Raw genomic sequence first — 71,030 nt, 5'->3', positions numbered from 1 at the left:
TAAAGGGCAAAGGATATTGTGATTCATCCGGTACTCTGACTGTTGCGTGCCGTAGGTACCAAGCGGGCCCAATAACAGGTAACGCCTGCCACCCACCATTTCTGGTCAGCCACTGTGATGCGCATGCTGTACCCCTCAGCCACCTGGTCCAATTTGCCGGGACCTTTTAGTTGGATTCTGTTTTTAGGGGTGTCTTCCTCCCTGGGAGGAAGGAGGCATCAGATTGGGGATCTTAACGGTCGTCAGAGACAATTCTTGTCAATGGCTTCATGAGGTTTAGGGGTCTGGTGGTTAGGGGGGGGGGGGGGAGGGGACACACGCAGGGATTGAGGGGAGGGGGACGCACATGGTTATGTGTAACCCATACACAAGGGCAGAGAAGGGGGTATCTGTTATATTTACCTCGTAGTTAATGCGCCTCCAGGATGAGTGCACATTAGTGAGATAATTAAATAGTGCGATGACATCATCTGGTGGTTTCCAGTTGGGTAATTGTATTTTGTGACTACTGTTTTTGCCAGGTATAAATGGCGGGATTAGAAAAGTCAGTTTGGGTTAGGTTTTTGTTATTTTCTAATAGACAGTGCAGTGCTCTTTGTTAATAATAATGTATTTTATTTGGATGGACTCATGGATTTAGTTTGTATGAGCATTGGACTAGAGGTGAGACGCTCACACAAACTTTTAAATAGTTTGTTCCTGTGCCACTACTGTCTGCTTTTATAACTTATTTTAGTGCAATCTCATTATTTGAGATTACTTTTGTGTCATAAACCTACTCTACAAATCAGTCCTCGAAATAACCCACAGCACCCACAGCAATTGCCGTGGTGCCCTGTGCTTTTGCTGTGGTGCCCTTTGCAAAGTTTCAATACAAATTTAAAAAAACAAAATCCTCATAGAAGTTATGTGCCCCTTACCGGAGATAAGTTGCTGTGCCCCATCAAGAACAAAATTCAAGTCGTGACAAATTACGTTACATGTATGTGTAGTACATTAATTCGAAGAAAAAAATGTTTAGCCAAATTTCACAAAAAATTCCCACTTTTTCCAATGACCAAATATCATGCCTGAGAATTAAAATATTCCTCATAGAAGTGCCCTTTAATTTCTGCGCCCCATCAAGAACGAAATTTAAGTCCTGACAAATTGTACACAAAAATAATTATTCCTGTTGAAAATATAGGCAAGTAGAACGATAGATGTTAAGACCTCCCCACCCCACCCATGTTGAGTACATGTAACTCTTTCTATCAATGTTTTTGTTTTGGGAGGGGGAACTTGGATAGGGGGATTGGCAATACATCCTGTAGAAGAGTCTATAAACAGCGGAAATATGAGGCCTGGCAAATTGTACAAAATTGCTAATTCTTGTTGAAAATGTTTGCAAGTAGAAAGATAGACATTGAAACCTCCTTACCCCACCCATGTTGAATACATGACACTCTATCTAGCAGTGTTTTTGTTTGGGGAGGGGGGGCCTGGGTAGGTGTATTTATATGCAATCTGTAAAGAACTATAAACAACGGAAATGCAAGGCCTGACAAATTGTACACAAAAATGTTTAATTCTTGTTGAAAATACAGGCAAGTAGAAAGATAGGTATTGAGACCTCACCACCCCACCCATATTGAATACATGACACTCTATCTAGCTTTGTTTTTGTTTGGGGAGGGGGGCCTGGGTAGGTGTATTTATATGCAATCTGTAAAGAACTATAAACAACGTAAATGCAAGGCCTGACAAATTGTACACAAAAATTGTTAATTCTTGTTGAAAATACAGGCAAGTAGAAAGATAGGTATTGAGACCTCACCACCCCACCCATATTGAATACATGACACTCTATCTAGCTTTGTTTTTGTTTGGGGAGGGGGGCCTGGGTAGGGGGTGTATTTATATGCAATCTGTAAAGAACTATAAACAACGGAAATACATCGCCTTTGTTTTTGTTTGGGGAGGGGGGACTTGGGTAGGGGGATTGTATTTATGCAATACATCCTGAAAAGAAAGGCTATTACACAGCGTGGCCATTAATCTGTAGAGAACTCATTAAAACTGTAGAGAACAGTGGAAATTCAAGGCCTGACAAATTGTACCAAAAAATTACTAACTCCCATTGAAAACTGTATAGGCAAGTATAAAGCTACATGTAGATGTTGAGACCTCCCCACCCCATCCATGTTGAATGTATGTCACTATATCTAGTAATGTTTTTGTTTGGGAAGGGGGGTCTTGGGTAGGGAGGGGGTTGTATTTATATGCAATCTGTAAAGAACTATAAACAACGGAAATACAAGGCCTGACAAATTTTACAATTTTTTTTAACCCCAATTGAAAACTTCATAGGCAAGTAAAAAGCTAGATGTTAAGACCTCCCCACCCCATCCATGTTGAGTACATGGCACTCCATCTAGCAATGTTTTTGTTTGGGGAGGGGGGGGCCTTGGGTGGGGGGGGGCCTTGGGTATGGGGGGGGGGAATTGTATTTATATGCAATCTGTAAAGAACTACACGGAAATTCAAGGCCTGACAAATTGTGCAATTTTTTTAACCCCCATTGAAAACTTCTAAGGCAAGTAGAAAGCTAGATGTTAAGACCTCCCCACCCCCACCCATGTTGAATACATGTCATTCTATCTACGTGTAGCAGTGTTTTTGTTTGGGGAGGGGGACTAGGGTAGGGGGGATTGTATTTATATGCAATACATCCTGTAGAGAAAGTCTATAAACAGCGTGGCCGCTAATCAAAGCTTTAGAAGCAAGGCTGGAGTAGTGTTCTTGCACATGCTTTGAAGCTTCATAAATCACTGATAGGAAGACCGGATAGCCGCTAGTACACTCTGGAAGGGAGATAAGAGCTGCGTATATGAAGGCAGATAATCCCAGATTGCTAACAAGGCTGGTTATTGACAGTGACAACCGATCGGCCGAGTATGGCTTGTTTGACTCGGGGTGGGTGTCAGGAGTGGAACATGTTCTGTGGTTTGGATGAATGGTAGATCAGTGTGTACAAGTACTAGGCATTAGGTCGAGACAGGTTACTTGTGCCTCGCCAGGTGTGTTGAAGTAAAGGTGCAACAGAGACCAATCTGAAATGACGATCTTAAAGTTAAAGGGCCAGCCGTCGATTGAACAGTAGATCAGGGTGTACAAGTACTAGGCATTAGGTCGAGACAGGTTACTTGTGCCTCGCCAGGTGTGTTGAAGTAAAGGTGCAACAGAGACCAATCTGAAATGACGATCTTAAAGTTAAAGGGCCAGCCGTTGATTGAACAGTAGATCAGGGTGTACAAGTACTAGGCATTAGGTTGAGACAGGTTACTTGTGCCTCGCCAGGTGTGTTGAAGTAAAGGTGCAACCGAGACCAATCTGAAATGACGATCTTAAAAGTTAAAGGGCCAGCCGTCGATTGAACAGTAGATCAGGGTGTACAAGTACTAGGCATTAGGTCGAGACAGGTTACTTGTGCCTCGCCAGGTGTGTTGAAGTAAAGGTGCAACCGAGACCAATCTGAAATGACGATCTTAAAAGTTAAAGGGCCAGCCGTTGATTGAACAGTAGATCAGTGTGTACAAGTACTAGGCATTAGGTTGAGACAGGTTACTTGTGCCTCGCCAGGTGTGTTGAAGTAAAGGTGCAACCGAGACCAATCTGAAATGACGATCTTAAAAGTTAAAGGGCCAGCCGTCGATTGAACAGTAGATCAGGGTGTACAAGTACTAGGCATTAGGTCGAGACAGGTTACTTGTGCCTCGCCAGGTGTGTTGAAGTAAAGGTGCAACCGAGACCAATCTGAAATGACGATCTTAAAAGTTAAAGGGCCAGCCGTCGATTGAACAGTAGATCAGGGTGTACAAGTACTAGGCATTAGGTCGAGACAGGTTACTTGTGCCTCACCAGGTGTGTTGAAGTAAAGGTGCAACAGAGACCAATCTGAAATGACGATCTTAAAAGTTAAAGGGCCAGCCGTCGATTGAACAGTAGATCAGGGTGTACAAGTACTAGGCATTAGGTCGAGACAGGTTACTTGTGCCTCGCCAGGTGTGTTGAAGTAAAGGTGCAACCGAGACCAATCTGAAATGATGATCTTAAAAGTTAAAGGGCCAGCCGTCGATTGAACAGTAGATCAGGGTGTACAAGTACTAGGCATTAGGTCGAGACAGGTTACTTGTGCCTCACCAGGTGTGTTGAAGTAAAGGTGCAACAGAGACCAATCTGAAATGACGATCTTAAAAGTTAAAGGGCCAGCCGTCGATTGAACAGTAGATCAGGGTGTACAAGTACTAGGCATTAGGTCGAGACAGGTTACTTGTGCCTCGCCAGGTGTGTTGAAGTAAAGGTGCAACAGAGACCAATCTGAAATGACGATCTTAAAAGTTGAAGGGCCAGCCGTCGATTGAACAGTAGATCAGGGTGTACAAGTACTAGGCATTAGGTCGAGACAGGTTACTTGTGCCTCACCAGGTGTGTTGAAGTAAAGGTGCAACAGAGACCAATCTGAAATGACGATCTTAAAGTTAAAGGGCCAGCCGTCGATTCACCAAACTCTTCCTTAATAGAAGTTGGGATGCATTGATCCCAAGTTAGGTCAAGTTACTCGTCCTAACTCGAGATCCTGACGCTTCAGGAAAACGGCTGCTGATACAGCATTGCTAGAAACTAAAATCACAAGCGTAGCAAGTAAGAAATTCAAAAGCTTACCGTATAGAAAGTTTATTGAGACACAAATCACCTGATAAATTCCCCCATTCCCCCATAATATAATAATATGCTGTATATACCTAATGTGTTTTTTACTGCCTGTGGGTAGCCTTTGAGTTCTGCTAGGGTCAAAACATCAGGACGCAACAAAATTAACAACAAAATTAGAATTAGCTGTTTGTGCAAACTGCTAACCTGCCAAAAGGACCTGTGGTATAAATGAACAAAAAAATGTTTAATGGCCTGACATTTTGACACTAGCAGAGTCTTTCTCAAAGGCTAACACAAACTTCTTCTTTTTTTTTGCATTTAAAGCTATAGGTCCTTTTGGTTGGTAAGCAGGTTGCAACAGCTAATACTATTTTTCATGCTTAAAGGATCCTGTTGCCTTGGATCGGACGAGTTGGTCTTCGGTGATCTGTGAAGTGTTTGTAACCGTTTGTCATAAAATGCATGTGGTTAGAAAAATATTTTAAAAGTAGAATGCAATGATCCACACAAATTTGCCTCGAAATTGCATGGTTTTCCTTTTACTTTGCGAACTAACACGGTCGGCCATTTATGGGAGTCAAAAATTTAAATCTCATAAATGGCCGACCGTGTTAGTCGACGAGGTAAAAGGAAAACAACGCAATTTCGAGTGATACTTGTGTGGATCATTATATTCTACTTTTAGAACATCTTTCTAATCATATGCATTTTACAACAAACGGTTACAAACGCTTTTCAAAGACCAACTCGACCGATCCAAGGCAATGTGTTCCTTTAAGTTTTTAAAAGATTAGCTGCTGCCAGTCTCTGCCAATCTGACACAATCGACAAACTGTTCCGATTATAAATTCACAGGCTAGTTAAATTTTTATCTCTCACGTTTCTTGAAAAGGAAGTTTTGAACTTGAAGCGCTCTTCCCACACCCAGCAATTCCTTTAAATGATACATTACCTGTGAGGCAAATGTCTTTACCTGTAAGGAAGAGACTTCACATTACGTCTGAGCTAATCAAATTAAGTTTGTACTTGCACTGTAAGTGATAGGGGTGGATATGTCTGGCGTACTGTGTTAATTAACAGTATGTACAGGTAATGGTGTTTGAACTTAGTACCGTTCATTACCCGCATTACAGTTTCCATAACTTCGCTAGTTTCCCATCAATTTGTCTTCTTTTTTGAGGGCCCCAAGAGCAGGGCCCAATTTCATAGAGCTGCTAAGCACAACAATTTGCTTAGCATGGAATTCTGCCTCGATAAAAACAGGATGACCAACAAAATTTCCACATGATTTTCAGGATTCAGCGAACATTAGCTGAATACCAGTAACAAGCAATATGCAACAAATAGAAATTTTGTTGGTAACCCTGTTTTTATCAAGGAAGTAATTTCATGCTAAGCAAAGTTTTGTGCTTAGCAGCTCTATGAAATTGGGCCCTGTTTATAACAGGCTGCCATCCTCTTTCTCACTTTCTCCTAACAAAAAAAGAAGTAATGTACTCCAATATTAAAAGACTTCAAGTCTGAAGCCTTTTATTGGGCATCTGCGGCCGATTTAATGAAACGCTAGGATTAATCCTATCTCGAGTTAGGACGAGTAACCCGTCCTAACTTAGGATGGGTTCAATGCGTCCTATGCCTTCAGGTAGGGAACTTAACTCGTCCTAAGTCCTAAGATTAATCCTGAGTTAGCATGAGTTTGGTGAAATCGACGGCTGAAAGCCCACAAACTTGAGCAACAAGGGTGTTTTTTCTTTTATTATTTTCTTGCAACTTCGATGTCCAAATTGTCACAGGTTTGTTATTTTATATGCATATGTTGGGATACATGCACATTGTACACCAAGTGAAAACTAAATAAGAGTGGATTTGCATCATGGTGAATGTGGAAAGCAATTGAAGTTTAATAGACCACTGCATGTTGTGTGTTCAAAGTTTGTTGCTGTATGTTCGTGACATTTAAGAAGAAAAATGTTGTCAGTTCACATTGCTACTGCATGAGGGGAAGTATCGGTGTATTGTGCCCCTTAGCACCACCAAAAAAAGTCAGAGCTAGTTGTGAGCGTGATTCAAAAATGATTTAATCTTCCTGGACGTAAAAGGAAAAGAGCTCTCTAGAGTTTGTTTTTTTAGCTTGGGGTCGTCGGTTACATTTGTCGAGCTTGAGAATTTCATCAATTTGTTTTTTTGTATGTACAGTTTTATGCCTTTTGGATGATGATGTCTGTATGCTGTTAAAGTTTTTAAAGTTTTAAAAAGTTCCATGCTTCTCCTCAATGAACCCAAGTCTCGACATTCCTGGGGTGACAGGTCTTTTTCTTTAGCTGCGCCTTGCATCTGGAACTCTCTACCACTTAAGCTTAGATCTTGTTTTTGTACCACAAAATTCAAATCTCTTCTCAAAACTTATCTTATATGTCAAAGGTTTTCAAGGACTAATTTAGTTTTGTCTTTACACAAAAGATGGGCTCCAACTATTGATGTAGAGTACGAAAATCCTTTACTAATTTCAACATTTTGACGTTGTGTTTCTTTTCGAAAGGCGCACCTGTTTGTGCAGCCACACACACAGGCAGGTTATTACATTTAGACTGATTACCGTTCGTAATTGGGGTGTCAGGGGTGATGTTTTGGGAGACTCACAAACCCCCCCTCTTCGAGCTTTTGGTCCCCCTGCGTTTTTTTTCCTAGGAGGGGGTCCTAGTGGGGCAGGATTTGTCTAATATCCGTGGGGAGTTGATGACGTGGCAAGGTTTTTCTTTTTAATGTTACCTGAAGAAAAAGAAGGGGGTATATGGTTTTCATTTGTAGTCCGTGTTAAAGGGTTATGATTCCTTATGTAGACCAAGTTTGTGGCCATGACATAAATCCCTACTCGCTGTGAATGAAGGTGTAAGTAGTATGATTTACCTGTAGAAGTTTCAGCTTCATTAGTCGTCAAGTTTTTGAGAAGGAAAGAAAGGTGAAAATCACAGAGCAATGTTTTCAGGAGAGTCGTGTAAAAACGTTGTACATGCTAAAATAATGTTTGTCTCCTGACGAGACAAAAATTATTTAAGTGACATTGGTCTACTTATTTCTCAAAAACTACAGCATCTCTCAGTAAGTAATATTCTAAGGGAAGCTGTCTACCATCATTGACTTCAAACCGTGTAAGTTTAATGTTAATCTGTGGATGTTGTGTTTTGTGGATGTTGTGTTTAGTACTCAAACCCTTTAAAAGTGCCTTATTTTACCGGTTCTGCTTTTCCAGCGAATTGAGAAAGACATGAGCTCCCCGAAGACCGAAAGGCAACAGTTTAATCAGTTCAGTGTGTGTAGACTTGTTCACGGACTTGTCTTTTATCGGCTCTGTACAAATGAGTGTCCTTGTTTGTACACTGTGGGCGGTGATGTCACTGGGTCTAAAATAGCTCCCTCTGCATTGTGTACATTGCCTATCTGTGTCATTGGTCAAGTTGGTAACGGTCAAATGTTCCGTTGATACGCACGAGGGGAATGCTAAAGGTTATCAGAGAGAAATCAATTAGGAGTTGAGGTTTTATAGGTCACAGTGAAGATGAAAATAAAGTCACTCGGTTTTAGAGCGTTACAATCTCTGGTGACTCTGAATCGACATGAATGTTTTACTTGAGGGATTTGAGTCCTTTTTGTTCAACACAAAACACAATTGTCCACAGATTAACATTACACTTACAAGGTTTAAAAATAATGGTGGAGGAAAGCTTCCCTTGAAATATTACTTGCTGAGGTGCAGTGGAGTTTTTGCTTTGTAATTTTCACCTTTTTTCCCCTCAAAAACTTGACGACTAATAAAGCTGAAACTTCTACAGGTAAATTACATTTCATACCTTTTCAATTGACAGTGAGTAGGGATTCATGTTATGGTTAAAAACTTGATCTACAAAAGGTATCAAAACCCTTTCAAGTTTTGGAATGAAATCAATCCCTGTTGGTCTTAGGAACTGGCCTTCTTTATATAGACGGTCTTAAAGACCAAACGTGCTACTGTACAGCACTTTCAAAATCTATCTCCTGATGCAAAACATGATCATGTAGTAAGTTCATGATGCTCCTAAGAAAAGGGTGGGGAGCGGAAGACATGGAAACTTCCTCTGTGTTGAAAAAAGATACGTAACGATCTGATCGCATCCTCCTAAAGCTTATCCATCACCTAAGCCAAGACACCAAACCGCAACACCCAATCTTTAAGACTGACGCCAATTAATACATGCAGGTCCTTAATAATGCTCAGAAGATTTATCTGATTTTGGCATTTAATCAACATTGTATGTTCCAGGCCAGGGAAAATACCATGCCACATGTACCTTCTTTTGTTACTGTTTTACTGGCAATCAAAAATTTGTTAAACAATAATTATTCTCTGCTGAAGTCTCTATGAAATTCAGGGTTTGGTTATTTTGTCAAATTAATTAGGTCTGAATTTTTTTTTAAGGGTTTATCAGAATTTAAAGTTCATCCTTCAACAAGCCCACCAAGTTTGTCATATAAATTAGTGGATGTAGACTTGATGGTTTTGTGCCCACTGTCCTGCCTTTTACCCTGTTTCCTCCGGTTCTTAGCAACTGGGCTAGTGGCATATATGACATTTCCTGCACCTGGGCTATTTATTTATACCCCCTCGCTTGACCTTGGCATTGACCTTACAGAATATGGGCATTTTACATAGGGCCAAATGTCTAAGACCTGCAGAGAAGAAAGACTTGTCTTAGGGCTAGATAGCTCAGTTGGTAGATTGCCGGTACATTAATCCAGAGGGCGTTGGTTCGAGTCCCACTCTCGTAAATTTTTCTTTGTTCAACCCCAAATCTCGAATCCCAAGCCGTGACACTTGTGTCCTTTAAAGCAAGACAATTAACCATTGCTTCGTCCTTCGGATGGGACGTAAAGCCGTTGGTCCCATGTGTTGTGTAACCCATGTAAAAGAACCCAGTGCACTTTTCGAAAAGAGAAGGGGTTCGCCCTGGTGTTGCTGGCTGTGGCTGCTGTATGCGCCGTAGCACCTTGTGAACCCTTATAAGGTGCTAAATAGTTGGGTCTCAAAATTCATCACTGCAATTACCTATCTTTCTGAAAGTTTGTATATACTCAGCGCCTTGAGTACCTCGTTTGGTAGATACGTGCGCTATATAAGACGATATTATTGTTATTATTATGTATAAAAATAAATGGTCATCAACTTCAAGAATTTTGTTTCTTTTAAAAAGAAAAACTTACAAAAAAAAATAAAAAATAATTGTTGCCATTATGAATACATTGAATGTCATTCCATTGTTTTGTGTCTTGAGCTGTTTTCTCCAATAAATATTTTAAGTACGTAATCCAGTCCATTCTTTATGTCAAATGAACCAACTTTTGATCCCTGGCTGCATGGCAGTAAACGGTTATATGGCACGTTTCCGGAGGTCGCTGGTTCGAGTCCCACTCTAGTAATTTTTCTTTGTTCAACCCCAAATCAAAAGAATAACAGATACAGCGTGACGGTTTAACTCTAAGCTAAAGCATTAATTTTAAAGGAACACGTTGCCTTGGATGGGTCGAGTTGGTCTATAAAAAGCGTTTGTAACCGTTCGTTATAAATGGCCGACAGTGTTTGTCGAGGAGGTAAAAGAAAAACCATGCAATTTCGAGTGATACTTGTGTGGATCATTATATTCTACTTTTAAAATATCTTTCTAATCATATGCATTATGTTATAACAAACGGTTACAAATGTGATTGAGTTTGGTTCACTCCTTATAACAACTGTTTCCTTTCCCAATTATAATCATTAATGACCTGAAATGAGTAAATAGTAATCACTTAAATTTTAATAAGCTATTTTCCCGGTTTGATGTAAGTAATCAAATATTCTGACTTGAGCACCGCATGTTCTGAGACGTCCTATTATCTTGACTGATGAGGTTAACACCATCAAGGAAATATGTGCTAAAATTCAAGGATGTTCGTACAATGTCAGATTCAAACGTGTGAAAAAAAGACCACCTTTTTTTATTGATAAGGTTGTTTTCAGTCTGGACACAATGATTGATTGAGGAGTAAGAGTTGTTATTGAAAACAAGCATTTTGTGGCGCGATAACTTTTCTCCATCGTCTATTTTTTTCTTCTTGTTCCTTTTTTTCTTATGGTGTTGAAATTAATCCCCAGTAATCTGCTAATTGTCAGAATGATTTTGTCGATTTATAAACTTGTCAGGTTCACTCCTCGCAGGTAAGGTACTCCCATGAATAACTCCTCCGAAAAGGCACTCAATTAATTTATGCCTGTCTTAGTTTTTGACTCCATCAAAATAAGATGGCCTGCACTGGTGAAGTTTCAGCGCTGTCAGATCCAATCTCTAAGCTAGATATCATTAAACCAGCAGTGATGGCACCGTCGTACCTTAAAAGGTAAAGTTTCCCGAAGCCCTTGTGATTGGTCAGGCTTGAGTGTCTATGAGGTACATAGTTGAGTAATGGTCCATCACCCTCCCTCACACTACGGTGAGCTTTGAAGCGTGCGCAACACCACCACTAGTCCGAAGACGAACCCCACTGAATTATACTGTAGCTGGCTGAAAATCATAAGTCACGTCCAACGGATGAGCCACCCGAGAAAAGGAAAAAATATAGATGGCTACTGTCAACGCTTCTCTCTCACTCCTTCTGTCTATTTATAAAAACATGAGCTGGCCTGGTTGCAATGGGTCCTGCATGTGGCATTAGTCAGCAATGTGGCACGCTGGTTGGTCTTGGTACCCGGGCTCATGGGGCACGTTTCCTGGCTCGGGAGCTACTGCGTTCAACTCCACGACTGATGTCGGCTGTTGTCTTAGCCTCCACTACCAGAGGCTCTGTAAAATCACCTGCTCCAAGTTGGCGGCAGAGCAGTGTAGCGTCGAGCAAACTTCACGGGTGAGTACTAAAAGTTTTCTTGAGAGAGAGTAATCCAAATTTGGTTGACAAGTGCTAAGGAACTTTTATGAAACACCCTGTCTGGCTGTTGCATTTACAAGTTTAGGGTGAGTACTATTAGTAATCTTTGGTAGAGGGAGTATTCCCAAACACTGTTTTTGATTAACATGTGCTAAGGAACCTGTACGAGACACCCTGTCTGGCCTGGCTGTAGGGTTTACAAGTCGGGGGGGGTGAGTATCGAAGAATGTAGAGGGATTAATCCCAAACCCTATTTTGATTAAGTGCTATGGAACTTCTCTGAGACTGCTGGGCTGTTGTGTTTACAAGTTTAGGGTAAGTACTTGAAGTTATCTTCGAGGAAATAAGGGTAGGGACCAAACCAAACACCTTTGTTTGATTCACAAGTGCTATGGAACTTCTACGAGACTGCCTGGCTGTTGTGTTTACAAGTTGAGGGTGAGTACTAAAAGATATATTTAGAGAAAGAGTGTAGAGTATTCCAAACAGCGTTTTTGATTTATAAACAAGCGATAAGTCTACCCAGGCTGTAGGCCTTACAAGTCGGGGTGAGTACTTAAAATTATCTTTGGAGAAACGAGACTATAGGGACCAATCCAAACACCTTTTTTGATCAACAAGTGGTAAGGAACTTGTACGAGACACCCTGTCTTCCCTGGCTGTTGCGTTTACAAGTTGGGGGTGGGTACCGAAAGTAATCTTCAGAGTAAGAGTGTGGAGGGATTAATCCCAAAACCTATTTTGATAAAGTTCTATGGAACTTCTACGAGACTGCCGGGCTGTTGTGTTTACAAGCTAAGGGTAAGTACTTAAAGTTATCTTCGAGGAAACGAGGGTATAGGGACCAAACCTAACACCTTTTTTTGATTCACAAGTGCTATGGAACTTCTCTGAGACTGCCTGGCTGTTGTGTTTACAAGTTTAGGTTGAGTTCTAAAAGACATTTTCAGAGAAAGACGGTAGACTTATCCAAACACCTTTTTTTATTAACAAGTGCTAAGGAACATGTACGAGACACCCTGTCTACCCTGGCTGTAGGATTTACAAGTCGGGGGGGGGGGGGGGGGGGGAGGTACTCTTCAGAGTAATCTTCAGAGATCTTCCTCTGGTAGAGGGATTAATCCCAACACTTTCTTTGAAAGTGCTAAGGCACTTGTACGAGACGCCCTGTCTGCTACACTGGCTGTTGCGTTATACAAGTTGACAACTTCCAATCGTAGTAACTCCCTGTAATGCACTTGTACATGTTGTAGGATTCAAATTTTGACTGATTGGCAGTTCCTGTAATTAGCAAAAGTTGTTCCTCGGACAGGACGTTCCAATATTTGGGTCATACCATAACATAAATTTTCACCTCCTATCTCGGACGATACCTGTAAACTTTCGTTTTCATACCACTGTTGTGAACCACGCAGGTAAGTTCAAAACTTGCATCAGACATTGCTCAACTTCTTTAAACTGCATGTAAGGAAAGTTTTTGGTGGCACTTTGGATCTCTTAAAGCCATTGGACACTTTCGGTAAACAATATATAAATAAAATAAATTAACAAACCTGCACTTTGGATCTCTTAAAGCCATTGGACACTTTCGGTAAACAATATATAAATACAATAAAATAACAAACCTGTAAAAATTTAGGCTCAATCGGTCATCGGAGTCGGGAGAAAATAACGGCAAAACCCACCCTTGTTTCCGCACGTTTCCCCGTGTCATGACATGTGTTTAAAATAAATTCTTTATTCTCGATATATCGATTATTGATACTGTTGTAATGTTTTCTCAAAAAGTAAAGCATTTCATGGAATAATACTTCAAAAGAAGTCTTTAACCGTTACCTTCTGTAAACCCTGTAAGTTATTTGTAAATTTTGTGTTTCTGTTCTGAAAGTGTCCAATGGCTTTAGTAGGGTTTGTAAAACAGGTTCACTTGCAGGCTTAGTTAATCACCATCGAGATGAACACTGCACAACAAGCTTGTGAAAGCTTCTGGTAACTAACTTTTACCAAAAAACATCAGTGGAAGTGTAGTTTGAATGCGGTGATAAGCAGTGTAACGAAATTCGGCCCAGATAAGAATTATTAACTTGATGCACAAAAGTGGTTATAACAAATTGTGAAGTGTTTTAGTTCTATAAAGCGAGATAAGTTCTCAACAGAATATAATCTACCCAGAAAGACTAAACATTCATGTGTTATCACAAACCTGAAACCGTGTTAGCCAGGTAGCAATTTTTGTGAAGTTTGTTTGTGTTTATAAAAGCAAGTTTTTGTGATTTTGGAAACTCGATGAAGACAGGGCTATGAGCTTTGAGGAAACCTGCCTCTGCTGATGAGTTCAAGGCTAGAAAGTTTTAAACTGGCTGATGTTAGACATTTCCAAATCTGTCTTGAGGAAGGGGGTATCTGTTTTATCTCAATATTTCAAATGGTCTGTTTCTCGAAACTCGGTCCCAGAAGTTCCTGAAGTTCCAAAACTCATGGGGTCACATGAAGGTTTCTCAGGCCTACATTTCTGAGAGCACTATTTGTAGACTCTGTTATGGGCTCTCTCTCTCTCTCTCTCACTTTGGGCACATTCAGTACAAGCTGGGGTGCATGAATGATGTCAAAGAGGTGTAGATTCACATTAAGTGAATCTGAGTTTTCATCTTCTTATTTGCTACGAGAAATACTGTTTATCTCATAGTTTACATGTGGCTTGTCAGAGTCCACTTCACTTGATGACTTCTGTTATATGATTAGGTACAGTATTGTTAATAATGGGGTAAAAACTTAAAATGTTCAGTTTAGGCAACATATATACCTATTAGCTTGCAACTGTGATCTGAACTGGACAAGTTTGAGGTGATTATGTTTCATTTTGAAGAAGACATGGAAAGTAGTTCATGGTCTTGCCCCAGTGCGTATAAGGGCCATGTCACACCGGGCAATTTCCATGCAACCTGTTCCAGGCAATCTAAACGAAGAAAAGCCATTCACAATGAAGGTTTTTCTTATATAGCCCCTTTCACACGACGAGAGCAATTTAGCAAGGGTCCCTTGCTAAATTGTGGCATGGTTGTAAGATTTTACAAAATGCACCTCGTGGGAAAGGACAATAAATTTTGGAGTGTCCAGGGTCCCTTGACAAAATCTTACACTAGCGGAAGTTTTGACCAAAGACGTGGGCTACATCATCGTGTGAAAGGAATCCTTGTTTATTGAACGACGTCCTAGGTGAAAATGCCCATACAGTGCATGCTATTGTGGGTGCTATCTTGTCCAACTAAGGTGATCAGGATTACCAATTCGTCATATTACTCTTATGTCGCACAAGGGTTGTTAGTTTTTTAACTTTGCAGTGGGAAAGCTCACAAAATCAGTCACACACGGTGATAACAAATAAACAACCCACGCTCGTAAATTTTGTAGCAAGGGACCCTGGCTACATTTTGGCCGTGTGAAAGGGGATTAAGACAACACTTGACATCTCCACATGTTTAACATTTTTTCTTTACTTTGCTCAGTTGATAAACGCCTCGGAATAGACAACTTGAATGATGGCGCTGTACAAATGCCTGATGATTGATTGATTGATTGATTGATTGATAGTACATAAGAGGTTTTCCCCCCAAATACACTTGATTCCTTTTTATAAAACTGTAACATTGCGTGTCGAGTTTATGATGAAACTGTCTCTACATCGGTTATGACTTAAAATGTTATAACAAGATTTGCTTTTCCTTCCTCTAAGATGTAAGTACGACACTGTTTTCCTGTCAACAGTAACTAACTATGCACACAAGTTTCCCTGTGACTTTTGTGGTTTCAAAAGAAAAAAACACCAGGCAACTGTTCTACGCAGAAGAGATCAAAATCGCACCCCTCTATTCATTGTGTTTATAACATACATTAGGATGTGGTTAGTAAGAGACTTTAAGCTGACACAACAGCTGTCGAGGAACTCTGAGTCTCGGACAAGTTGACACAATTCATCTGGAGAAGGGGAATGCGGAACATTTCTTTGTTGTTTCTTGGGAGTTGGCCGAGAAAGGAGGGTGGGGTGTTGTGGGGTGACTTTTTATCTGCGAGTGTACGTTGTGATGGAGGATTTTTGAAATTTAGTTGTAATTTCCCTTTTTCCAGCTACATATTTGAGTGTTCTGTGAAAGCATCTTCTGCCAACTCTTACTGATTCTGCGGAAAGTTCTCTTAAAATGAAAGGATCGTTCCATGTTGTGACGAACACATTTGTAAATCACCAAATGGAGTATGTAAACTTTGTACCTACATTGTATTATAATAACAAATTCTTTTATGGTCCAGTAACCCATCCTTTCATACTAAACATCCTTTGTCCTCGCCACTTCACTCCTATTGGTTCATAGCCACCATTTGTTTCTGAAATAGAAACTTTGATTGGCTGTAATTTTCCCGCTTCTTTCTGGATCCTTCCCTTAATCCCTTTCCCCTCTCTTTTTCTATAAATGGATATGTATTTGTTTGTACTTGTTTTATGCCTCTGAAGAAGGTCCGGTTTGGATCGAAAGCTAAGGCCATCTACCCTATTCATTATAATAACAAATTGTTATATACATTGTTGCGCATTTCACAATAAACCGTATCAATGCGCTTTACATTAGTCCCCTGGTCATTGGGCCAATAAACATCCCTTTAATCTTTCTCAGCTCCCAATAGGGAGTATACAGCCCTGAGCTGCCGTGGCGCTCCGAAGGCTTTTTCATTCACATTATCAACCACTACCCTCGCAGGTACCCATTTATACCCCTGGGTGAAGAGAAGCAATTATAGTAAAGTATCTTGCTCAAGGACACAAGTGTCACGATCGGGATTCAAACCCACACTCCGGTGACTTAGCATCAGAACTTTAATTTGATGGTCTTAACCACTAGGCCGTGACACTCTATTTTGTTGAATATCATTCTAAATATTGTCATGATTGTTGGACAAAATCTCCCTGATTGTAAGATGCAATTGTTTGCAGCTCTGTAAAACGAATAGTGCAAAATGGGCTGGTAGTATGTTAACATTCAAACGCTTTCTTTTCTCTAGATTTGTTGTTCTGTAGTGGAAGTTTGTTTGTGTACTTGTTCTACGTTTTTGTTTAAATGGTGCAAACAAACAAGACTCAAGATTTCTAACTTTTCAACAGACCATGCAAGTTTGCATATATGCGCAGACTTGCATAGTCTGTTAAAAAAACTGGAAATCTTAAGTCTTGTTTCCATGCTTGATCTTACCATGGAGGAAGAAACCTTACTTAGTTGTTTACATGTAGATTGTCAATAAGATGAGTAAGCTAATTTGAATCTATCACAGTCAAATTTGCAATAAGCAGTTTCTTGAAATGGAGCCTAAGCTGTGTGTGTGTTTTTTTCATGTTTTTTTTGTGTGTGATCGTCAATATTGTGTGCTTACATGTAGAAGGTTGAGATAGGATCCCCTGTAGGAAGTGTAATATGACTTCCCGGACTAGGCGCCAGTACGGGATGTAGTCATACAGATTGAGTACATATCACCCCCATGGGGGTCGCAGTTACAGCTAACTCGCAATGAAATAATAACCTGTACAGATCAATCCCAATGCATCTTCAATAGGAAGGTATGACATTGCTCTTTTTTTGTGTGTACACTGTACATGTAATTCTGTAATTGTACATGAATCTTATCTCAAGAACTACATGTATTAGAGTAACAAGTTATGGATGTGTTGCAGGCCTGTATGCTTTGTTGTTATAGGGGCAAGGGCACCAAGGCATTTTCTCCTTTGTAAACAGTCTATGAGGGAATTGTAAAGTTCCACTGGAGCATTTCAAGGGCACCAAGGCAATGAGCAGGGGGCATCGAGGCAATCGCCTTTGTTGCCTCCGTGAAGTATCATGCCGTATGTTGTGCAGTATACACTGTGTATGGTGCCCTATTCGTTTAGAGACCCGGGCCAAGTTTCATAGAGCTCAGTGCTAAACAAAATTGCTTAGCAGTAATGAGCAGGATACCAGTATACGATTGTTGCATGCTGTGACGAGGTCCATGGCGTTCGCCTCGGGTGCCATTTTCCCCTGAGGGTATACAAAACCCACGGACCCCAAATCACGGCATGCAACAGTTGATTATTCCTCTTCTCAAAGTTATGTTGTCATCTTCAAACATTATTTACGATGAGTATGCATAGTTTTATAAGCAGACGAACAGTTGTTCAAATAAGAAACTATTCTTCACTATTCCCTCGAACCCGCCACCGTTTCGTACTAAGTGCTGGAAATCAACCAACGCTGGGAACGATCAAGGTAATGTACACCGGTTAGCAAACCTCATGTTACCCTCCGCTCTGTGCAGCCATGGTACATGCGTTGTTGTTGCACGTCACATGATTGGTTCTCGACCGATCAAACATCATAACTTGTTACTGAGGTATAACAATCACAAATGGTACATGACGTGACATGGTGTTCTAAAACAATGTACGTCATGTTTTGTAAAAACCAGTTTCCGTTGAAGCAAGGATAAGGGATTTTGATTTGTCAGACTGATTTTTTAAATGCTCTCTTTTTTTCTGTTCTTTTTTGTTTTGTTTCTAGCAGTACAAAGACGACGTATCAGGACAGCACGATGGGGTCATAGTCTACAGAGGAATCAGAAGCAAGCACAAGGTAAATATTCCCCATAAAGGGGTCAGAGGTCAAGCTTACTTAGCTTACTTGGCTCACTTGGGTCCATAGAGTTATATTATAAGAACTAGGATTAATCCTATCTCGAGTTAGGACGAGTAACTCATCCTAACTTAGGGTCTGCATGCTACAGTGCAGGGTTGGGACTCGTCCTAAGTCCTAAGATTAACCTTAAGTTCGGAAGAGTTTGGTGAAATCGACGGCTGTGTCCTTAAGCAAGGCACTTAACCATGATGCTTCGTCCTTTCGAATGGGACATTCAGCTGTTGGTCCCGTGTGTTGTGTAACTCTTGTAAAAGAACCCCCTGCACTTATCAAAAAGAGGAGGAGTTCGCCCCAGTGTTCCTGATTTCATCGGCAGCATACTGTGCCGCAGCACCTTGTAAACCATTACATGGTGTTAAAGGCAGTGGACACTATTGGTAATTGTCAAAGACCAGTCTTCTCTCTTGGTGTATCTCAACATATGTATAAAATAACAAACCTGTGAAAATTTGAGCTCAATCGGTCATCGAACTTGCAAGATAATAATGAAAGAAAAAAAACACCCTTGTCACACGAAGTTGTGTGCATTTAGATGGTTGATTTTGAGACCTCAAGTTCTAAAACTGAGGTCTCGAAATCACATTTGTGGAAAATTACTTCTTTCTCGAAAACTATGGCACTTCAGAGGGAGCCGTTTCTCACAATGTTTTATACCACCAACCTCTCCCCATTACTCGTCACCAAGAAAGGTTTTATGCTAATAATTATTTTGAGTAATTACCAATAGTGTCCACTGCCTTTAAAGTACTAGGCCTCATACTCCAAACTGAGCTCCACATACCTTTGCAGGAAAAATACTAAGCGCTTTGAAATGCCCCAGGGGTGTGATAAATCACTGTATAAGAACTTGGTATTATTATTAATATTATCAAGTACATTGGTGTGTGACAGGATTGGTGCTCATTTTTTGCAAACTGTATGAACAATGTAAGCTTAATTTTTTCGGCTTAGTGGCTTTAAAATTAGTTTACAGAACAGCAACTAAAGAAATTAAGAAGCAATGCTGTGTTCTGTTTAGAAACCTTCCTTTTGGAAGCATGTCATGTTAAGGAACTCTCAAACTTAGGATATGATATTTCCCGATGGACTAATATAAGAAATGTGTTTCTAATACGGAAGTATAGTCTTTCAACAAGGCACTTAGATATCTGGGTCATTTTTCATAGAGCACAGAAAGTAGCTTAGCACAGTAACATTTTGCTTACAGGCATAAGGGGCCAATTTCGTAGAGTTGCTTAAGCAAAAGACGAAGCTTAAGCACGAAAATAGCTTGCTTATTGTACACATGTTACTGGCAGAAATGTCATGCCATATACATTGCTTGTGACTGGTATTTAGCTGTTGTTCACTTAGCATAACAATTGAGTGGAGTCTTGGCCGGTAATCTGATTTTACTAAGCAAGGATTTTTTTTGCTTAAGCAAAATTTTGTGCTTAAGCAGCTCTATGAAATTGGGCCAAGGTTACCAGCCAAACTACCATAGAACTAGGTCAGGTGCCTAGTTCTTAATGGCATTCCCAAATAGAAACTTATGTGTTAGTTCAGGGAACCATACCGTCTAGGAGTTTTGTGTGGCCAAATATTTAGACTGAACTAATATATTGCAAATGATTTTGTGCACTCAATTTGTGCACAGTGCATGTACTAACAAGAGGGTATAAACAGAGACAAATGACACTAAAAAAATTATCAAAATCTCCCTTTTTTTTAAAAGTTATTTTGTAATCCCTGATTCCTGACCTTCGTCCTACCTTAGAATCATAAGATTCGAATTTGATGTACTTGTATGTCCGCATTGTAAAATTTGCTTATTTATGCTTTATGCAACAAAACTCACTGAGATTATTGTTCCTGAAGAAAACACTTGTTGTTTTTCGTTGGTTTTGGCAGCTTCAAAACTACAGATTTGTAGCGCCACTTTTACTTAGAAACTGAACAGATTCCCGCCGTAATTTCTGCTAATTGCTCGCTCCATCCCTTTTAAGTGTTTGATTCCTATCCATCAATTTACAGGCCCAACAGCTGAGACAATACATATCCTCAGAGCCAATGAAGATGGATAGAATCAGCAGTCGTGACTAATAAATTAGATTCTCATTTCTTTACACAACACCCCCCCCCCCCCCTCGATCCCCCTCCCCCTTTCAAATTGAAACTCTTAGAGGTCATGTCCTGTGTACATGCATTACACAAAACTGCCAAGGCTGCATAGCCATTGCGTTATATTCTACTACCGCGAAGTAGATTTTCCAGGAATTTGGGAAACTTCTTAGTTCTGAAAAGAACCATTTTGTTTACACTTTGTTTTAAAAGAATTTTCCTGTCCTTTTTTGGTTAATGAACATTTACTCATGTATCCAACAGTTACCATTGAATTTTTGGTGCTCAGAATGGCTTATATGGAGAAAGGTCTGTCTTAAAGACACCCCACCTCCAATCCCCGCCCCCACCCTACCCCTCTTCAAGAACATGTTTGGGAGATTTCTCAGTTCTGAGAAGAACTGTCCTGCTTTTTCTTTGAAAAAAAAAAACCCTGTCCTGTTCTTTTCTTGGTTATTGTAAATTTAGTACTTATCTATCAATAGTTTTTCTCATTGAATTTTGGATGTTCAGAATCGCTTATGAAAAAGGGTTCGTTCTTAAGACTCCCCCACCCCAATCCCCGCCCCCACCCTACCCCTATTCAAGAACATGTTTGGGAGATTTCTCAGTTCTGAGAAGAACTGTCCTGCTTTTTCTTGAAGAAAAAAAGACCTGTCCTGTTCTTTTCTTGGTTATTGTAAATTTAGTACTTATCTATCAATAGTTTTTCTCATTGAATTTTGGATGCTCAGAATCGCTTATGAAAAAGGGTTCGTTCTTAAGACTCCCCCCCCCCAATCGCCGCCTCCCCCCTCCCCCCCCCCCAATCGCCGCCTCCCCCTCCCCCCTCCCCTTCAAGAACATGTTGAGGAGTACTGAATCTTCGCAGCAACTCAACTTCACTTATCAATTATCTTGACATGACCAGCCTTAGGGCCCCAGGAAAAAGGATATTGTTTACAGGACAAGAGTGTAGAGGCGCAAGTCATAACACCATAGAGTACATTTCCTGCAACCTGTCCGACTCCACGTCCCAGTTTTGAAGAAGTTTTGAGTCGCCATAGAAGAGAAGGAGTCGTGTTAATCTTTTTGGAGGAGGAAGTTTTGAGAAAGTTGATATTGCATCGCCTCTTTTTTACGAGTGGAGGGTTGGGAAAGAACTCTCCACTTGTCAAAATGGAAAACAAAATGTTGTGACTGCCGAGTGCTTAAAACAGGAACTGCGAGTTTCCTACCCATGGATCCCACCCTTCACCTTGCATCTTGTCTCTCCCCCAGCCATCTTAATCTGCCTTAAATCTCCCCCTTCCTAACTGGCAGGCTGGCAGCCGTACCCCGACGCCACCGCTAGAGTGAAGCAGGAGGGGTAGCCGAGGATTACCGAACCCCCCAGATGCTTACAGGAAATCAAGATGATTTAGCCCTTTTCGCCCCTCTCTGGAGAAGCGTTTAATTTGTTTATCTACATCTTTCAAGTGTAGATGTCTCTCGGGAACATTGGTCTGGTGTTAATTGTGGGCCAGCTTCGGAGGAAACTCGGGTGAATAGGCCACTAGGTAATAAGCAAATCTGTTTTGCTTTTACAAAGTGCAAGGATATTTTTGGTGTGGCAAAGACGCGCATCCAAACATTGTCAAGGTCACATTGAGTATGAATTAAAATACTTGTAGGGGTAGTACGGCGGAGCTGTGTCGTGGATAGTTTCAGAGCTGGGCTCAAGAATAAATCCGAATTGACAAACACGCGTTCCAGACTCACTACTATTTATAGGCTTAATTACTTGCCGATGTGATGATTTTTTTGTTTTCTGATTTTTTTTTCCCTTTCTCGGCGAGGCTCTGCAGCTGGTCTTAGAATCTCAAGTAAATTAGCCCCCTGGAAGCCGTTTATTAGCCACTACCTTGTGAAGAACGTCATTCACTCACGTCCTAACAAAGATGATTATGGTTTTGGACACATCGAGAAAACGTCGCTTCTGATTTAGGTCAAGGATTTTGACAACTTTGAGAAATGAGATGTCCGTCAAAAAACTTCGGTAGCGGAGGAAAGAAATGTCAGTCAATCAAGTTTTGATGGCTTAATAATAGACATACTTTTGATGACAAGGAGTTGAGCACCGGTCAGTGAGCCCCTTCATTGCGGACCCCTGAATACATTTAAAACCTTTTTTTCTGAAGCCAAGTCTTTTTTATACTTCTGTTCGCTATTGGTGCAACGCACTTAAAATAGCTCAAAATGCGGACTTCATTATGTTGCAGGCCTTGAAATAACCTACATCAGTTCCTGTGGTGCCCTGTGCTTTTGCTGTGGTGCCCTTTGCAAAGTTCCAATACAAACTTAAATTTTCCTCTATGAAGTGCCCCTTACAAGACGAAAAATTGCTGTGCCCCTTCAAGAACGAGATTCAAGATCTCCAGATTCGGCTCGGCCTAGGTTGGCCCCGTGGTTGTTTTTGCAATTGCACGTGCTTTGCGAACGCGCTCAGGGCTTTTTTTGAGAGGACAGAGCCTGAAGCCGAATCCAAAGCCGAAGCCGTGGTTTTGAAAAGGGCCCCAGAAAGGTTCACATTCAAACAGTCGAAGTACTGAGTGTTACCCATGTGCTAATGCTGAAGGTCCCCGAGGCGCTATGTATGAAAAAACATCTCACCTGCCAGAGCTCATCTGACAAACCCTCTCTCTACCTCCCCTCAATTAAAACAAACACACAACAAGAAATCGGCTGTCTACACCTCCCTCATGTGTCCCCTTCGGGTGCCAACATTGCCCCCCTCTCCCCCCCTTGGAGCCCAGCGGGGGGAGCTGGTGATGCTCAGGCGTACAGCATTTATAGCTCCGGTGACAAACACACAGTCAATTCCTCTCACAGGAAATATTCACTTGGGTGTGCGTCACACGCCCCTTTCAGCACAGGATGTTCAGAGTATGTAACCTCGCTTTTCTCTCTTTCTTTCTTTCGTCTTCTTTTTTTCCTTTCCCTTACCCCACATGTGGCCTTAAAGGTGGCGTTCACCTTTTCTAAAAATGTTCTTTATTGCGCCAGTCATGATACTTCACTGAGGCTACGAAGGCGATTGCCTCCATGCCCCCTGGTCATTGCCTTGGTGCCCTTTAAATGCTCCAGTTAATATTCGATTTCCTCATATAAGGTGGCCTTTGTAAAGGAGAAAATGCCTTGGTGCCTTTGCCATTCAAAAACGAAGCATACGGGCCTGCGATCAATACTTTTAAATGTACACAGGTGGTCAACGTGGTCCAGCGGTTACACTGCAGGACTTGCAATCACAAGGTTGTGGGTTCAAATCCTACCAAGCTAACCACTGATTTTACAATGACTAGAATAAATATTGTCGTCTTGTTACCGAGTCACAATTTCTAGATTTGTGGAATTCATAATCATAGACGTTAGACCAATGAATAAGAGAGATTGGCTGTTGGCAGTTAATAATAATAATAATAATAATAATAATAATAATAATAATAATAATAATAATAATAATAATAATAATAATAATAATAATATCGAAGTCTTATATAGCGCACGTATCTACCAAGTAAGGTACTCAAGGCACTGAGTATATACAAACTTTCAGAAAGATAGGTTATTGCAGTGATGGATTCTGAGACCCAATTATGTAGCACTTACATGTATAAGGGTTTACAAGGTGCTACGGCGCATTAAGCAGCCACAACCAGGAACACCGGGGCGAACCCCTTCTCTTTTCGATAAGTGCACTTGGTTCTTTTTATATGTGTTACATAACACATTGGACCAACGGCTTTACGTCCCATCTGAAGGACAAAGCAATGGTTAAGTGTCTTGCTTAAGGACACAAGTGTCACGGCTGGGGATTCGAACCCACACTCTGCTGATCAGAAACACCAGAGTTTGAATTCGATGCTCTTAACCGCTCGGCCACGACACTTCCAGTTAGTTGTTTATATTTTGTGGGAGTTTGCCGAGTTCCCTTGATGAGAAGATGATCTAAACTACTTGCTCAAGAACACAGCCTGGACTTGAACCCACACTTTGCTGATTAGAAACACCAGAGCTTGAGTCGAATGCTGGGGGCACAGAGGCAATTACCTCCCTTGTCTCCATGAACTTTCAAGCCTGCTTAAAGGCAGTGGACACTATCGGTAATTGTCAAAGACTAGCCTTCACAGTTGGTGTATCTCAACATATGCATAAAATAACAAACCTGTGAAAATTTGAGCTCAATAAGTCATCAAAGTTGAGAGTTAATAATGAAAGAAAAAAAACACCCTTGTCACACGAAGTTGTGTGTGTTTGGATGGTTGATTTTGAGACCTCAAGTTCTAAACTTGATGTCTCGAAATCAAATTCGTGGAAAATTACTTCTTTCTTGAAAACTATGGCACTTCAGAGGGAGCTGTTTCTCACAGTGTTTTATACCACCAACCTCTCCCCATTACTTGTCACCAAGAAAGGTTTTATGCTAATGATTATTATGAGTAATTACCAATAGTGTCCACTGCCTTTAAGAAAACCTGGCAATCTGACAAGAGTTAATGTAATGACTACCTATTCAGTACACTGCCTTTAAGCCGCAGTAATTGAATGTACAGGAAGGTTCTTACTGTTGGTTTTGTGAAATTTGATTGATCAGCATTTCGTTGTACAAGCTCAAAGGAGCCGTTCTAGTTCCGATGACTCGTCCACAATTGCTGAGTGGAAATTGCGCTTCTAGACTTAGGTTGTTTTGTATTCTTAAAGGCACTGGACACGTTAGGTAATTTTCAAAGACCAGTGTTCTCACTTGGTGTATCCCAACATATGCATAAAATAACCTGTAAAAATTCGAGCTCAACTGGTCATCGAAAGTTGCAGAGAGAATAATGAAGAAGAAAAAAACATCCTTGTTGCACAAATGTGTGTGCTTTCAGATGCATAATTAGAGGCTCTAGGCCTGAAGTCTTTTCTCACAGTGTTGTTTACTATCACCAGCTCTTCATTACTCGTTACCATCTAAGTTTTTAAGCTAACAATTATTTTGAGTAATTACCAATAGTGTCCTGGGCCTTTAAATCAGAGGTATGTCAAAGAAAAAGTGATCATACATATATGTTTATCATTAAATTGGTCTTCTACCAAAAGTGTGTAGTGTAGAATAAGTCCAAGTTGTCTACTAAACAGCAAGCAGGGTTTGCAGAAATCTTTACCGACATCCTACGTGGACTTTCAGTAAAGATAGTAAAAAATGACTGTTGTGAAGTGCATGTAAATTAAATTACAAAAAAGGTGAAATTTAAGTAGTATTTGAATGAGTCAGTGATGAGTGAGATGCAGCTTGACAGATGAGCACAGGGAGATTGTTCCAAGAAAGATCCTTGGTCATAACACGAAGACCATTTTAAAGGGAGAACATTTAGAGGAGAAAATGTGGTGTGTCATGGCCTAGCGGTTAAGAGCACCGGGCTCTGGTGTTTCTGATCAGCAGAGTGTGGGTTCGAGTCCTGGTTTTGACACCTGTGTCCTTAAGCAAGACACTTAACCATAATGCTTTGTCCTTTCAGATGGGACGTTAAGCCTTGTAAAAAAAAACCAGTGCACTTATCGCTTATCGTAAAGAGACGGGGTTAGCCCCGGTGTTCCTGGTTTGATCCGCAGAATAAAAGCATTGGGCGTGTGATTCCAGCTTTCACCTTGACTATAAATTATGGACTGGTGAAGAAGCTAATGGACTAGTGAAAGGACTAAATGGTTCTGCTGAGGAGTCACTGAAAAAAATTAACGGCAAACCCTGTTCTATATTTTGGATTCCACATTAACTTGTTGTTATTTTTTTAGAAAATTGAACGGTGAAGTAATTTCTGAGAGTGTTTTTAGCTGTGGCCATCTTTCATCAAAGTAAGGAGCATGTTTCCTTCCTCCATGATGCTAGTGAGCTTAACATGATAATTGGCCATGGAAAAATACCAATGACAGCCCCTTAGCAGAAGCACCCTAGTTCCGACGCCCATAGCCCCTGGAATTGATTCATTATAAACTGGGACATAGTAATCAGGCCTCTTGTTGGTCCATTCTTCGCGCCCCGCCCCGCCCCGCCCGCTCAAGTTAGGTAATTGGCAAAAGAAAGAAGCATCAATTCAAAAAGCAACTGGTCCCTCTCATTCCTCCTAATCTTTGGTCTTCTGATTAATGAAAGGCCCTGGGCCCAATTTCATGGCTCTGCTTACCGCCAAATTCTGCGCTTACGATCATGATCCCCCGCTTATATGCAAGCGCCAAATTTCTGCGCTAACCTTGTAAGCCTAGAATGCCTAGTAACGGGGAGTATGCACGCGCAGAAGCAAAAATTCGCTGCTAACCTGTGAAATAGCTACCCGTAAGCACAGAATTCCCTGCTTCCGTAAGCGCCGATTCTGTGCTTACGGTAAGCAGAGCCATGAAATTGGGCCCTGTTCATTCTTCCTGTGGTTGTGAAGCAAACTAAACATTTACAGCGAAAACAGCCGTGTGACGTTGAAATTCCCTTGGCATTCACATTGGCAGGAAGTATGAACCAGGATTTACTGTATGCAGTTTAGGGTGACCGAGTAAAAACACGACTAATTTGAAATGGAATCGTGGAAAAATACTTGTACTACATGTACAAGCACAATCCTACAAGCGTCATACAAGCGCTCTGTTTTTAACAAGCCTGCACCCAAAGTAATCACATTTGGGAGCCAATCAGGGGTGGCTTTCACAAAGGTAGTCCTAACTTAGGACTAGGCCTAGGCAATGCTCAGAGATAGGACCAGTCCTGAGTTACTGGTCCTAACTTAGGACTGGTCCTATCTCTTAGCATTGCCTAGGACTAGTCCTAAGTTAGGACTACCTTTGTGAAAGCCACCCCGGGGGTTAGTGACGAGAGGTATCGGTACGGCGCGCTGCTTATGGTAGCAAGGCTGCCCATGGTAGAGAGGCTGCCGTTGTGTTAATAACATAATTGCACAACTAGCTCATTTCAAGTCTGGTTTCCTTTTCCTTTTCTATCCAGCCTTATATAACAACTCAGCAAGAAGAGGAGTACCAGACCGAACCTGTTGATCTCTCAATGAATGGAATGAGAGGTCATGGCAGTGGCAAGAGGTCATCGGATGCATCTGATATGGGTAAGACGAACAAACATACTTGCAAAGTCGGTATATTCTCGTATTAACCTTTCACCTCTGTTGTCCCCATTTCAATTTCAACCTTAGAGATAAAGCCCTACATAAAAGCCTGCAGCCCATTTCACAAAACGCTAGGGGATTAATTAATCCTATCCCCAGTTACTCGTCCCAACTTAGGATGGGTTCAATGTGTCCTAATGTATATGGTTACGGAACTTAACTTGTCCTACGTCCTAAGATTAATCCCAGAGTTTTGTGAAATCTTGGGTAGGGGCCTTTCTCAAACCTCGGCTTAGGCTCCGTCTCCAGCTTGGGCTCCGTACGCTGTGTACGCAGTGGAAATGCAGAGAGAGTATGAACCAGCCGTCGATTTCACAAAACTCTTCCTAACTTAAGACTAATCTTAGGACTTAGGACGAGTCCCCACCCTGCATTGTAGCATGCAGACCTTAAGATTAACCCTAAGTTAGGACGAGTTACTCGTCCTATTTCGAGATAAGACCAGTCCTAACTCTTTGTGAAATCGACAGCAGCCCTTCAGGCCTATTCATTTTTGGAGCAGCATGTATTTTGCACGCAGTGGTTGAACATCAGGAGAGGGAGCCAGGGCCTAAGTCAAGGTTTGAGAAAGGCCCCTGGAATTACACTGAGACCATGACCTCTGTTGCCCTTGGTCTTGGCCTTAGTGCCCCTCCAAAAGTTTCCTATAGACCTTTCCGGGCGCGCAAGTGTTGAGCACCGCGCGCCATTTGCTGGTTTGTCTTCAGTGCATAGATTGTGCACAAAAAGACACCGTATTTGTTAGTTTTTTCAATAGAGGGCTCTACCAATTTTGTTTCGTCGGATTGGTCTATAGACCTAAAAGTGTTCTATAAATTTAAGTGACCTTTACACAATGAAAATGGCCTTGCCCTCCCAAAGATAGAATTCCGGGCTTGGACATTTGGGTTAAAAGTTGCAGTTTTCTTTGAATAGGGCTTTTCAGCACCTCAGCAAGTAATATTTCTGTGGACACGTACTTTTTCCTAACACAAAACACGATGTCCACAGATTTACATTAAACTTACACAGTTTGCAGATCATGATAGTAGAAAGCTTCCCTTGAAATTTTACTTACTGAGGTGCTGTAGTTTTTGAGAAATGAGTAAAACAATTAATTTTCGTCTCAGTTTTAGCATGTAAAAACGTATTAACCAGTTATGCCATGGTTTGGGTATTAATATCATAACTGGTTAAGGGGATTTTTCATGCTAAAATAATTTTTGTCTTCCTGAGACGAAAATTATTTTGTGACTTGTTTTACTCATTTCTGAAAAACTTAACAAACCTCAGTTAGTAATACTTGAAGGGAAGCTTTCCACTATCATTATCATTCGTCCTGTAAGTTTAATGTAAATCTGTGGACATTGTGTTTTGTGTCGTACAAAACCTAAACCCTTTAAAAAAATTGGTACTATCAAGAAGGCCTGGATTTTATTTAAACAGGGTGAAACAATCAGTAGTTTTAAATTTTAATTTATATTTTAAAACGTGCCTCCCGTATACCCCTTCCCCTACACGTACATGGCACCGATATTTCATGCACAAGTTATTCCTATGGCTTATCTACATTTGCTCTCAGGAAGCCAGCGCCGAATGCTCAAAATGTTTCCACATCAGTTAGAACTTAATCCATCACTGTAAAAGTCTTATCTTTTACTGTAGGTTTTTCATGTACATCCGAAAGGAACAAGCCATTCATTTCCCGCCTTAAACTTGATACACCAAGATAAGACATTGTCACACTGATATAGCGATACGAGAACCATTGTTTCAATTAAGCCTTGTTTCCTTTTCTTTCCTTCCGTCAATCAAGATGATGGTCCAGTCGACCTTAAGAAGAGACCCAGTACAATTGTAGCCCCCTCGCCTGTCCAACGGAGGCCAGGGCATGAGGAAGATGACCGGCCGACCGTCACGCTTGAGAGCATCACGAAAAGCGGGGAAGGTGCACTCATCAAAGTTGCTCAAGCGGCAGAGTAAGTTGATCATGAAAATGAAATTTACGAATGGGTAGCGGGTGAATTCTGAACAAACATAGAAAACAAGGTCCGAAACAGCAAGAGGTAAAGGCACTAGGCACTACTGGTAAATACTCAAAATAATTGTTTAGCATAAAAACTAGTTTGGTAACAAGCAATGAATAGCTGTTGATAGTATCAAACATTGTGAGAAACGGCTCCCTCTGAAGTAACATGTTTTTGAGAACAAGTTAGTTTCTCACTCAAATAATAAAAGACTTCAGCTGAAGCCTTGTATTATGCATCTTAAAGCACACAAAGTATTACAACAAGGGTGTTTTTTTTTCTTTCATTGTTCTCTTGCAATGTCTACGACCAGTTGAGCCCAAATTGTTACATGTTTGTTATTTTATGCATATGTTGGGATACTCCCAGCGAGAGTACTGGTCTTTGAGCCAGAATGGATTTATTTTGTCACAGGTGTTCAGGATGTTGACTCTGAAGTTTGAAGCGTCAGACAGACTTATTCTCCCCTCCTTTTTTTTTGCAACCATTTTACAAAGGGGAAGGGTCTAGGGTGGATGGTCTTCTCTGTCGAAACCCACGTATCGAAATCAAGTTTTGTCAGTCGTTGGATTCCGTCCAACATGGGGATGATCAAAAACCTAAGCCAAAAATGAGTCATTAGTGGGATGCATTAATATTATGAAAACAGTGTTTTCAGGGGAGGATAATAACTGGTATCGATTAAAGCGTAAAACCACTCGATGAAAAGATAATGTGCCCAGCCCAACCAGAAAAGTGCAAGCAAATTACGGCGCTGTCAGGTTGCATCGGGGACGGGGCAGTGAGTAATTGGGATACCGTGATAACTCCCCGCAGTCATCTGGGAACAATCTGGGTGTAGGAGGGGGGTAAGCGAGGCTGTGGTTTCTTTCTTTTTCCTGGTGTGGTGTGGGGTTGATTAAGTGGTCCCGGGTCAGAGGGGTGGAAAAAAGTATGTGACTTTATTTTTTTGTCGTTAGGATGAGTGTACCTTTGTAAGGAAAGGAAGTAAGGGCATTCGTAATCATCAATCGTGAATGAAGTCAAAATTTGGGAAGGGCATGTGGTCTCACCCAAACCCAAGTATGAGGTACACGCACGAAAGACTTAAATAGATGGGTGATTGTCCCACTGGGCAAACCTGTTGTGAACACGATTGAGTTAGTCAAAAGTGCCAAGCACACTTAAAGGAAAGGTAGACCTTGGTAATTACTCCAAAAATTAATGGAGTACTGGGATAAAAAGCCGTCGGATGGGACGTAAAGCTGTTGTTCCCGTGTTTTGTGTAATGCATGTAAAAGAACTCAGTGCACTTACCGAATAGAGAAGGGGCTTGCCCCGGTGTTCCTGGTCTGATCGGCAACTAATAGTGCCATCAGCACCTTGTCAAACATTACCAGGCCTCAAAATAGCCCACGGCACCACAGCCGTAATGCCCTGTGCTTTTGCTGTGGTGCCGTTTCCAATGTTCCAATACAAATGCCCCGTGCTTTTGCTGTGGTGCCGTTTCCAATGTTCCAATACAAACTTACACTTTCATCATAGAGTGCCCCTAAGCAGAGGAACATTGCAGGTGCTATGTAAAAGGACTAGGTCCCATAATTCAAACGTAGTCCCACATACTTTGCAGGAAAGTATTGGATGTTGAAAGCATCCCTGAGCATCACTGAGTGACAGATTTAAAGAAGCCATTATTTATTATGTCACTCCAATAAACTGAACCAATGTGGTGTCATAGATCTACATGTGTAGTAGTCAGTGCTCCTGTACAACCTAGGCTCACTGTGGGTGACTCCAAACCCCTCTCGGCTGTTATGATACCTCTGCACCTATCCATGCCGCCCACTAAAGTGATTCCACACCACTATGGTTTGTGCGCCACACCCACGATGTATGTAATATTTATATTTGCTAATGCAAATTGCAATAGCCCAAAACCCAACTGAAACTGCAACCGTAGGAAAGCACCATGCTGGTTGACACAGAGTAACTAAACTATCTCTAATAGCTAGCAAATTCTGCAAAAGGAATCTATCATAGGCTTATTTCTAAGTTGGCTTGAAGGCACTGAACACGTTTGGTAATTGTCAAAGACCGGTCTTCTCACTTGGTGTATCCCAACATAAGCATAAAATAACAAGCCTGTGAAAATGTGGGCTCAATTGGTCATCAAAGTTGCGAGAAACTGATGAAAGAAAAAACACCCTTGTTGAACGAATTTGTGTGCTTTCAGATAGGAATAAAAGACTTCTGGCTAGAAGTCTTTTAAAAGCTTAGTGAGAAATAACCTCTTTCTCAAAATCTACGCTACTTCAGAGGGAGCTGATTCTCACAATGTTTTATACCATCAACAGCTCTCCACTACTCGTTACCAAGTAACTTTTTATGATAATATTTGTTATGAGTAGTTACCAAATGTGTACCTTCCCTAATTAAGTCTGTTAAAAGCTTAGTGGTGTACAGCCAAACCATCATGCTTTGCTTGCCGACTCTGCCCTTTGCCGTGCTCCCAGAACACCGTCTTTCCACCAACTCGGGGCCCCGTGCTGGGCCCACACTGCAGCCGGGTGAGAGCCCCGCAGAGGAGCTTTGCACATCACTGTAATCAATGTCCATAGTGTGGAACTATGGTGGTTGAGTGTTGTGTAGCTATAAAAAAAAAAGATACAGTGTAGCTATAAAAAGGATACATCATTTTCCTTTAAAGGGAAGATATACATTTGGTAATCACTGCCAAATACTGTGCTTACGTTCATCATTTTCCGCACCAAATTGCTGTGCTAGCTGTGGAAGTGTAGAGTGGCTAGAAACGTAGACGCACACACAGAGGCAAAAATTCCTTGCTTACCTGCTTATCCCCCAAAAAGCGCTAAGATCATGCCTCTTTTTGAATAGCGCTTTTTGTATATAAGCACTGTTTATTATTAATGTAAACGCTTGTGTATGGACCAACGCACTATAGCTGTTCAATGCTGCTAAGAAAGATTGCATAAGTATAACAATCTTATAGGCTTTTGCAGTTGCAACAAGCAGCTACATGTATAGACTGGGCCCCTGTCTTTATCGGCAAGGATAAAGACAGGTACCTGTTATTCAGATCCAGTGATTCCATCGGATACAATGATATCATTGGATAAACGTGCAGTGACATGAGCTTTCCATTGCTGTCATGTCCGCAATAGAATTTGACTGTGTATCTCTATGTTGAGTGAATGTAGGTCAAAGGTGAAAATACACGCCGGTCTGGAGGCAGGTCTCTGGCATTATTCACGAGCCTTGATGTGTGACGTCAGATGTTCAGGCTACTTCATGTTTTCCTTATACTCTTACTCTTAGAACTTGGCACAATACATTTTTGTATGCTTGTTTTATCAGGGTCCAAAAATTTGAGTGTCGAGTTTCGCCTGAAGGACTTGGTAGCAATTTCACTCGAGCAGCTTGAACCCCAAAATTGTTTTTTTGAATTGTTGCAATTTGCTATGCTTTCATTTGTAAATGACTCTAGCAACTTTTATTAGTTGGGTGGTCTAGTTGGTAAGACACTGCTCTATATGCAAAGGTCGTGGGTTCGAATCCCACCAAGTAATATGCCTGTTATTTTTCTCAGAAATCGGAACAGTACTGAGTTCACTGTATATGGATAATTACCAAAATGAATAAACTTTTATTATGTCATGTCAAAACTGATTTTAAATATTTTGCGATTATGTTAAAGGCTCTGAACACCATTGGTAATTACTCAAAATAATTGTTAGCATAAATACTGACTTAATAAAACCAAAGGAGAGCTGTTGATTTTATAAAACATTGTGAGAAACGACTCCCTCTGAGTTAATGTTTGTGTAGAAATTCAAAGAGAACTTTTGAGAAATTCAAAGAGGTAATTTCTCACTCAAATATTTGAATCTGATAAAAAACTTGGCCTGAAGCCTTTTTTAGGCATCTGAAACCACATAAATTTGTGTAACAAGGTTGTTTTTTCATTCATTATTCTCTTGCAGATTTGATGACCAATTGAGTCCAAATTTTAACAGGTTCGTTATTTTTTATGCGTATGTTGGGATACACCAAGGGAGATCACTGGTCTTTGACAATTACCAAAGGTTTCCATTGCCTTTATATGAAGATTTTGGTATTTTGGTACTTTTGATATGATGAAAGGGGGCACATCTCAAAACTTGTCCAGCTTTTACTTTCATAACTCTTGGTTTTATGCGGAAATTATGACACAAAATGTCTACTTTCCCATAGGACCAGTGTAGTATCTTGCCTGCCAGAATACTCAAAGAATGTACAAGCCCTCAGTATAGACTTCAGGCATACACGCCTTTGGCACGCTGTAATACAGTTTGCACCAGCAGTGGACACTATTGGTAATTACTAAGAATAATTATTTGCATAAAACCTTACTTGGTAAAGGGTAATGGGGAGCTGTTGATAGTATAAAACATTGTGAGAAACGGATCCCTCTGAAGTGACGTAGTTTTCGAAAAAGAATTTTTTTTCCATGAATTTGATTTTGAGACCTTGGATTTAGAACTTGAGGTCTCGAAATCAAGCATCTGAAAGCACACAACTTTGTGTTACAAGGGTGTTTTTTCTGTCATTATTTTCTCGCAACTTCGACGGCCAATTGAGCTCAAATTTTCACAGGTTTGTAATTTTATGCATTATATGTTGAGATACACCAAGTGAGAAGACTGGTCTTTGACAATTACCAATAGCGTCCAGTGTCTTTAAAAAATTTTTTCACTCTTTCATTCATAAAAATGCAATTTTGCTGTAGTCCCCAAGGTATAAACACACCCTGTGGCCACTGATGCGACCACTCTGTGACCACATGTATTTTGTCTAGTGGAATGGTTTATTACACACATGTTTTTACCTTAACTCTTCTCCAACACTTCTTGCCCTTCCAGCCCACTCAGTATAGACTTCAGGCATACAGGCCCTTGGCACGCTGGCCGACCAAGGCGGACCTCCTCATCGGAGACCAATCTACGGGGCACCAGGGCGGCTACAGAGCTCCTACTAGACAATGGCAAACGGCGGAGGGTCCACCGCTGCACGTTCCAGGGCTGTAACAAAGTCTACACCAAGAGTTCCCACCTCAAGGCACACATGAGGACCCATACAGGTGATTATCGCTGATGACCTTTTCAAGCTTCAGGGACAAGTTTTTTTTGTTTTGGGTAGGGCCCGCAGGTCTGTTTGTTCTACGTGCAATCAATACCTGGCATTCGTTTCACATGAGTTGTAGTGTTGAAAGCTTTGTGGCTGTATTGGTGTTGGGATTGTGAACAATACGGAGCTGTTGATATGATTTGAGGCATTGCATGGTGAGGTATCAATGTATATTTGGTTTGCGGTAACACCATGTTACACCATCTACTTGCCAGGTAGAGTTTGTTCTTTAGAGAACTGTCTTGCTATGTATAGAGCTACCAACTGTTGTTGATTTGGGAGCAAATTTTAAATATAGACCTATTTAAGGCACTGGACACTATTGGTATTTACTTAAAATAATTGTTAGCATAAAGTTTACTTGGTAATGAGCAATAGACCTCTATCACGCTGTCACCATCTTGGTCATGTTCCCTGTTTCCTATAACAGTAATGAATGCTAACATTCATTGCGCATGGCACCAGACTATTGCTTCGTCAAGCCTCAGTTTGTTTTCAATGAGTTGGAATGGAGTAAAATCAAGATGACCACACTGTGATAAAGGTCTATGGAGAGCTGTTGATAGTATAAAACATTGTGAGAAACGGCTCCATCTGAAGTGATGTAGTTTCTGAGGAAGAGGTAGTTTCTCACTTAAATATTAAAAGACTTCAGTTGAAGCTTTTTTGTGCAGCGAGCAAGCATGCAACTTTTCAGCCGACCAGCTGATTTCCTTTTTTCTTTTCAAAACAGTGCCATAGAAAACTTTAAGACACCGTGCAAAAGTGTGATCGGCCATTCTCTTTTTCTTGCAATAAAAAAGTTGCATGTCTGTTGCAAGGGTGTTTTATTTTTTCACTATTATTTTGCAAATTCAATTACCAATTGAGCACAAATTTGTACAGGTTTGTTGTAAGGATACAGCAAATGAGAAGACTGGTCTTCGACAACTAACAACGGTACCAAAGGGTGTCCAGTGCCTTTAAGTGCCTTTAAAGACTCTGGACACTATTGGTAATTGTCAAAGGCCAGTCTTCTCACTTGCTGTATCTCAACATATGCATAAAATAATAAACCTGTGAAAAATTGAGCTCAATCGGTCATCGAACTTGCGAGATAATAATGAAAGAAAAGAAAAAACACCATTATCACACGAAGTTGTGTGCGTTAAGATGGTTGATTTTGAGACCTCAAGTTCTAAATCTGAGGTCTCGAAATCAAATTCGTGGAAAATAACTTCTTTCTCAAAAACTATGGCACTTCAGAGGGAGCCGTTTCTCTCAATGTTTTATACCATCAATCTCTCCATATTACTCGTCACCAAGAAAGGTTTTATGCTAATAATTTGTTTGAGTAATTACCAATAGTGTCCACTGCCTTTAAGTCTCACTGTGCTCGCACAAAGTCCACAGTGAAACCAGGGATTTTGGTTTTATTCACATTCACATCATGTAGACCCTTTTTTGTGGTTGTGAGTTTGCAGCTCAGGTTGGCTCAGTGGTTTCTTTCCCGACCTTTCACCTATGAACCTTTCAGCTCTGTACAAAAGGCCTCCAGAAGTATTTTTGTAACACGCACATGACAGAGAATCTGTGTATGCGTTAATGAAAACCGTCCCTTTTATCTCGCCTGTCACTCACCCTCAACTCATACAGCCTCTGCGCTCGTGTGTTTTTTATTTCCACAAGATTTTGTGTCCATGTTTTGAATCTCCCAAGTGCGAAATTTCACACTCACTATTTCCTTCTTGAACCACCCAGATGTCAGAAAAAACCTTTTATAGTGGCGGACCATTTTCTCTCAACCCCCCCCCCCCCCCAACTCGTTCAGCCTCTGCTTTCACCAAGATTCGCCTCCTTGTTTTGAATCTCAAAAGTGCGAAATTTCACACTCACCCTTTCCTTCTTGAATCACCCAGATGTCAGGGACCATTTTCTCTCTCAACCCCCCCCCCCTGCTGCTACTGCCTCGTTCAGCCCCTGCTGTCAGGGACCATTTTCTCTCTCAACCCCCCCCCCCCCCTCCCTGCTGCTACTCCCTCGTTCAGCCTCTACTTTTGCCTGTTTTTTATTTCCACAAGATTCGCCTCCATGTTTTGAATCTTCAAAGTGCGAAATGTCACACTCACTCTTTCCTTCTCGATCCACCCAGATGTCAGAAAAAAAACAACCTTTCAGAGTCAGGGACTGTTTTCTGTCTCTTACCCCCCCCCCCTCAACTTCCCTCCTCCCCTTCTCCAAACTAAGAGAGAACATTTCCCTCAGGACCCTTGTGAACTGTGAAAGGGCAGATTGTGTTCACACCTGTTGCCACGTTGGGCACGTTTTGGGGCGGAAGTAGCCCTACACCTTGGGAGCTCACCGGGCGGCTGCTTTTCCGTCAGTTTTTGATTGCTTGTCCAAACTGGCATCCCAGGGCTCCTTACAGCGCCATCCTGTCACCCCTGATGAAATTAGAGGGCCCCAAAATTTGTGCCACCATTAAAGGAATTGCTTGTCATTTTTACCCCTTACCTCTGACAAGGGGGAAGTTCTGCGTAGTTTTATTTTCTTTGAAAGGTAGCCTGATTGTACACTTCTCAAAAACCAAATCCAAAAATCATCAAAGCTACTGGGCACTATTGGTAACTACTCAAAAGAGTTATTAGCATCAAAAAAAGGGGTAATTTCTTACTCAAATTAATTGTTGGCACAAAACTTACTTGGTTATGAGCAATGTAGAGCTGTTGATAGGTCACCCCTTGTAAATTGTTCCTATATTTTTTCCTGAAGGACCAAATATCATTCCTGTTGCATTGAAATGCATTTGTTGGTGTACAATTTTGACACCCATTTTTTTTTAAATTTCCAGCACATTTTGACACCCTTTTACATAATCCTGTAGAGATGATGATCCCCACCAACTACATACATTTCGTACAGCCCAATAACTTAAATAGTACTATCTGGAATGTCCAAATCTCCTGGTTTTATTGATTCAAAGAAAAAACTGAACTTTCATTATTACGAAATCCGTCTTTCATACAAACTTGCACAAAACTATTTTAAAGTTATTTCAATACACGTTGCTGTTATCTTTAGATTGTTGAAGGGTATTGCCAGTATTGTGGGTAAATTCAGCTAATCCTCACTGTTTTCAGTGAATAGTTTGTTCACAGCATCTACTCCTCCAAGGTGTACAACTTCCATTCTAAACATGCAAACAAACGAGTGAACAAATCTGTGGAATTTTAACAGTGTTGACTGAAACTTTAACTGTAGTGTGTAGTGGTCACAGACCTTTACGGCAAAGGTTTATAATCTTTTAAAGCCATTGGACACTTTCAGTAAACAGTGTTGTCCAAAGGCCCACACTTTGTGTATCACAACTTCTATATCAAATAACAAACCTGTGAACATTTAGGCTCAATTGGTCATCGGAGTTGGGAGAAAATAACGGGAAAACCCACCCTTGTTTCCGCACGTTTCGCCGTGTCATGACACGTGTTTAAAATAAATCTGTAATTCTCGACAACAAGAATTGATAATTGCTTTAATGTTTTCTCGAAAAGTAAAGCATTTCATGGAATAATATTTCAAGAGAAGTCTTTCACCATTACCTTCTGTAAACTCTGTAAGTTGTTTGTAAATCTGTGAACTTTTTTGTTTTGTTTTTCTGTGTGGAAAGTGTATAATGGCTTTAACGTTCAGTAGAATTGAAGGGGTTAAGAGAGAGTCTTAATCAAGGTTGTATCTCCTTTAAGCCACTGGTGAGCGGTGTGATCTGCAGGAACAGTAAATCAAGCAGGAACTGTAAATCAATCATAGAGAGTGGATTATAATTAGTCAGATGAATTACAGTGGGAAAGGAAGGCTCAGCCAGGTGGCATCTTCAACACACGTCAGCATCACCTGTCCACATTAATAAGCCACTGTTCACCTCCGTGTTGTCCCTACAAATTTGCGTTCGCTGGTTTGTACCTGCCATGTTTCCGGACTCGTTGGACAGCGTGTAAATCACCCATTTACTCATGTGTAGGAACCAGACTGTTTGCGGGTTCTTGTTTTGTCGTTCCTTGGTTCGATGCTTATGAATCATGGGTCGAATGTTTAGTATCATAATTGAAATTGAAATCTAAAAGTAACTGTGGATTTACTTTTTAGCCTTCGAAAAAGACTATGCTTGGATCGGAACGTCAGGCCATTAACTAATTTTTGCATTTGTACCATTTGGTTGGTAAGCAGTTTGCAACAAATATTTTTTTTAGAGAGGGTTTTTTGAAAGGCATGTAAAGAAGTAAAGTGATAAAATAAAAATAAACAGCCTCAATCATTTGTACACTTTTTGTTACAACTACATGTACACCAAATGAACAACAGATAAATATTGAGTATTCTTTGCAGATCTTGTACCCAACAAACGACAACGTTCATTTAACATGATCATCTAACATGTCTAAACAAACAAACAAACAAACAAACAAACACTTACGAAAATGGCATACCTTGCTAGTACTATTGGCTTGATCTGTGTCTATCAAAATCAGGCATAGTTTTTCATTGGATTTTGAGACAGTCAGTTGTGGTATAAAGTCTATGATAGTAAAAGAGAAGTGAATTTTGACGCAGCACATTCGCTCACTCACTCCCTCCCTCACTCACATAAGACAGCTGGGGTCTGTCGCGCTGATCTCCTACATGTATGTCCATGGTTTGTAGCTAGGTTCCAGAGTCTGTTAATCTTGCTTGGTTGACCCCATTGCTCGATCCTCGGGGGGGCCTCTAGGTCTTTAAGTACAAACCATGTTAAAGTTAATTTCGTTTTAATATTAATGCCATTATTTTCTTCCTTTCTTCCCTCCAGGAGAGAAGCCGTACAAATGCACATGGGAAGGATGTGGTTGGAGTTTTGCCCGTTCAGACGAGCTGACCAGGCATTTCCGCAAACACACGGGTGACAAACCCTTCAAGTGCCCCCAGTGTGAACGGGCTTTCTCCCGCTCGGACCATCTCTCACTACACATGAAAAGGCATTGAGGGGGATCAGTTGTGGCTGGTACTTTGCATTCAGCTTGTGGTAAGAAGAGTATGCTGATTGCTAACTCTTGCGCTGGATCGGCTTAAGACATTACGGAGAGTTCTTTCAACAAAGAATCTCTGATAAGCCGTCCTACTTGACAGGTTCAAACTTGTGTATATTGTACACCAACAACCCTACATAAAGACCTAATGCATTGACGTCATCAAGCAGCCATCTTAGAGGTAAACCGATGATGTAACAATCGCAACGCACAGATTTGTATGTGCGGCGCATGGGATTGGCCAATGATCAACCGACCTTTGACCACTAAGTGAGGGCGCCAAACTCAAATGACATCATGTGCATAAGGTATATTATATATATAGGGATACTAAAAGCCATAGCTTTGCAAGGTGGATAGCAACAACATCGTCAATAGAGGGCGCTCTTCCTTTTTCTGTGAGATAAACTCCTGTGGGAACAGCAGACAATCTCTCTGAAGTCGCAGCTATGTTGTTGGAATCAACCAGTCCAACAAATAACCTTTTCGGTTATTTTTCATCGACATCTTGGTGGCTTTTTTGGGCTACCTTTTGTGTTTACCGTTTAGTTTGCAGTCAGTTGAGGATAACATGATCGTCTTGTGCACAAAGCATGAAAACTCCAAAAAGCAGCAATGGGTCGGCTTGAGGACAAAATAAAGTCCAATACATCTAGATGGTCTCACATGATTTCACCCAACCTAAGAGAGATTTGGAGGAAACTAACACTGTAGTCACTTTAAATTCGCTTTATAAAATCAGACGTATAGAATGAACGATGGCCGTTACCAGGTAAAAATGCATGTAGATTACCCAAAGCTAAGCAGAGTGTGTGCAACTATGTCCTATTTGATACAAATTCCATACTATGCTAAAACTTAAAAGTTCATCTTAGAACAAATAATTACTGACATAAAACAATTAAATAAAACATGGGTCCAATTTCATGGAGCTGCTTTAGCATAACAAAAGTAGCTAAGCACAAGAAGATTGTGCTTACCGGAACTTGTTTACCAGCCGAAATACCGCGTCACGTGTACAATCCGTGACTGGTATCCTGCTTATTCTTTGCTTTGCTTAGCGGGAAATGTTGAAGCAATATTTTCTGCTCTATGAAATTGAGCAACAGTTTCCAAAGGTTCCAGTGAAAGTCTCTTTTGCCACTCTATTTAGACCTTAATTGGAAATGAGCAGATCGTTTGTTCTAAACATTAGTTGAATGCATTTGCCTAAAGAGCTATTGCCAAGGTACCAATATTGCGTAAGGTCTACCTTTTCTCTCTTCAACATTTTACATAATTTGTTTAAGCACTGTGACAGAGAAATACGGAGTTATAGTTGAGTGAGATATTAGAGGGGAAAGAAAACAGAAAGGCTAAGGATTGATGAAGCTAAGATCGTTTTACTTTTTATTTGTTTTAACCTTTCTTTTCAACAATTGGAATGGATGTGTTGGATTTAAAACTTGAGGAGTTCTTTTTTTTTTTTAAACATAGTATTAATGTATTGATATGCGTTTGAAATGACTTTATGTACATTAAACTGGTTTTAGTATAAACTAGTCAACCGGTTGTAACCGGCTGTAACTGGTTTAAACATGCAACCAGCGTTTCACTGCCACACAGGGAACGGGGAGGGAGTAGAGACTTACAGGGAAAGCTCAACATTGGTGGTTAGTTTAAGTAACGACATGTTATGTTTCTTGGGTACTTGCTCCATTGGCACTGCACTCTTTGACGACTCCATTTTGACAAGCCACCTAATGTACATGGTGTTTAAGGCATTGCATGTAGAGGTAATCAATATATTTGGTTTGTGGTAACACCATGTGAGTATCTTTTTGCAAGGTAGATTATGTTCTTTTGAGAACTTGTCTTGCTTTTTGTTTTTCTACTGTCGAGTTGATTTTAGTGGCCTGGCATTTTGACCCCAGCTGAGTCTTTCTCGAAGACTAAAATGTGACCTCTTCGATAGGACAGAATGAGGGAGAAATCACAAATCTTCAGAAACTTGTAAAAACGAGCCTGCAGAAGACCGGAAACATTGATCTCAAGATGAAAACCTTGAAAACTTCACAGGAAATTGACACATTCTTATGTGTTTAATGCCACCAATGTTGTTCTATTCCCTTATGCAATTAAAGAATTGTTTTAAATTGAAAACAAAAATGGTTTAACGATACAGAAATATACCTCATTTACTCAGTAGCTCATTTATGTTTAGCTAATTTCCTTGTTGCAAATGTGAAGTGTATTTGAGACTCTTTGTTGTGATTTTGTTTGATGGTTGTGTTTGGTTTTGAGTAGACGTGGTTCTAACAGAATAGTGGTTCTACAATTATCTTTTTCAGTATGTTATGATAATTCCTGTGACAAAATCCATGAGGAAGCTGTGTAGACCTTAATCATAGTAAAGACTGATCCAATTTGAACATGTTGCACGTGCCCTTGTACTAGTTTTTGTCCTGGATAGACTGGCCGCTGGGGCCGAGTGAAAGTTAGGACGTGTAACTCGTCCTAACTCGAGATAAGTCTAGTCTTAACTCTTTGTGAAATCCACCCAAGGTCTCACATGTATAACCAAATAACAGGACCATTCCAAAGTGAGTGCTGTGCACTAGATATAGTTTCCACCCATTGACTATGCATAACTAATACAACTCCATGCTGACTTTTAGAAGGCTTTGTCAAGTGTGATTATGCGATCTTAGCAAGTAACTTGGGTAGTGTTTTGGCATTGCAGGACCCTCGACTTAAAATTAGCCTAGTTGGTTAACACAACTCATTTTTAAAGATATTTTCTATAGCTATATTCACAGGATGACTAAAAAAGTTCTAGCAATGCTTTTGGTTTTTTTTGCGGAAAAGTTCTTTCAATGTTTTAGTTGAAGATTTGTTCCTTGGATGTTTTTTTATTTATTGATGACTGATTTTTGATTTTACCCAAAGTGGGTAAGAACTCTATTCTCCTGCTAGAGAGTTATGCAACAAAGTTACAAAGATGCAAATTTAACATCTATTTTATTGTTGTAGTGCCGCTGCTAAGACATAGGGTTCGAACTGCCTCTAGCTACCGGGCAATCTCGGTGGTCTAGTTGGTATGACACTGCGCTGGAATTGTAAAGGTCTTGGGTTCTAATCCCACCCGAGTAATATGCCTGTGATTCTTTGTTCACAGATCTCGGGCAAGTACTGAGTATACAGTGCTTAAGGGTTGAACCAAATTTGATGAAGTTACAATAGCCTTAAAAATATCAACAGCTGTTAAAGATATCCAACTTTTCTAGTGGAATATCAAGTCAAAGTTTGTGTAACAAAATGATTCAGAGTGTTATGAAGTATAGTTCAAAATATTGTAAATTTATGTTATATTTGTCTTATAGGACTAAGTTAATTGTACAGACCTATGATAGGAAGAGGCACAAGAAGTGGTGGAAAGAACCCAACATTTTGTTCAATTTTGTTGTTGTTGAGGAAATCATGCGAGGATTTCATTTGTTGCAGTACTGAGACATTGAATGTATTTCAATGATGCACTTTATTTTTGTTATTTTGGATGGATGCTTTGAGAGAAAACAAACAAATGTTTGGGGTTTTTAGTTGAAAGGGCTTCAAGCTCTGGGGAGATTTCAACCCTTGTCTCAAGTTTAGGGTTCAAATACATGTGATCTCTAAGTGGGAAATAGTGAGAATGATAGTGGTTCTTGTTTCTATCTCCAAAAGGGGGGGAAGTATTTTCTTTGAGCCATAAATCTTTTGCAGATTAAAGGCAGTGGACACTATTGGTAATTACTCAAAATAATTATTAGCACGAAACCTTACTTGGAACTGAGTAATGGGGAGAGGTTGATGGTATAAAACATTGTGAGAAACGGCTCCCTCTGAAGTGCCATAGTTTTTGAGAAAGAAGTAATTGTCCACGAATTTGATTTTGAGACCTCAGATTAAGAACTTGAGGTCTCGAAATCAACCATCTAAACGCACACAACTTCGTGTGACAAGGGTGTTTTCTTCTCTCATTATTATCTCGCAACTTCAATGACCGTTTGAGCTGAAATTTTCACAGGTTTGTTATTTTATGGATATGTTGAGATACACCAACTGTGAAGGCTAGTCTTTGACAATGGGAGACTTTCTGGGACGATAGAGGGCAGCAGACTTACCGGGTAAATCCATTGTTCTCAGAATTATGCGCATGTTCAGAACTACGTAAACAATGGAAATTTACCCGGTATGTCTGCTGCCGCCTAGCGTTGGAAAGTCTCCTATTACTAATAGTGTCCACTGCCTTTAACTGAGAGAAAGACAGTTTGAATAATCCAAATGAATGACTACAAAAGTACAGTCTTGTTCCTTTGGTAGAATAGTTAGTATTGGAGCTGTAAAAACCGATGACCCGCATGACCCAAGGACATTGTGTATGAGTTTATTCATAGACATTATCGCAAATACTCGGTACACACGCGTTAGGTGTGGAATGAAGTGCATGCTGGTCTAGCTAGCGATCAAGTTGATCACTAGCTAGACCAGCATGCACCTCATTCAACATTTAGCGCTGGCGCAATGTGTATTTTTTGAAAAGATGTATAGAAACAATTACTTTATGTTGATGTGGGCAAAACTGAACTAAAAATAAATTCAGTTCAATAACCATAATACAATAAAGTTTGTATGACCAACTTTGTGCATCCCCTTAAAGGCATAAAAACTTACTTGGTAACGAGTATAATGGGGAACTGTTGATAGTATAAAACATTGTGAGAAAGAAGTAATTTTCCACGATTTTGATTTTGAGATCTCAGATTTAGAATTTATTTTGAGGTCTCAAAATCAAGCATCTGAAAGCACACAACTTCGTATGACAAGGGTGTTTCTTTCTTTCATTATTATCTCACTACTTTGATGACTGATTGAGCTCAAATTTTCACAGGTTTGTTATTTTGTGTATATGTTGAGATACACCAAATGAGAAGACTGGTGTTTGACAACTACCAATAGTGTCCATTGTCTTTAAGGTGAATCCTCTCCTGCTTCTTCCCATGTTGTGTTGTAAATTTGGGTTTGATCCCTGGTTGATTGTCCCTGGAATGGGCCAGCTACAGAATTATTGCAGTAACTATTGTTAAAAATATATTTATGAGGAAATGATCAATATTTATGCAGCTTGATTATAAACAAAAAATTTTTGGTAGAGTTAACACTGTGTATAAAACATACAGTTATTAGGGACCTCAATAGCTTTGTTGCATAATTATGGTTAAATCATAAATAAGTCATTTTTATAAAAACCTTCTTGTTGGGGTCTAATGAAATTGTACAAAAAAAATGTGGGATTTCGAAAAAAACAACTGTTAAATAAAACTATTTTGTATGCGTGAATAATATTTTTATTAATACAAATATTGTGTGTTGTAACAATCATTTTAATGGTGCTCTCTTATTGTTTTGTGGGGCTGGTAACTCAGTGAAATTTCAGGCTTGTTAAATTACGCTCTCATGTTTGTTTGTTTGTTTGTTTGTATGTATGTATGTACATTACTGTACATTCATGTCTAATGGCATGATGCAATATTCAATAGTTGTGACGAGTGTGTATATGGAAAGGTAGGGAGAGCGAGTGTGGTGGTTTATAATATAGATCTGTCACCAACTACGTGTTTTGAATTAAGTTTGTTTAACTATAAATTTGAAAACCAATAAAATATAATCTGTAACATATGATATCAAAGGTTTCATGTGGAGTTTTTATTGCAATACTTATACACCCTCACCCACCCCCCTCCCTCGGTCACCGTGGTCCAGTGGTTAGACTGCAGGACTTGCAATCACATGGTTGCGGGTTCGAATCCAACCAAGCTAACCGCTGATTTCACAATGACTAAAATAAGTGTTGTCTAGTTACTGAATCACAATTAATTGGTTTGTGCAATTCATAAACATAGACATAAACCAATGTTTGTATGAGAGAGATTGGCCGTCTCCATAACAAGCATCCCCCAAAATTAAAGTTATCCTGGGAAATTGTTAGTTAACATTATTTTGATGTTCAATTTAGTTCAGTTCAGTACAACATTTATTTCCAATTCCTCAATCAATATAAATATGGGTGAAAAAAGAAACGATCAAAATTTATTACAATTATTAATTTCCTATGTTGAGATAACTTTATTTATTGTTCACAATCTGTCATTACTAATCAAAACAACTTTACCACTGTGCTACGGACAGTAAAACAAAAGTGCACTGTTAATGACGTAATATATCTATCTGTATGAATATGTACGTATAGACGAGAGCATGAGTGACTAAAAATGCCGTCCTCTCATTGGTTGAAAAAGCTTGCGTCATACGCGTCATTCCCGCTCATCCAATGAGAAGATGGGAACAAATAATACATGATGTAGTGCTGGATTTACCGTCTGCTACGCGAGCGTATCACTGCATCATTGTGTTACAAGAAAAGCATGGTAAAACAACACTGCAGTTTATATCTATTTTATTATCATTTTTGAATTGTTTGTTGTAAGTTTTGGAAGCACCAGCTCTCCTGCCCAAGTTTGCCTTGGTTTTCCATGGAGGAAGAAACTGATTTTCGAGACCGTCACAGTGGAATAGCCCCCTCTGTTGTGAGATGGTTGCATTTAAATTGAGGGCGGTAGATACTTCTCCTTTCAAGCTGATCCACGTGTGGAAAATGTTCTGTTTTGTGTTTGGCGGTGGATTTTTCACGAAGCTATACCCTGGAAGGTAATAAATTTCACTCATTTATTTCCCCATTTGTGCAAAGAACAAGAACGATATTTGGAAGAGGAAAACAGTTTAATGCTAGCTGCTGCTTTACACCGAGTTGTGCAATGTACAATCTTTTAATTTTAATTTTTGTTTCACCAGGGGGGCGGCGGGCACACGCCTACTTTATGGAACTGGCAGACGACAACCTTTTAAAAAGAAGTGGAAATACTCGTTTCCATTATTAAATCTCCATTAGTATTGCTCCCTCCAAAGATGACCTAGTGCTGACCGGGTATAATGTAGCAACTGGACCCACGGCTATTTTTGAAATGCAAAAATAGTAAGTGGGAAAAACTTTACATATCCTGCCACCACCAAAATAGTTAGTGGGGAAAACATTCCATACCCTGCCACCACTTTTCATGTTTATCTTTTAGCACTGTTCCCCAAACAGTACACAGTTTCCAAATTATACTTTACTTTGATTCTTTAATGTATATAATGGTAGTCGCATACAGGCAAGATTTGATAAGAAGGTGGCAAAATGTCTCCAAATTATTGAATACATTTACATGTGATTGCTAGATAAAACAGGGTCAAAACATTTGGACATTCTTCAAGTCAAATTTTTTGTTTTATAAACATTAAAAATTTCCCTGTTGCAAAGTGTTTGACATGTATTTGAACTTACTAAGGAAAAGTTTCCATATGGCGCCACCACTTTTTCATTCGAAATAAAATAATATAGTATCTAATTTACCTGATTGATATATCCCTTTTTGTAAAAACGAGTGAAAAAGTGGTGGCGCCATACGGAAAGTTATCCCTTACTAAAATTACTCAGAATTTATTTTTCAAATCCTGAGGGATTGTCTTTGAGAAAAATGCTCCCCCTTCCTCTGTGCACCCAACTCATAGCAAAGTGTGTGACAAATCTAGAGTGGGATATCAGTTTGGCAATGTTGATTGTAATATTATTATGCAGACTATGGTGACGTAAAAGTGACTGCTATTAACACTGGGATGAAGTTAGTTCAACCCCTTCCCCAATTCGTAGCATAGCCATGTACTTTTTATTTATTTTTTATTTTATTTTTTTGGGTGGGGGGGGGGAGTGGGGGAAAATTTAGGGCGATATTTAGTGTTTCAAACTGCTCATTTTGTGCAATTTCTCAATCTTATTAGGGGAGGGGGGCAAGATGAAACGATGCTAAGGAGAGGCAGGTAAGGGGTGTGGGGGAGCTTTTGTAATTGGCAATTATGCAGACCAAGAAGGCAGTTGCAGTGCACAGTTCACTGGATAGAACAACCAAAAATCTACAATTGCCATATATACATGTACGACACAATTACTTGCTTTTTTTTATAAATCTAATATTAACCACATCCCTGTGATCGACGGTAAAAATACCATCTGGTGATCATCAATAAGCCTGGAATGCAGTTATACAGTGATCAATCCAAGATTGAATCCTGAAAATTGTTGCATTATTATCATTTTTGTGTGAAGATGATTCAAAGACTGCATAAAGTTTAAGGTCATCACTTTTCTATACACACTTTATTGTGACAGATTTTCAGTGGGCCTCCCAAAGACTTCAGGGGAGGTTCTATTGGATAGAAAAGGACTGATCCTTTCACACCTTGATTTGATGCACATTTTACTGAGGTCATAGCTCTAAATATGTCCAAACTGTAAAACGGGATATTTGTGGAAGATTTACTGCATGTTTAAGAGATTTGTACCAACTGGTGGGAGCACAGCTGTACCTGAGCTAGTGACCAGGATCACCAATGAAGATGGATGTTTCTGACCCATATTTCCATGACCTTGATTTGTTTATTGTTTTAACGTCATGGTCCTAAATCTGCCAAACCAGTCACACTTGTCTCATCAGCATGCAATGCTTGTTGCAGTAGATTTGCAGCTACTACTTTTTGGTTCTCAAGTACATGCAACTCGACTCTTTTTTGAAGAAGTCAGTTGAATTTTGGGTTGTTTCAATTTAAAACAAAAATTGAGGGTAAGGGGAACAAGTACACACAACAATAATTCCCCATAATAAATGAGGGAGGTACTTTTACACCGTGCTGCCAAATGAGCGAAAACAGCTTCATTGGATTTCCTATACAATTATTTGTTGTTACAGTAATGAAAACCGAAAATTCAAGAGTGCTAGTTGAAAGCAAAAAAAAAGCAAGTTAAATGGAAGGTCTCCGGTTCAAATCTCGCTCTACTACATTTTTCTTTGTTCAACCCCAAATTATTGAAAATTAAATAATTCACTGCAATTCTCAGGCTCTTGTATTGTAAATTTAGGTGTGACCCCTGACATTTGGGTGTGTTACAGAATTTACAGGGCTCAATTTCATAGAGCTCTGCTTATCAGCATAGAATTGTGCTTAACATGTTTCTGCTAAGCAAAACAAAAAATAAGCAGGACACCAGTCACAAATTGTACATGTGACATGGTAGTTTGGCTGGAAACCTTATTCTGGTAAGCATAATTTTATTGTGCTTAGCTACTTTTTGTGCTTAAATTAAGCAGGCTTCTGACTTGCACCCCAACCGAAGATATTGAGAAAATATGGAGACCAGCAACATAGGGCTGGGTAGCTCAGTTGGAAGAGCACTGGCACTCTAATCCGGAGGTTGCATGTTCAAAAACCCACTCGAGAATTTTCAACCCAAATTAAACAAAAATAACAGAAAACCAAGTTTTCTCAGTTAGTTTACTTTGAGAATTATTACACCAAAACAAACATTACATATAGACAAAAACCCAAAATACAACTTAAAGACAATCAATGTTTTCCCTACAGTCATGAAATTCTTGTACCCTCTAGTATAGCTCATTACCAAATTCATTAAATCAATTTTTGTTTGTGTTTGCAGGAAGAAGATGATCTGGATACACTGTACTTCCAAGTAGCTTTGACTTGCTTTCTTTGTGGTCTACGTGCACAAAGCTACAGGAGCAGCACCTGGATATCTAGTGTACAGCAGCTTAGTAGCTTCACAGTGTAATGTGTCTCACCAACTGATATTTTACACTGAGAGATGACATCAGGAGTATAATGCTGTCATCGGGCAGGCTTTGTTTGTCTAACATCAGGTAAGAGGTTCAGTACTGTTACCTGTCAGGGGAAATTTAGAGAGCCGGAACGTCGATTGACAACATCCAGACTTAGCTCTTCTTACTTTATTGTGATGCCTTTTCTTTCTTCAATGCTTTTTGTTTTTTCTCTCTTTTTTTTTACACAATAATTTCTACCCAATTTTTGAAAAATAAATGTGCATTTTTGTGCAACTCGCTTGTTCCAGTTTTTAAATTGTATTACGCTATTGACGGATAACGAAACAACGCAGACAAAAGGCCATTTATAATGTATAGTATACAAGAACATTGAGAAAAATGTTGTTCTCACTCAATGTGTGTTTTCTTATGTGAACATGTACCCCTATGAATTCTCTTTGACTCTCCCAAGGCATCGTGGCCAGCAGTGCCTCATATTAACCATTGGGAATGATTGGCACAAAGAACTAAACAATTTTTTTCGCTCCAGAGTTGATACACTTCAATCCATTCAAATTGGTCCACAGGCCTGTATGCTTCGTTTTTGAAAGGGCAAGGGCACCCAGGCATATTCTCATTGGTAAAGGGCACCATGTATGAGGATATTGTAAATTTCTAATGGGACATTTCAAGGGCACCAATGCAATGACCAGGCATGGGGGCAATCGTTTTTGTTTCTTTTGTGAAAGTATCAGGCCTATTGACTTTGCCTGGGTTATCAGTTTTTTGCCAGTTGGGAGAGGTATAATATCTCAGGAATTGCAAAGAGTGCTTCCATGCGAGTTGGTTGTCTTCATCATGCCTCCTGATGCTACTCTCCACCTGTATGTTCCCTAATGGAGTACTGTTGTCACATTTAGGTCGAAGCTTCTGCCTGTAATTTATCTTTATTAGATTGAGTGCAGAAGTGTATTGTTGATCTTGTTGGTGAAGAATTGGGATCATCGTTAGAACTTCTGTATTAGAGTAGGTCAGTAGCCAGCCTCGGTCTTGAAACTACAGATATTTTCTTGGTAAATGCACCACCAGTGTGTCTGACCTGGTTCCAAACATCAGAATGTTTGAGCTCAGAAACCAGGCTTTGTACATGTTCTCACCCACACACTCTTACTTTGCCGTGATGAACTAAGCCATTCCAACAGCTTTATTCCACATACTGCATGTCTTTGGAACTCGTTGCCTGGTGCATGTTTCCCTCAATTCTACAATTTAGAATGTTTTAGAGGAATGTCAATTCAGTTCCCCTGAGTTATTTTGTTCTTGTGGCCCTTTACCAAGAATGGCTTTAAACCTGGCATTTAACAAAATTGAAGGTAATATTGATAAATTTCAATACCACCTTTCTGCACCATTCAATTAACACTGCAATTAATTCAAAATACTGTTAAAATTTGCTTGGTTTTTGTTAGACTTGTGGACTAGTCGTTAATGTTTGTCACGGTGAAAGGCAAGTTGTGGTGGTGGCAAAATGCATTCAGGTCACCGCGATCGAATACTGCTCTCGTAAAATCACTGCTCTCGCGCGAAGCTGCTGGCAGCCAACTTCATGTACATGAGACTGCGCAGCTCAAAAGCAGTAGTCTCGCGGGGGCCAGTAGTCTCGCGAGAACATTGCCAGTGTGGCGGGAATCATGGAGAGAGTCGGAAACGCTATCGTCGGAACAGACATTTAACGATTTGTTCCACAAGTCTAGGTTTTGTTATGTTTCACCCTCAGGGCAGCCTACTATGGATATTTCCCATTAATTTATAGTCAGTGCTTGCATGTCTGTAACTGTAAAAGGAACTTGAATTTAGGGCATGTGTTCACTAGTTGGTACTGTGAGATATAAATTACCAAACTGTTTTATGACTGCCTGTCACGGAAACCGTATATCACTCCAGTATACATGGATACTAATGTAGGGTTAATTGTTTGTAATAAAACTCTGTGGAGTCCATGCAGAGATATGATTTATTTGGAATTTTCTGAACGCCGATTTCGTTAACTTTGAATTCTTGGTTTAAAGAGGAAATAATGGCATGCCAACACCACATTTATTGGGGATGATGAATTGGTAATGTTATAAATGTATTTCTGGAACTTTTAATTTATGAGTTCGGCACATCAGAGATGATTCATTGAACCCTTTTTTAAAACGAAATTTTGTGCATCTTTCAACTTGTGCCATGGGTAACAGTGTCTCATGTGGTAATTCATATCTAAAAAAGTACAATATTAAAAAGTTTTTTTAATAAAATGAAATACCCATTCCTTCGTCCTTTGGATGGGGCATTAAGCTGTTGGTCCCATGTGTTATGTTACGCAGTTAAGAACCCAGTGCACTTGTCGAAAAGAGAAGGGTTTCACCCCGGTGTTCCTGGTCCGATCGGCAGCAAATTGCGCCACAGCACCTTGTAAAAACATTAAAACATTACATGGTGCTATCAGAATTAGGTCTCATAATCCAAATGTACTCCCGCATCTTGTAGGAACTACTGTATGTTACATGCGTCAGGAATGCCACTTAGTGACGGACAGGTGCGCTATATAAGAAGCCACAATGATTATTATCATTATTATTATTACCCGTACGCAGCCCTTGATAAGGGGGCATGGTTGGCTTGTTCGTAAAGCGCTCGCCTCTCACCAAGGGCCATAATAGTTTAGTTGAGTTGTGCGTTGGTTCTCTGTTGTGCCATTGGGGTTTTCCTCCCTTTAACACTTTCGATCTCTGGCTGTGCTCCGTGGTCATAATGGGTTGAAGTGGCTGTCAAATTGTAACCACGTCCTTCACAATTCAGCTCTTAGCGGCGAGTAAGGATGATTAGCCTTGTAAAGGGCACTTCTATGAGGAAAAGTTAAATCTTTACTGGAGCACTTCCAGGGGCACCAAGGCAATGACCAGGGGCATGGAGGCAACTGGCATGTCATGGCCGAGTGGTCATGCACAGCAGACTTGAGCGCCCTCAAGGGCCTGTGTCTGATCAGCAGGTTGTGGGTTCGAGTCCCGGTCTTGATACTTGACACTCAGCTGTGGCTCACACTTGTTTTGTAAATGTTCATACTGCAAATTAATCAATTGCTACACTAGTACTGAGTGCAAACACACATTGGTGTATATGGGTAAAAAACCAAAATTAATATTGTATATCCCCGATGGAAGTTTTCATCTATTACATTAGTGTTGTTAGAAGCACCTGAAGTTGCCTAGTGCTTGTGATCATTCACTCAGCTCGGATGAAGTAAACAAATCTTTCCAGCTTTCTTTGAAATCGTGCAGTGAGATTTCCATTTTGATTTATGCACGCATCACCTTTTTTCCTGTGATAAATTACATGCAATAATAAGGCCTTCTTTACACAACTGTATCATCTTTGAAAGCTGTCACCGATGAAAAACAATGACCGCATAGAGGAAGAGCAATGTAGTCAAAAGTGTAAAAACACAGAATCGAGACTCAAGTGATTTGTTTGTACACGTGCAGCTTCTTCACTTCTCGGCACAAAAAAGTACATGGGAGGCCAACATTGTGTACATGTTCTCCTCTCCAATTACTTCCGTTAAAAGTCATCTACCAGGATGACAGGTCATAAGTCAAACACCTCTCAGACAAAATTCTTTCAAGCACAAATACTTAATGTTTCTTTCCTTTTTGTTCCGTGCAGGTGACTGTCGGCACGCACACCATTGGAGTGATATTTTGAAATTTACATTGGATAAGGGTGAGTGAATCTAACCTGTAGACAGCATTCATTCATCTTACAGCTTATCATTCAGACATGGTAATCAATCATTATGTGAGCAAGTTACATTTTCTTTGGCTTAGTGATTTTGCTCCCCTGCCCTTAATCTCTGTGGACCCAGGTTGGAATCTCACCTCAGACCTGAGCCTTGCATGTTGATTGGGTTTTCAGTCCCTGCCTGATTGTGTGGGTTGTCCCCATTTGGGGTTTCATCCCAGTGGACCCCCGTTCGAGTCCTGTTTCAGACCTGTGGGCTTTCAGTCCTATTACTTGATTGCATGGATTTTCTCATTTAGGGTTTTTCAAATTTTCTCCCACATCTAATACTCCTTTTTTCATATTCAGAACTTCCTGTTTCCTATTCATTCTGTTATAATATTATTGGCACAAATTTTTGTTTTTGAAGAGCAACTTTTTGATAACTAACTAACTAACTAAATAAGATTGTCGTAATAGAAAGGTTCTTACATTGCAAAAAAACTTTTATAACACCCCTTACAAATATTCTGCCTTTCATTGGTTTTGAGCGCATCACATGATATGTCTTAGTTTTACTAGACGGCGGCCGTGTGATAGTGCGTCGTTTGCCGTGTGATAGTGCATCATTTGCCGTGTGATAGTCCGACGACTATAGTCCGATGACTATCACACGGCGTGCAGTACCCAGATGTCTTTTTACCCACATCGAACCCAATCAGTTGTGCATCTGTGTATCTGAAACGCGCATACAAACGTTACGTGTACGAAGATGATAAATAGTCTGTTGGGGTGTTATAAAACAAATATTGACTGCTTTAACTCGTGCTATGGTTAAAACTACGACTCCCGAGGTGATCCCCGGAGCGTTCTATTTTCCGTGATCTGCGCCGAGGGAAAATGGAACGGTCCGGGGATCACCAAGGGAGTCGTAGTTTTAACCATAGCACTTGAAGCAGTCAATATTTGTATAATAGGCTTTGGGGTAATCAATAAGGAGCAGAATGATAAGAAACACTTTTTGCTTTACTTGAAAAGTGTGGTCCCTTGATGATAACTCGGATTCTTCAAGAAAATATGTTGAATTCAAAGTGTCAGTCTTCCTGCAAGCCAGTGTTCCCCCAGGTTGCCTTTGGATGTTAATTCATGGCAAAGTAAAACATAATAATAGTAATAATAATTGTGGCTTCTTATAATAACGCACATGTCTGTCACTCAATGACACTCCGCTGTAACATACAGTTTTTCATGCAAGATGTGCGACTAAGTTTGAATTATGAGACCTAATTCTGATAGCACCATGTAATGTTTTACAAGGTGATGTGGCGCAATTTGCTGCCGATCGGACAAGGAAAGTAATAAGTAACAAATGCACATTGGATTGAATTGTACTCTAGTGTATGTCCTTACCACATTTTGTACCAAACTTCAGTTTTCCATTACAACAAAATAATTGTATAGACTGTTTCACCTTGGAGCAGATGACCTTGTACTTACTCCACTATTGGTTTGGAAAATGTGTAATTTTAATAAAATCACAATTAGTTCCACCAAAACCCTCTGATTCAAGTCACCACAGGGAATTATGATCATTGTTATAACAGTTGAACAAGTTTTGAGATTGTTAGCCTCCTTTTTTACATATTAAAAGTTCATAGAATTCTAAAGTACACTGCTTCATAAAATGCAACATTTTGTTGTTTTTTTCCATTGAGCTGCTTTTGTACAAATTGTGCCTGCAGCAATTTCAGGCACTGCGGCCTGTCTACAAACATAATATGAGTATAAGTTCAAAATGAGCATTCACTTGTGACCATGCTAGGCATTGTACTGTATTTTGTCCGATTACCGAGGATTCAAATTGAGTAAAATTCACTTTCAAAATAGTACCTTTGCAATTTGTTGTGCCATGATGATGGATGAAATGTGTACATTACTTTTTTTAGAAATTACTGTACCGTGAAAATACAAAGTTATGTGCAGGATTGCAATAAGTTTTTTTTTTGGCAAAAAAGATCAGCCTGCCACAATGAGTGGTGAGGCATGCCTCTTGAATGGCAGGAGGATTGCTACTCCGAGCGTACTGTTTTACCTGTCTAGCTCCCTCTCTGTTCAAAAAGAGTCAATAAATAGAAATGGCTAAAAGTTAAGGTGGGCCAATGAGTGTCTGTACGCCCTGTAAGATGTACATGTAGATTGATGTTTAAACCTACTTTTTGTGTGTACTGTAGACTTCTATTAATTTTCACCAATTGGAAAATACCCCAAATAATCTCATATGGTTTACACTGGTGTTAGGGTTAGCTGGGTTTTTGGTGTACGACTGTATGTCAGCACCATGTAATATTGGTTGGAATGATGTTTGTAGCTTTTTCTTTTACATATATGCACTACTGCGACACTAGTTCAAATCCTCATCAGCTACTGCAGAGAAAAGTCTTTTTGGTTCATCTGCTTCTTTTGCAGTACCAAGTTAGCCATATTTGGCATTACATTGATTACTTTCCGACTGTCAACATCTTTTTTGTTTACTGTTGCTTGTTATCGCTGGCTTCTTTCATTATCTGGTACAAACTATGTACAGGAATACCCCCCACAAGGTAACTGACCTAGCTTTACCTGAACCAGAACTTCCAAATTTGGAGTAGTTATTGAAGGAGTTTGACTTTGCAAAGATCTTTCAAAAACCTCTTGAACCTTCTCTTTTTTCTTCCCCTTTGAGACTTTTATCTCATTTGTTATCTCAGCAAAATCTCACCTGCAGTAATGTTAATGAGGCATCTCAGTTTCATGATTGAGTCACTTTTACATCAACTTTTTATTTGTACGTTAGGAAATGTCGAGTGATTGTTGAGTAGGGGGGGGGGTAAGAGCGTACTTGGGAGTGATACCTATACATTAACAGCCTGTCAAGTAAAGGAAAAATTCCAGCTTAATAATAACCATTAAAACTAGAGCTAAGGTGTAAAGTCATAGCCTTTGAGAACAGCTCTGCAAGGGTTGAGACGTGAAGCCACTAATTGTACAACTTTTCGCAAGCAGTCGTATATTCAAAACATTCCATGCCAAATCGGAACTTAAAAGTAACACTGTTGGCGTTAGTTGATTTAGCAACTCATTTCTCTCTCATGAAGGAATTATATTTAATGAATAGAAGAATTTTAAACACTATATAAATCAAAGAACATTTGTGTGGGTGGGCAATGATAGGTAGCTTACTGCAAACCACTTTGAGTTTGGTGTTGGGAGACATAAGCCCAATCCCAAATTAGGGGCTACTACAGCTCTTGCTAGATTTCTGCGTCATCATAGACCTCATCGCAAATACTCGGTATGCCCGAGTTAGGCATGGAATGAGGTGCATGCTGGCCTAGCTAGCCAGCGATCAAGTTTGATCACTAGCTAGACCAGCATGCAGCCCATTCAACACTTAGCGCTTGCGCAATGGGTACTTGCTAGAAGGACTAGTTATATTGAATCAGAGGACTCTTTAGCAGCACACTTAAGCTTAACAGTCGTAGCCGTAGCTGTAGCCGCCAATTTGAATGCTGTCTGACCTAATTTCTGTGGTGCCCTTATGCCAACGCTCCCTAACCCCCCCCCCCTCTTGATCGATCATCTCCAACATGATTGGTCCACATTTTTCAGTAAAACAAAGCCTCCTAGACTGAAGTGTGACTTCACACTGAGCAGGTCTGTTGCGACAGGCCTGTTTACAGTACCCAGTTTAAATGGAGGCCAAGTTTACCTCAGAATACTAATCCAAACATTCATTCCTCCCTTGTACATTGAGGCCACTCGTAATGAAGGCTCCTGGGCTGACCCAAGACTTGTCATACATGTTGTTGATTTTAGCTATTTCCTGTATTTTGGGACCCCTTCACCTGAGCTGCCTTTGTCCTATCAACACCTTGGCTTGAAAGGGTCCCTGTATTAATCTACTGTCAAAATAACTTGCAGTTGTGACTTCAGATCAGTTATTCTAGAAAACTCATTAAGATTGGTCTCCTACGTACAATTAACAGTAAACAGACTTTGGAAAGAGAGCATATATGATTTCTTTTCTCACTAAAATGATCAGTGCGAAAGTCTAAACAACTTTATGCCTTCCCATTTTGATAACAACCTTAGTTTGGGCTGAAGGAAACCTATTAAAGTCTTGAATTGTAATTCCCTTCCAGCAGCTGTGGTACACATCTAAAAGTGGGAGGGGGTGGGGAGGGGTAACAATGTGTGTACAATGTACATCACTTCCACTAAAAAAAGAAGAAGTGTGTTTTGTATGAGGGCCTGTTGGGGGTGGGGGGAGGGGGGTGGGGGCAACAGCTATCAGTTTGAAGGTGGTGGGGAGGGGTAACTGGCCTTTGTGGTGATGCCATGATATCCTGGATCTGCCACACCTAACTGGATGAAACTATCAGTGTTGCTAAGGTCACACTTCCTTGGCATTACTATTAATAGTAATATGTACCTTATTTACAGTGTTGTAGCTAGACTAGTCTTAGTGATGGGCTCCAAATCCAATTTAGTCCACAGAGGGCGAGCGGTAGATATGGGGCCACCTTTGCTGAAGTGCAATCTGGGGGAAATCTGTGCTGGGCAGCACAGTGTATTTTGCTCAGAGTGCTGGGCAAAATTTGTTAGTTCTGGGCAGACCCACCCGGCACCGCCCACCTACTGCTTATATAGTTATATGAACGTTTATTGCTTACGGTATATGGACCCTCTAATAGTAATATGGACTAGATGGACCTCTAAAAGTAATTTACCTCTAATTTTATATGGACATCTATAATAATAATATGGACCACCAATAGTAATAACCCTAATGCCTATTATGTCATAACATTATATATTGTGATATTTGGAAACAAACAAACAAACAAACAAACAAACAAACAAACAAACAAACAAACAAACAATATGGAACTCTAATAGTAATACGGACCTCTACAAAGAACACATCACCAACAGAAATAAACAAAAAGACGACAAGAAAAATCAATTTAAACAAACATCATAAGCTGGGAATGTATATATAGTTGAATTTTGAGTTGGCACTCAAAGTGACCATTACACCATAGAGCAAGGACACATCAATGTTTGTGGAATAAGTAATATGTGACAGACTAGACATGATGGTATTTCAAATTATTCATAGGAATGTTGGGAATGGTTTTGATACGGCTATAACATCTTCCATAGTTGGATCTTTAACCTTAAAAAATAATCATTTTTAGCCGAACGGCCTATCTGTATGTATATCTGTTTCACTTGAACCATCTGCACTTTGAAGTGATTGAAAAGTAGGCCATTGTGTACAACTGAGCTTGCTCTCTTATAGCATTGCTTATAAGACATTAGTGATAAGTGCTCCCCGTACCGGTATCCCCATGGGACCAAACATGTAAGCAAAGTTGACCCATAACTGCCAGGACTAAACACAAGATGGCGGTAGACACTCCAGTCACCGGTAATTCTCTTTCATCCAGTGCTCCTTGCCGGTCTATTTACACTTAAAGTGATAGGTACAACTTACTGAATTACTGAATCAGAGCTCGAATTTGGGTGGTAAAATCCAGAAGACTGCAGGGTTTGGAAGTTTAACAATTTAGAGGACTGGAATTTATTTTACACGATCAGAATCTTTCAGTAAGGTATCAAGAATATCATTATTGAGCTAGGGAGTCAGGGCAGGACTAAAGGCCAAGTCACACTGCAGCAATAACGAAAACGATCATGACGCAAAGATAACGCATTCTATTGGTTGAATTGCTCCACGCAGAATACGCACAGGCTCGTTCAACCAATAGAATGCGTTCTCTTTGAGTCGTGATCGTTATCGTTTTCATTATCGCTGCATGCAGTGTGACTCTGCCTTTAAGTTCCTTCAAGCCTCAGTTTGAGAACATTGTTTGGACTTGAAGGGCACCTAGTCACCTGAAGTTCTTTAAAACTACCGAGGGACCACCACTTTAAGAAACTAAACCAAAGAGTAAAGGTTTCCGCCTCCCATTGACGGATTTATACAGCCTATAGGAGGGCATGAAGGTGGACTTATGATTACAAACATAGCTAGCCAGGGTGTTCCTATAACTCATTCTGTCATCAGATTATATGCAGAGATGACATTGGAGGAAATGTTAGCATGATTAATTGTGGAAAACTTTCATTTTCTTGCGAGGAAACTCGAGGACTTGAGATATTGTGTCAATTGCATGCTTCGTGGATAACTGATAAACTATGGATCATCTGTACTTTTTTGTCTGCTATTTGAATTAAAACGTTTCATCTCCACATTGTTACTTCGGGTATTATTTCAAAAATATCAATATTGTGCATCCAAAAATACATACTACATTGTAAACTGATTCCCAAAATACTTCAGAATAGTATATTGACTGATGTTCAAATTCGATAAATTAATATTTCATTTTTTTTCTTTCTCAAACTTGTTTCCATCCTTTGTGACACCAGTAAGCTTCAATGATAGGCTCAGGAACTAATTTTGCTTTAGTCTATGCATTATGGATGTGTTGAATTTGGGGTGTAACACTTTTACCCTTTTCTGTAAAATGGCGGACAGAATATTTTTCTACAAGACATTTTGGTTTACTAATCAAGTAACACACTTACAGATTTTGAAGTAGCAATGATTTCAAGGTCGTAAATAGAGAAGGTGTTCACTTCCACAGACTTGCCCCTAAACCCTTGGAATTAGTCCATTTTCAGGACTTTCCTACTTTATCACTACATGTACCTGTACATTCATTTATGCGTTAAACAAAACCCTGATCCCTCCCCCTCTCTCTTGTAAGTTTACAATAAAGTTATTCAAAAAAAATAATAAAAATCTGTGCATTATCACAAACATGGTTACTCCCAAAGTTTTGAAAGGTTGATGGTTTTGGCTTTGGCATGACGTGGGCGTTTTTATAATAGGTTTATGAGTGTTTCATGCACAACACATTTATCACCTGAATGTTTGAAACTCTAAAAAGAAAAAAGGAAAAGAAGTCCATTGAATACAAAACCGTTATGAAAGTCTCAAAAGATGGTGTCAAATGCAGAAGGGGTCCTCAAAGTGTTGAGCTGAGTTTGAAGGGCAAGGTTTTTAATTGCCCTTATTATGCTATTTACATTCACCCATGCGTACACTGTCTATTGTTGGCAAATGCCATAGAGTATTGCACTTGGCAGACACAAATATGTGTTTGTGTCACACCATTTATAAACAAACCCATACAAACAACAACAATTGTTTCCTCATTTTGCTCACCAGTAGGGCCTAGTGTCAGATGGGCAATTTACACATCGGAAGGGTTTACTATCATCCCTCCCAGCTAAGAATGTCTCCACATCTGAATTCAAAAATGAGAAAGTTTGACTCTGCTTGAAGTATTTTACCCTCTGTTTCTGGTTTAGTGAAAGTGTTTGCCATCTTAGCTTAAAATCATAAATTGCAAACCACAATAGCAGAGGTTTGTATGTAGAGCAGGACGGTTGCATGTCAAGTTGTCCAGGCCTGGAATTACATTGGGGCCATGACCTATGTTGCCCCTGGGCCCAATTTCATAGAGCTGCTAAGCACGAAAATTTGCTTAGCATGAAATTTCTTCCTTGAAAAAAAAACCAGGATTACCAACCAAGTTTCCATTTCTTGCATATCGCTTATTACTGGTGTTCAACCATTGTTTGCTTATCCTGAAAACCATATGGAAATTTTGTTGGTAATCAAGGCAACAATTTCAAGCTAAGCAAATTTTTGTGCTTAGCAGCTCTATGAAATTCGGCCCAGGTCTTGACCTTCGTGCCCCTTCATAAAGTGTCCCATAGACTTTAAGATTTTCCCATGGAAGTGCCCTTTGCAAAATGAAAAGGGCCTTGCCCTCTCAAAGATGAAATTCGAGGCCCAGTGGATTTACATTGAGGCCATAACCTCTGTTGCCATGGTCTTGGCCTTAATGCCCCTTCAAAAGCTTTCCATGGATGTGCCCCTTTGCAAAATGAAAAGGGCCTTGTCCTCTCAAAGATGAAGTTCGAGGCCCAGTGGATTTACATTGAGGCCATAACCTCTGTTGACATGGTCTTATTAGCCTTAATGCCCCTTCAAAAGCTTTCCACGGATGTGCCCCTTTGCAAAATGAAAATGGCCTTGCTCTCTCAAAGATGTTCAAGACCTGGTACTCATGAGGATTACTTTAGGCTTCTCAAAATAGAATCTTGCTTTTGCTTGTGTTTGATTCAGGCTCAACACTGAGAGAAAAATGTTGTTCTTAGGTAAAAACCTGTGGGAGTATAGGTCTACCGCTGTGCCTCATAGCTCAGTTGGTGGAGCATCTGCCCGGAGTGTCAGGGGTCTTGGGTTCTAATCCCAGTAAGGACCATTTGATTTTCCTCTCATCCCATGTTTTGTTATTTCACTTCTATGGTGTTTAGGCGCTATTTCAACACAAAATATGTGTTACTTTGCCCAGTTGCACACAATGCATGTGGGTGTACTGTATACCGCTGTGCTTCACAGCTCAGTTGGTAGAGCATCTGCCTGGAGTGTCAGGGGTTGGGTTCAAATCCCAGTGAGGACCATTTGATTTTTCTCTCAGTGTCATCCCATGTTTGGTTGATTCAGTGTGGGATTTTCAAGAACTTTTTTTCAGTCTTGCATGGTGGACTCTCCTGCAATGCTGTTGTGCCTGGAGATTCTCTCCCCCATTCGGCGAACTGTGAACAAACTACTTCTGATAGCGCCCTCTTGTGAAACATCCTCCTTCAGGACAGAATCTGTGGCGGATCGCTTCCCCTGGGACTCTGGGTTTGTCTGGTCTAGGTCTTGGGTGTCAGGAGTTCAGTCTCCACAGTGGCTGGTCTTGAACTTTATACTGAGTCCTGTATAACCAAAGTAAAATAACAAACGCCACCTTGTGTACACTGGCCATATTATCAAATGATGCCTGTTTAGTTCTACGGTAACTTAAGATTTGTGGAGAAAATGATCTCTGTAGGTGGGCTATAGATACTGTCAATTTTGATTCAATCAAAGAATGGACGTTTATATTTGTGGTGTAGTCAAAAAGATGATACTACATTGTAGCAGGAAGTTGTTGGTTGCCATTGAAGTTGTTCAGCATCCACTAGTTAAAATTATATTTTGCCCAAGAGACGCAATGTCCAATTTTGTTTTACAACAGTAGTTAACAAATAAATTATGGTTGTATTCATAGTTCTTGGAAGACGTAGAATGTCAGACGAGGGTTCTCTTGTGGGCAACAAATTAACTCCTGAGAGAATGTGAAGTGTATAGTATTGTCACAGTAAAAGCAGTGATACTTAAAGTGCAGGTTGAAGTTTTGATGATACAACAGTGTATATGAATATAGAGTCATTCAATTATCATTGTAATACCTCGGTAACAAACTCTGAAGTTTGATTGGTCGAGAACCAATTACGAGTCGTGCAACAAATACTCATGTGCAACGGCTGCACAGCGCGGCGGGTAACATGCGTGATGTTAACCGGTGTACAGCACCTTGATCGTTCCCAGCGCTGGTCGGTTTCAAGCAGTTATTACGAAATGGCCGCGGGTTCGAGGGAACAGTGAAGAATGGTTTCTTGTTTGATCAACTGTATTACTGTTCGTCTGCTATTAAACTTTGCTTACTCGTCGTAATTAATGTTTGAAGATGACAGCAGAACTTTGAGAAGAGGAATAATCATGTTAAGGTATAACAAAACAATTGTTGCATGCTGTGATTTGGGGTCCATGGGTTTTGTACACCCTTGGGGGGAAAATGGCACCCTTGCGCTTTGCCTCGGTTGCTATTTTCCCCTTGGGTGTACAAAAAAACCGCCATGGACCCCGTCACAGCGTGCAACAATTGTATAATGAATGTCTTCACCATCATTATAATAATAATTATCTTAACCTAAACCCTACATTCTGATTGGGCGATCCATGGCAGCAGCTTTACCATGTATGATGCTGTCATGTTGCACAGTCATGTGTGTCTTGTGTGTCATGGGCCCAATTTCATCAAATTCATAAGCAGAGAGTACTGCTCAGCAAATTTCTTCCCTCAGCAAACAAGTTTGATAACTTACTAGTAACCTGCAGTTCTTATACATTGTAGTGCTTTGTCCCACCTGATGGCCATCTTAAAGCGTCCAACCTAGAGCTATTGTTTAATAATGAGACCCATTTGTAGCATCTTGGTTTACAAGGTGATGTGGCACAACTTTTGCAGCCAGCCAGGGCGCAAGAGACACCACGGCATACCCATGGAATTTAGGCGGAGTAGAGCTCTGAAAACAAAATTTGTAATTTTTAAAGTTCCAAACTAGTTTCAAGTGTGTAAATGAATTTTCTGTAAACACTAAGTGCACTGATTATAAAGTTTATACCAGTCAAGTCATAGAGGGTCTTTGATATGGTCAAAATCCTTCACGGATATATTTCTGTCTCAAATACTGTCAAACTTAAGAAAGCATTAGAAGACCCTTCAAAAATTGAGGGAATGTTCTCATGTTGTTTGTATGATGGATTACCGGAAACTAGAGGACGACATAAAATAACTCATCCAAAGACTTGTGGTAAACTGGTCACGATTCCCCGCTTACGTGCAAGCGCCGAATTTCTGCGCTAGCCGTGTAAGCGTAGAATGCCTAGTAAAGCGGAGTACGCAAGCGCAGAAGCCAAATATCGCCGCTAACCCGTTAAATACGCTTGACGTAAGCACCGAGTTCCCTGCTTCCGTAAGTGCCGATTCTGTGCTTACGGTAAGCAGAGCCATGAAATTGGGCCCTGTAGTTTTTATGAAGTCATTTTGTACACCACCTTTAACATTTCTGTAACCTACATGTCTACACTTTATGTTTCTCCAGGGAGCATACTGTAAATAATACCTGCAGGGTTAAAACACTGATTGTAACCAAAATAATATTGTTCCTCTGAGACTTGTAACACTGACTTTTATACACCCTTGGCACACTGGTAACTTGTATGACCATGGGATGACTAATACTTGATATTGGTGGGGGGAGGTAATAAATTACCACGTTTAGCGGTTTGGTTGGAACTTGCCAACTTCTTCACAACTGGGTTTTGTGGTGGTGCTTTATCAGACCTGTCATCATGTACATTAAAGACCATTCATACAAAGTGTTACAAAGTTTGAGGGAAAGCAGTTTTGATTAAAGGCACTGTACACGAGAGTAACTATAAATATAAATATTAATAGTAAACTTGCGGGTACAACCATGGGTAAGTTTACTGTTCTCCACACCATGCAAAGCTTCAAACACAATTTGGCACTGTACACGTTTGGTAATTGTCAAAGACCAGTGTTCTCACTTGGTGTATCCCTTCATAAGCATACAAAAAAAAAATGAAAATTTGGGCTCAATTGGTCATCAAAGTTGCGAGAAAATGATGAAAGAAAAAACACCCTTGTTGACGAATTTGTGTGCTTTCAGATAGGAATAAAAGACTTCTAGCTAGAAGTCTTTTAATATTTTAGTGAGAAATTACCTCTTTTTCAAAAACTATGTTACTTCAGAGGGAGTCGTTTCCCACAATGTTTTATACTATCAACAGCTCTCCAATGCTAGTTACCAAGTCAGTTTTTAATTACAAGCTTGTTTTGGTAATTACCAAACGTGTACCTTCCCTTTAAGGCCTTTAGGAGGGTAAGTGCGGTAAGTGTACTTAGGGGCTTATATTGTCTTAATATTATAGATTTATTTCAAATTATTTTAGATTTACCCTTGTGGTTTATAACTTGATACTATGACTTTCTTTCTTATTATTTCTTTAGCAGAGGCACTCCCATAGTTTTTCAAGGGGGCAAGGCAAGTGGGGTAAAGATGGTTTCGAGCCCCCCTCCCCCCCACCCCACTACTATTTTCTGTTTGAAACAATTAGGATAAGCTCTCTTCATATCAATAATTTGTTTGCTTAAATCTCACTTCAAGTTCAAGTAAGGTACTGAAAATGACGTTACTAAGTATTCTTAATAACTTAAATTATGAGAAAATAGAATTAGCTGTTGCAAACAACTTACCAACCAAATGGACCGAGAGTATAAATGCAAAAAATAGTTAATGGCCTGACATTCCGACCCTAGCAGAGTCTTTCTCGAAGGCAAAAAAATAAATAAAAAATTAAATTATGTTACTTTGTTTGATGTAAAATGTGACCACCAATGATGACAACTGCACAGGTTGTTTGAACAGTGTAGGGCCAGAGTATTTAACACTTGACGATAAGTAGTACTTTTCATAAAATATATAATGTAGGTCTACTCACCTTTAAGAGAGTACTGTCTTTGAATAACAACCCACCATACCATTTAAAAGTTTAATAATGTCACACTTCCAACACCCCCTCCTGAAAACCCAATGTGATGTACAAATACTAATTACAAGATTAACCCCAAGATGTCATCAAGTGACTCAACACTGTCCCAGCAGTTGTTGATAAAACTGTCTGGGCTCATGCTGCTTTCCAAGGATCATCTCAGTGAGATACCAAACCCTTCTTGCCCAGGGGCTAGCTCTGCCTTCATCCAGGCAGCCTGGGTTGCTCCTTCTCCCCTCTCTGACAAACAAGTACTCCTTCTCTTTGAGGCAGCCTGCATCCTGGGGCATATATACACAACACTGAGCGTTTAATGGCACTGACCATATAATCACAGTCACACTCTAAATTGGAAATGCTAAACAAAACTTCTCATGACTGTAGGAGTAACTTGGGTAATTGAACCTTGGTTCAAGAAGCAAACATATACTGGGAACTTTGATTGGTTCAAACCGAATGATCTCAGTTCCAACTTTAACACTAATTAATGATAAAAGCAGTTATATAGCACCAAAATCTGCCTAAAGAGACACTCAAGGCGCTTTACGGATTAAAATAAGTAAAACAAGCAGGCAATAAACATACGAAAATATATAAAACAACTGTAAGCATAAACAAGAATAACATGAAACCCTAAAGAAAAAAAAAATCATACAACTACAAACACACTTAAAGAAGGCTACAGAACTGGTAAGAAACAAAAATCGTGAAGATCACAGATTTGCATAAAACTTACACGATCTATTGATGATGATAGTAGAAAACATCCCTGTCTGAAATGTCATATTTGATGAGAAATAAATAATCTAACTTCGCATTTGGAGTTTATCGCTCAGTGAGCGTTTTATTCATTTTGTATTTTGGCATCGATGCAATGCAAAATTTGTAATCGGTTTTTCAGTATTTTCTCGTGACCCAGATAGCCGATCGATCTCAAACTTCTACAGGTTTGTCAGTCCATGTATATGGTGGATTACATAAAGTGTGTACACTGCCAGCAACTGTTTTGTTAGCAAAACCAATTGTGTAATGTTCCTATAAAAGAGACTTAAAACAAAGCAAGTAAAAATGATTTCTTTATGAAAGATCCTTAAAAAAACAGAGCAGCCACAATTCAGTATAGGGCATTTTCTTTTACCATCCTTTTAAACAGATTCCAGACAATTAAATGATTGAGTCTATTTTGTTGATAAATATTGATTGTTGTAGAGGAAATAAAGGTGATGCACCTTTGCAAGTTCACAGGAAACTTTTAATGCTCACTTCCGTTCAACAATCTTTTCTCCTCATAAATATTTGTGAATAATGTCTCCACATACAGGTGTCTTGCAGGTTTTGTTTTAAAGGTGTTAATACATGTTTGGTGATTACCAAAAGAAGTATTTCTTTCATTTGCTTAATTTGAAAGCTCACCTGGTTACAAATCATCCTGAGAAGCGTGTCCTTATTCTCTCCTCGTGAGAAATTGTTTTAATTGGTACATGTATCTCATTTGCAAGGCAAGTTACAACAGCAAGGAACGCAGGTAGTCCCAATAGTTTTTTTTTTTTTTTTTTTTTTTTTACGAGAAAATAAATAGACAAAAATTTCAGATGAAATTTTACTTTTATGACTTTTATGGTACTATTACTTGTTTTAAATAGACCGCCTAACTGAACTTTCCCAACAGCTAAAAGTTATACCATTCCTAGGCACTGGACACTATTTTCAATTACTCAAAATAATTGTTAGCATAAAAACTTACTTGGTAACAAGCAATAGAGAGCTGTTGATAGTATAAAACATTGTGAGAAATGGCTCCCTCTGAAGTGACGTAGTTTTTGAGAAAGAGGTAACTTCTCACTCAATTATTAAAAGACTTCAGGCCTGAAGCTTTTTATTATCTTCTGAAAGAACACACAAATTTGTGCAAAAAGGTGTTTTCTTTATTATTCTCTTGCAACTTTGATGACAAATTGAGTACAAATTTTCACAGATCCGTTATGTTACGCATATGTTGGGACACACCAAGTAAGATTACAGGTCTTTGACAATTACTAAAGGTGGCAGGGCCTTTAAGATGAATTGCCCCTACTCTCTGTATGTTGTTGCCAGTATTTCCAGTATCAATACCAAGCTCAACACACTGGTTGATTAGTCTGCCCATCACTCGTCATGACCTTGCCATCAAAACACCAATGAGGACCAAACTGCCCCCAATCTTGTTTTTCTCAAAACAAGGGGAAACTTGGCAGAGCTTCAATGTGGTTAGGGGACAAATAATATCATTGTGTACAGAATTGCTTTGATACAATCAGCTGGTATAATGTTAAATAGCTTTGAATGTTTTGACCTGGGCCCACTTCCATAAAGACGGTAAGCACAATAACTTGCTAAGCACGGAAATATCTTGCTTATCAGAAACAGCTAACCAACCAAAATTCCACAAAGTTTCCATTGTGACAACAGGCACCCCACCCATATTTTGCTTAGCAAAGAACTTTTCTAAGCAGCTTTTTGGGAAACATTCTAAAGGTCACTCTTAACTGCCGGCTGTGAGAAGAAAAAGAAACGCTTTGCATTAGTAAACTATGAAACAGCCATACGATTCATTGCCTTTTTGATCAGTTTTTGATACAGAACTGCTGCAACTTTATATATATATTTTTATTTTTATGAAGAAGTACATGAAAGACACATCATAATCGGATCCATGCAGTACATCTTCCAATACCCAAAACCTGCTTTTCTCTCTTGGCTTTCTAACTACATGTACATGTACACTGTAGCAGCTTCATTCTTACGCTATGGTTTGACATGATTCGACATAGCCTTACAGTACATGTATTATGTCTCCCTCCCAACTCCCTTCATTTTCTATTATCTTGTGTCACATTATTATCTCTGCCTGCAGTAGCAGATTTGCAGATCTAGATCAGTTCAAGTTAATAATATGCGAGTACCGTGTTCAACATAACATTTATGCTCTGTACCACCAGAAGTTCCTAGGAATAAATTGACCGAACTAAGAAGACTTCTGTACTCACCTAGAGCGAGACTTAGCACCATTTAACATCCCCTTTGAAGTCGGTGGAGATTTAGAGCAGGGAAAATATAAACACTTGTTGAGTTTATTTACTCGTGGATACGGGAACAGGTGTTGCAGAGAAGCAAAAGAGTGAGAAATCGGACCACAAATGACCTGTGGTCAGTTTTGCTGGCACCAACAAGTTCAGTTCCCTTCAGCGTTGATGACTGAGTGCTGACAATGAGTGCATAACAAGTTGTTTTTGTGCTCTAAATTTGCAATTATCTTTTTGTATTGTACTGGGGCCATGGTTCAATTGTGAATGTGAGGATTTTGATGGTGATGTCAACATTCACTGAATGTTGTCAACAAAATTCACTGGTTCAACGCAATGTTCTGTATAGATCTGAATCTGGATCTGGATCTACTGTATATTCTCAATGCTCTCATTAGAGCTAAACAAGAAAAGTAGGTGTGACGGGTGTAGGTTTGTAACTTGTTGGTGGGTTGTAATGGTTCCTCCAAAGGTCTAGTTGTCCGTGATGGATATGATGTATTGTGGTAATGTGTTCCAGTCTTTTACTGTCTGGGGGACTCAAGTATGAATATTTGAAGCAGTTTTTGTTTGCGGAGAATAGTTAGTAGGCTTTGCTGTGGTTGTAATCTGGATTAACAGTGTAAGAACATTACTGCCGGTGTTCCAGGGAACTCTGTCCGCCGGAGATTCGGTCCCCACTATGGGAAATTAACATTGGCTGGAGGAGGAGGGTTCAAAAGAGGGTGTCAGAAGAAGTTTTTACGCAGTTAGCCGCATTGGAGGACAGAATCTCCTGCCACACTGGGACAGCAGCCTGCCTACATGTAGTGGATTTTGTGGAGTGGAGTCGAGAGAGTCCGGTTAATTTTTTGTTTTCTTTCCGATGTGTCCCAATGGAGATATTTCAGCATAGATAGCACTACGTCACGGGTTGGTTCTTAAGTCTCTGTAGACGAAGCGAGTTGCAGCTTGCTCTCATTGGTCTTTCAGCTCCGGCATGTAGGAGTCCCAAATTATTAAGCACTTATAACAATGTTCAAGATGGTGTAATGGGGAGATATAGATTAATTAAGCCAATTTACAGAAGGACTTAACTGGTGCAATTTGTGACAAGGTTTTGCTTTTTAAATGGCATATATTATCAGACAACACAAATACCGATTATGAATGTTACTTAAAAAGCTTCTTGAGTAACAAAAAAGACTTTTTAGAATTGCATCTTATCGCAAGCTTTTTCTGCACTTTTTAGAAGGTTACTGACAACAGAACATTGTAAATAAATAAAAAAGGCTTTGCCTTGTTTGCTTTCCAATATAGAGACCCCTGGGACAGCAATTTGTAAATGTGCCAAGCCCACAAAGTTCTTTTCATATTTTTTTCAAATACACTTACATGCCCTGCCGTCGATTTTCACAAAACTCTTCATAACTAAGGATTAATCTTATGACTTAGGACGAGTCCTAACCCTGCACTGTAGCATGCAGACCTTAAGATTAATCCTAAGTTGAGATAAGACACGTCCTAACTCTTTGTGAAATCGACCGCTGGCTTGCTGTACAGTAGCATCATCAGCCCAATCTAACATCTCTTATATTGTTGCGGTACCCGCTGTCAAAACATAGGGTTCAAACTGCATCTAGCTACCGGGCAACCTCGGTAGTCTAGTTGGTAAGACACTGCTCTAGAATTACAAGGGTAGTGGGTTCGAATTCCACCCGAGTAACATGCCTATGATATTTTTTTCACAGGACTCGGGAGAGTACTGAGTATACACATCGGTGTATGGGTAAAAAAAACAATTTAGATATTCTTTATCCCCAATTCCAAAAAAAAGGAAATAACATAGGGTCTTTTCGTTTTTACTGAAGGCAGTTTTAAGCACGATACGCGCACATGTACTTGTTGACTTGAGTTTTCTGTTGGCATTTTTAGTTCATGGTCAATTATGCAGTTAGATTATGTAGGTAAAACAATATTTCCCACTCTAGTCAATTTGTCTTTGTTCCACCAAAAGTTATGTTCTTTTTCTCTGTTTAAATTTAATGGAATAGTTGTCAAGTTGATGGCCCAAGTCACTGACCTTCAAATTCTTGTGTGTGATTCATTTTGTCAAGTTCTCACCCATGGATTCTGAAATAGATGAGCCCAGAAAATGAGTGGGCAGTGGGAACTTGGTCAATCTATTTCTCACAGAATTTTATTGTAAATTCACAGAGGCAATTCATCAGCAAGTGACTGTGTCACTCTTTTGAAGGGAAACCGCCAGGCTTGGGAATTTCAACCTGGAAAATTACTGAGAACCGAAAATAAACATGTGGGATGATGATGTGTG

At 39.9% G+C, this 71,030-nt stretch overlaps 1 protein-coding gene across 1 annotated transcript; it reads left to right on the top strand.

Annotated features, from left to right (window-relative positions):
* The first annotated feature begins 11,424 nt into the window (after positions 1-11,424).
* Positions 11,425-41,818, top strand: LOC117293472 (Krueppel-like factor 12). The gene is made up of 8 exons (XM_033775820.1): positions 11,425-11,607; positions 18,207-18,278; positions 27,430-27,544; positions 29,400-29,562; positions 31,328-31,480; positions 33,591-33,623; positions 34,509-34,726; positions 39,596-41,818. Exons 1-8 carry the CDS (start codon positions 11,425-11,427, stop codon positions 39,766-39,768), a joined length of 1,110 nt encoding a protein of 369 aa, XP_033631711.1. The 3' UTR covers positions 39,769-41,818.
* The last annotated feature ends 29,212 nt before the right edge of the window (positions 41,819-71,030 follow it).

This window comes from Asterias rubens, chromosome 8, assembly GCF_902459465.1.
Source record: "Asterias rubens chromosome 8, eAstRub1.3, whole genome shotgun sequence".
NCBI lineage: Eukaryota > Metazoa > Echinodermata > Asteroidea > Forcipulatida > Asteriidae > Asterias > Asterias rubens.
This window is presented reverse-complemented; position numbering and strand designations above follow the sequence as displayed.

What these genes read in the sequence shown, in the direction of transcription:
- LOC117293472 (XM_033775820.1), top strand. Translation starts at nt 11,425, where the DNA reads ATGTGGCACGCTGGTTGGTCTTGGTACCCGGGCTCATGGGGCACGTTT. An exon ending in GAATCAGAAGCAAGCACAAG is followed by an intron (nt 18,279 to 27,429) that starts GTAAATATTCCC and finishes TTTTCTATCCAG; the next exon opens with CCTTATATAACAACTCAGCA. An exon ending in ATCGGATGCATCTGATATGG is followed by an intron (nt 27,545 to 29,399) that starts GTAAGACGAACA and finishes CCGTCAATCAAG; the next exon opens with ATGATGGTCCAGTCGACCTT.